At 39.2% G+C, this 56,539-nt stretch overlaps 6 protein-coding genes and 1 pseudogene across 7 annotated transcripts; all 7 read left to right on the forward strand.

The window, feature by feature from the left end:
* The first annotated feature begins 13,992 nt into the window (after window positions 1–13,992).
* On the forward strand, window positions 13,993–16,196 carry LOC148927346 (uncharacterized). Its single transcript, XM_089056562.1, has 4 exons — window positions 13,993–14,194; window positions 14,411–15,399; window positions 15,481–15,670; window positions 15,763–16,196. The coding sequence occupies exons 1-4, from the start codon at window positions 13,993–13,995 to the stop codon at window positions 16,194–16,196; spliced, it is 1,815 nt and encodes a 604-aa protein (XP_088912688.1).
* Window positions 16,197–17,486: 1,290 nt separating this feature from the next.
* LOC148927347 (uncharacterized) lies at window positions 17,487–18,637 on the forward strand (annotated as a pseudogene).
* A 4,596-nt stretch (window positions 18,638–23,233) lies between these two features.
* Window positions 23,234–28,597, forward strand: LOC125192071 (protein STICHEL-like). The gene is made up of 6 exons (XM_048089525.2): window positions 23,234–25,607; window positions 25,833–26,052; window positions 26,416–26,952; window positions 27,195–27,714; window positions 28,215–28,296; window positions 28,391–28,597. Exons 1-6 carry the CDS (start codon window positions 23,559–23,561, stop codon window positions 28,460–28,462), a joined length of 3,480 nt encoding a protein of 1,159 aa, XP_047945482.2. The 5' UTR covers window positions 23,234–23,558; the 3' UTR covers window positions 28,463–28,597.
* Window positions 28,598–30,363: 1,766 nt separating this feature from the next.
* On the forward strand, window positions 30,364–35,321 carry LOC125191900 (protein STICHEL-like). Of its 2 annotated transcripts, XM_048089325.2 has the most exons (7): window positions 30,364–32,638; window positions 32,889–33,108; window positions 33,562–33,828; window positions 33,946–34,107; window positions 34,186–34,672; window positions 34,750–34,831; window positions 35,089–35,321. In XM_048089325.2, exons 1-7 carry the CDS (start codon window positions 30,530–30,532, stop codon window positions 35,182–35,184), a joined length of 3,423 nt encoding a protein of 1,140 aa, XP_047945282.2. In that variant the 5' UTR covers window positions 30,364–30,529; the 3' UTR covers window positions 35,185–35,321. The 2 variants fall into 2 exon arrangements, with proteins under 2 accessions (XP_047945282.2, XP_047945281.2); XM_048089324.2 differs by having other exon boundaries at window positions 30,365–32,638; window positions 33,562–34,107.
* Window positions 35,322–39,075: 3,754 nt separating this feature from the next.
* LOC125192804 (2-C-methyl-D-erythritol 4-phosphate cytidylyltransferase, chloroplastic) lies at window positions 39,076–43,382 on the forward strand. Its single transcript, XM_048090464.2, has 11 exons — window positions 39,076–39,391; window positions 39,494–39,574; window positions 39,995–40,050; window positions 40,229–40,308; window positions 40,473–40,555; window positions 41,322–41,399; window positions 42,157–42,225; window positions 42,445–42,513; window positions 42,616–42,662; window positions 42,932–43,022; window positions 43,112–43,382. Exons 1-11 carry the CDS (start codon window positions 39,185–39,187, stop codon window positions 43,166–43,168), a joined length of 918 nt encoding a protein of 305 aa, XP_047946421.2. The 5' UTR covers window positions 39,076–39,184; the 3' UTR covers window positions 43,169–43,382.
* A 2,109-nt stretch (window positions 43,383–45,491) lies between these two features.
* Window positions 45,492–53,726, forward strand: MMT (methionine S-methyltransferase). Its single transcript, XM_048094536.2, has 12 exons — window positions 45,492–45,796; window positions 46,697–46,890; window positions 47,037–47,243; window positions 47,409–47,504; window positions 48,182–48,370; window positions 48,442–48,630; window positions 48,731–48,967; window positions 50,501–50,638; window positions 51,120–51,440; window positions 51,563–51,742; window positions 52,169–53,122; window positions 53,245–53,726. Exons 1-12 carry the CDS (start codon window positions 45,580–45,582, stop codon window positions 53,539–53,541), a joined length of 3,219 nt encoding a protein of 1,072 aa, XP_047950493.2. The 5' UTR covers window positions 45,492–45,579; the 3' UTR covers window positions 53,542–53,726.
* An 895-nt stretch (window positions 53,727–54,621) lies between these two features.
* LOC125196566 (18.1 kDa class I heat shock protein-like) lies at window positions 54,622–55,386 on the forward strand. Its single transcript, XM_048095129.2, has one exon. It carries the CDS (start codon window positions 54,673–54,675, stop codon window positions 55,240–55,242), a length of 570 nt encoding a protein of 189 aa, XP_047951086.1. The 5' UTR covers window positions 54,622–54,672; the 3' UTR covers window positions 55,243–55,386.
* Window positions 55,387–56,539: the final 1,153 nt, after the last annotated feature.

Here is a 56,539-nt window from a genome sequence, read left to right on the forward strand (position 1 = left end):
GATCCAAGCGTCCGACACGGACTCCAAACAGAAGAAATTCTCCATCACGTCAGATTTACAAATTTAAGCTCCGAACACTCAATCAACCACAGATCTGTCACCCAATTCCACATCAAACACCTCAATAACGAAATAAGCAGAGATCGACATAGCAATTTAAGAACTACGCTAACAGTAGAGAGATCTAAGCAAAAGTAACTTGAAATTAAACAGCTAAACTCAGATCCATGAGCGATAAGCAGTTAAACATCATCAACATCAAAGTCGACTCCCAAAAGTGAAGTTCGACGGGTGAAACTAGCAAAAACAGCTGAAATTAAAACAATTGTATCTTCGCCCTCACTGGGACGGTGTTACCAAACTCGAGATCTTAAGAAAGTACCCCCCCTATCACGATTATCCCCCGAATGTTTCCCAAGTGTGTGTGTAAATGTATGAGCTAAGAAGAGTGAAAACTCTCCCATTACGCTGCATGCTCCTCTCTATTTATAGGCACTTTAGTGGGTCCAGCGAGGTATTGATAATGACTTTGTTGCCCTCAGCTGTAGACTCCCCCGTCACGCTAATTTTCCTTGTAAATCCTGCTCATTTCGTCCTTTTCTCTCGCTAGACCATCTCCTTCATTACTTCCTTGATCTAGCGATTTTCTTCACACACCTGGCTTAGGAAACGTGTTAGACCCAGCAATTTATAACATTTTTTTGCACATTACCGATGCATGAAATTAGCCTTATCAAACTGCTCACACTTAAACCATACTTGTCCTCAAGTATAAAGACAAGAAAAGAAAAAGAATAAGGCAAATTTCAAGCGAGGTTATCTCTTGACCGACTCCTAAACCTAGACTCAAGAAAAACTAAGAAATATAAGAAAATCACACAAACACGCAAAACACATATATACATGAGCTAGTTTCAATTTTAGGCATCTGTCCCCACAAGATTAAGGTCATTCCAATAGTTTGCACTCCTCCAAATAGGCCTTTTCCCTTCCTTTACCTAGCCAATCTGTCAGTTTGTCAAGATAGCTCTCTACTTACCCAATTGTTAGGTTCACTCGATCACTCATTCCTCACCAGGGATGTTAGGATCGATTCTCTCTTAAGTTAATGCTACACCACTGAAGCGTTGGGTTATGAGAGTTTTCTCCTTTCTGGGTCAGGCTATCATTATTCCTGTTTTAGACCATTCCCCCCTCTGGACTTCGTCCAGCTTATTCCTCCTCTCTTTTTTTTTTCTTCTCTCTTCCCCTTTTTTTTTTTTTTTTTTTTCAACATCTGGACTTTGTCCAGCTTATTCCTCCATTTTTTCCTCTGGACTTCGTCCAGCTTATACCTTCATAACCCAATTCCCTTTTTTTTTTTTCTCTTTCTCCTTCATAGCTCTTCTTCCCTAAGCATTCAGTAGTGGCCCTTAAACATTTGTTAGCTCAAAGGTATCTGAGGTTTATAACTCACTATATAATAGGGCTTCACAACTAAGTAAGTAGAGGCATTCTCCGTCATTCTTGCTTCATTCAAATTAACTAGGCTCATTTAAGAAAAAAGCTTCTAAGTTGAAATGCCTCCTATCTTCAATTACTTTCACTAAGGGAATCATGCCGTATTAAATCCACTGGCTCATGTGACAAAACTTAAAACTAAAAAACTCTTAACATGTAATACGGGTAATGCATTGACTCCTCTCCCCCTCCCACTTCACTCAAGCTTGTCCCTAAGTCATCGTCGTGAAGGGGGGAACAGAGAGATCAATGCAAAACTAAAATCATAAAACTGCTCACACTTAGACAAAGCAATGGGCTAAGTGGGAGAAAGACACAGAAAAACATAGAAAAACAAATAAAACAACAGAAAACACGAACTTCTCACACTTAGACCACGCAGTGGGCTAAGTGGGAGAAGATATAGCAAATGTTAAACACATAAATAACAGGTAGACAATAAAAAAAACGAAAAGAACGAAAAATAAAAGTTACTTGGTCAAGAGATGTTTAATCATTTCTGGGGCTGGCTCCCTCGGGAGCCAGACTGGGGTGGGACTCCGGGGCGGGTTACTTTCACCTTCTTCCTAGCTGGCTGCTCCAGCTCTTCTTCCTTCTGCTCTGGGATTTCCGGTACTGACTTTCTCACGATCAATTTTGATTTTGGTGGGGCTGGAATTTGCACGGGAATGGTCGGGGAGATCATCTGAAGCGACTGCTGTGGTCGCTTGACGGAGGGACTGCTATGGGTGGGCTGCCTGACTTCACTGCTGGACCCAGGAGTTGTCCTCAACTGGGTCAAGGGGAGCGTCTGCTGCATCCACTTCAACATTTTCATTGAAAGCTCCACCGCTTCCGTCATCCTATCATTCTGTTTGGCACATTTCACTGCCAAATCAGCAATATTTCCCCTCAGGGTCTGCACTGCCTCCCGATTCCCCATCAATTCGTTCCTTATCCCACCGAGTTCCTTCATCATATCCTTCCGCATTATCTGCATCTCCTTTTTCATGTCCTGGACTTCCTTCCGCAGCTCCTCGATCTCTTCACTTGGTATGGCCTCTTCTGCTTCCTCCGGCTCCGCCTTCACCTTGTCTCCTAAAGAATAGAAGAGAGTTTTGGTGCCTTGAGTCTGCAGCAACCCCTTGTTGAAGAAATAATCAACACTGAACACCTCTGGGGGGTCGCACATGACTACAAGTGGAGCAGCCTTGGCAATTCTCATTTCTATATTCCTCTGGAGGTAAGCGCCGATGAGGTGGCAGGTGTACATATGACGTCCTAGGTTGCTCGTCATCTGGTGGCACGCCTGCGCCATCCAATATCCGAGGTGCACCTTAACACCCTCTGCCATGCACCAAGTGAAGTAGAGATCGGTAGTAGTGAGGGCTGAATTCGCACTGCCCATCAAATTGTAACTGATAAATGTTTGAGCAAAACGGAGGATCCGATCTTCGATGTGGGAGGCCTTGGAGTAGCTGGATTTGAACGCCCCTGATTTAGAGTGCGTGACCAGTTCCCATGCTGTCTGGACTTTGAACCCAGGTGTGTTCTTTGGCATCCCCACCATCCTGTCGTTCCAAGCCCCCTCTTCATCTTCTTCCTTAGTGAACAACCCCATCCGTAGGGACCACTCCCTAATGCTCAACTCGTGTTCCTGATTGAAGAGTCTGAATGTGATGGAATCCGCGTCCAGGTCTGAGGTATTCTTCAAACGAAAAGTGGAGAAAATCTCCCTTGCCAGATCCACTGGTACTCTCTCTTGGCTGTGCTGCAACAGCCATTTTTCCTGCGCTGCATCGTTCCTTGTACACCGCGATTCTTTTCTGGTCGTCAAACTGTCTCATTTCCTCCAGCAAGCTCTTGGTCAGCCAAATCACGGGGCGTCCGGGAATTGGCTCTTCCTCAACCTCCTCAGAGTTATAGCTTGGCTCAGGGATGGGCTCCTCGTGCTCGTCGACAAGGGTTTCCTCGGTCTCAGGGGAAAGGGGTTCCTCGACCTCCTGGACGGAGGGAGCTTTCCTTGACCGGGTAGATGCAGTCGCCGGCGCCTTTCCTTTTCTTGCTCTCTCCTTGGCCAAGCGCGCCTTTGTCTCTGTCGCTTCAGGTATGAAGTCATCAACTTCGTCAAGGAGGCTTCTCCTGGTGCGCCTCCTTTCGGCCCTTTCATCAATCTTGGGCTCACTTGTTTCCTGGTCATCAACCAGGTCCACGATCAATTTCAGCCCTTCCTCGGGCTCCGGTACCTCCGTCGAATGTAGATCCAACTCCGCCAACAGCTTTTCTGGGGTTTCCCCCTCTCCAATCAACATTGGGGTTGCCCCCTCGATATAGATGGGGTTCTCCCCCCTGACATCTCCTGGAATAGGGGTTTCCCCCTCAGCGATTCTCTCCAAAGTAGGGGTTTCCCCCTCAGTAGTTGTTTCAAACATAGGGGTCTCCCCCTCAGCAGCCTTCTCAAACACAGGGGTCTCCCCCTCAGCAATATCAACAGAAACCGGGGTTTCCCCTTCACGAACTTCAAACACAATAGGGGCTTCCCCCTCATATATTTCAACAGCAATAGGGGTTTCCCCCTCATACATTTCCCCACCCTCAAGATTAGGGTTCTCCGGTACCTTACCTTCTGTCTCCTTCAAGGTCTCGTCATGCGTCTGTTCACCGTCCTCCGATTGCCTGTGTAAAGCCTCCTCTTTCTCCGCTACTTGCAAAACGGCCTTTGCATGCGGCGGTTCCGCGACTTGCGATCTTGTTTCAGAGAGACTTGCCGGTGTCGCGGCCGAATCCGCCGGAATTGGCAGTGACGGTACAGTCGGCGCAGACGACATCAGACTGGCAGCGAATAGGGCGTACACCTCCTTCGCTTTCTCTATGCTTCCCACCTTCTGTGTCAATTCGGCCAACAAAGTGGGGTCATACTCAGTTCCCTTGGTAGAATCCATCGGTTTAGATCTGAAAAAGAAAACGAAAAGAACTGGGCGATTTTGTTGTTAGGGTTTCGTCCGTCTTTTAGAGAGAGAAGTGAATGAAGAGAGAAGGAAGAGCAATCTCAATTTTTTTGTCTAATGAGGAATGATGGAGAGAGAAGGACGACGGTTGCCTTTTCTGGTGAAAAGATGGTGCGGTTGCAGGCGTGATGTAAGCAACCGTACATCTCCCATAATTATCGGCCAGAATTTGAAATTCAAAATATCCTTTCCCTCCTTGACTCCTTCCTTCAGGGTCTCTCCTGGCGAATCCCCTCGACCATGCCCTACAAAATAAAATTTGAAGATTCCAGACCCCTGGGTCTAGATTAGGACATACAATACGAGTTCCCCTAGGAGTCTGGTGCTTCGAAATTATATACACATAAATACACATTTTTTTTCATTTTGTTTGTTTTTTTTTTTCTAGAGAATGATTAAACTATTTACATGTTGTATTTCCGAGATTCCCTGGGTCAGTTGTGAATTTCCAAAATTATCAACTTACCCCTTGACCCAGGAATTCATCGGAAATTACCCTTGTCCTTTTAGGCAATAATAGGGAGTGTGTGTAGTGGAATCTCGTCCACAACACACAACTCGGAATTATCCCTATAGACTTTCACTCTATGACCGTTTACAAGGAAAGGAACAGAGTTTGGAGCACTTCCCTGGATCTCTACTGCTCCATTTGCTCAGATGCCAACGATGGTGTATGGGCCAATCCATTTAGACTTCAGTTTCCCTGGCATGAGCTTAAGCCGAGACTGAAAAAGGAGCACTTTCTGTCCCACATGAAGTTCCTTGACCCGAAGGTTTTTATCGTGCCATAACTTCGTTCTTTCTTTGTACCACATGGCAGATTCAAACGACTCCAGCCGAAGTTCCTCCAACTCTTGCAATTGCAACTTCCTCTCTTCTTCGCATGCTATCGGCTTTATGTTCATTTCCTTCACTGCCCAGTACGCCTTGTGTTCAATTCCTACAGGCAAGTGACACATCTTACCAAACACAAGTCTGTAGGGTGACATTCCAATAGGTGTTTTAAAAGCAGTTCTGTAGGCCCACAATGCGTCCCCGAGTCTTTTGCTCCAGTCTTTCCTTGACGGATTAACTGTTTTCTCCAATATCGCCTTGATCTCGCGATTAGAAATCTCTGCCTGGCCATTAGACTGAGGATGGTAAGGAGTTGACACTCGATGGTGTACATCATATTTCTTCATCAAAGCCTCGATGGTGCGATTACAGAAATGTGTTCCTTGGTCTGAGATGGTGGCTCTAGGAACTCCGTATCTGTTGAAAATGTTATCCTTGAGAAATTTCGCCACCTCCTTTGATTCGCAAGTTGTGGTGGCCTTGGCTTCTATCCACTTAGATACATAATCCACTGCAACCAATATGTAGGTATTCCCACATGATGACGGAAACGGTCCCATAAAGTCCATTCCCCATACATCAAAAATTTCGCACACGATCACTGGGATCAGAGGCATCTCATCTCTCCTTGAAATTCCCCCTGTCTGTTGGCATCTCTCACAACACTGGCAGAATTCGAAAGCATCCTTATTCAATGTTGGCCAATAAAATCCGCTGTCTAGAACCTTCCTCGCTGTTTTCCTTGGCCCAAAGTGGCCTCCACATGCTAACGCGTGGCAATGATTTAATACATCCCTTTGTTCCCATTCGGGAATGCAGCGCCTAATCACTTGATCTGAGCACATTTTCCACAGGTAAGGATCATCCCAAAAATAAAATTTGGATTCGCTTCTAATCTTCATCCTCTGGGCCCGGGAAACTTCTTCTGAAACCGGCATCTCTCCTGTGACCAAGTAATTGGCTAGATCAGCAAACCATGGTTCTGCATTCAGCGTGCGCTTCCCTTTATCTGATTCCCCTAGACCAGTCAGAGCCAAAACTGCTTCCCAGTCAGGTGGTCTAGGAAATTTCTCCAAAAGGTACAAATGTTCCTCGGGAAAGGCATCGAGTATAGCCTCTTCTGTTTCTCCTTGGAAGATTCTGCTCAAATGATCTGCTACCCTATTCTCCGTTCCTCTTTTATCTCGTACTTCCCAATCGAATTCTTGTAGAAGTAACACCCAACGGATTAACCTTGGCTTCGACTCCTTCTTAGCCAGTAAGTATTTTATTGCTGCGTGATCCGTGAAGACTATAACCCTTGATCCAAGAAGGTAGGGTCGGAATTTTTCAAAGGCATACACGATGGCTAACATTTCCTTCTCCGTGGTGTCATAATTCTTCTGAGCTTGATTTAGTGTTTTGGAAGCATAGAAGATCACATAGCTTTTTCCATCAATTTTTTGTCCTAAGACAGCTCCCACAGCGAAATCGCTCGCATCACACATTATCTCGAAAGGATGGTTCCAGTCTGGTGCCCTGATTATTGGTGCTGATACTAACCTGTCCTTAAGCAGCTGGAATGCCCTCTCACATCCTTCGTCAAAGACGAATTCAACATCATTTTGTAACAACCGAGTGAGTGGTTGCGCGATTTTTGCAAAATCCCTTATGAACCTCCTATAGAACCCTGCATGGCCTAGGAAACCTCTCACCTCTTTTTGATTCGTAGGGTATGGTAATTTTGATATCACATCCACCTTCTCCTTGTCTACCTGGATACCCCTCTCAGAAACCACGTGACCTAGGACAATGTCTTCAGTCACCATGAAGTGGCACTTCTCGAAGTTCTAGGTAGTCTTTTTGAGTTCAAATTATAACACTCTTTCATCGAATCTTCGTAATCTTGATTATCATAAATACCAAAAGGAAGATGATGCATGGCAGCAAATTTAGCCATAACGTCAGTAGTATGCTTATGATCATATCTTAAAAGAGCGGAGGACGGCGTACCTGTTTGAGACGAACCGGAGGCGGAGCCATGGCACTCGCACTTTGGAAGTTGAATTGGGTTTGGCTAGCGGTATGCCCATATAGTTCGGGATGAATCGTCTGCATGTGACGAATGAGAGAGCCATATCCCCCGGACTTCTTGAATTCGTATTTTTTGGTGCAGTAGTTACAATATGCCATAAAAAATATCGGCACGTCATTAGCGGAAGAAACTATTGGGACCTTTTTGAAATGTTTCACAAATATATCAGATTTATATTTAGATTTTTCTCCGCGACCGTCTTGTGAAGGGGGGGGGGGGGATTTCCTCATTTTCGTGGTCACCGTCACTGTCCTCATTATCATCGTTCAGATTAACATTAACGTCATCAATATCGTAATCATCGACCGAGATGTAATTATCATCATCGGATTCGGCGCCAACCGCGCCATGACCACCCAATTGGGCTAGTGCAATGGCTGCAGCTGCACGACGATCTTCTTCCATCTACAAATAGTAGTATATGTACGAATTAGAATTTAGAAGATGAACATAGAAAAATCATGAACTTAAACTTATTAAGTTATGTATAAAAAAAATAATATGCAAAATATTTTATAACTTACTTGTAAGCGAACAGCCTCAGCATGAGTAGGTCGTCATGATTTTTTCAGACGGGTAGATTGATCTTCGGCAATTCCTTTGCCCCGTTTATCACGGTCACCACCAAGACATATTTTTTTTATAGTAATGTAGTTTAACAAGTTGTAACTAATATAAAGTGCAAATTATGAAAATTGATGAACAACTTAGGTAAACAAGTAGAGAGCAAATTGAGAGAATGAGGTAGAGAATAGAGAATTAGAGATTGAGAGAGAAATCCTTGTTAACACAAGAATGGGGTGAGTAGAGGTGATGAAGAAGGCGGTATTTATAGATAAAAATGGGGGGAAAATCTGATATTAAAAAAAAAAAAAAATTAAATTCAAATTTGAAAACGGTCGAAAACCGCCGGTTTTCTGACCGAACCGCTGGTTTGTGTCAGAAAACCGGCGGTTCCGACACCTTTTCAGACCCTACGCTGCAACCCTATACCTTACGCCTGAACCCTAGCCCAGAACCGTCGGGAACCGGCAGTTTTGTGTCAGAAACTTTCGGTTTTCTGACACAAACCGCCGGTTTTCCGACATAAACCAGCGGTTAACCGACCTTTTTCAGACCTACGCCTGCAACCTACGAACCTACCGGCCAACGGCTACATATTTCCGGTTAACCGGTTAACCTGTGGTTCCGAACCGGCGGTTAACCGTCGGTTCCGGTTGCATATTTTGTGAACCGTAACCGAACCGTAAAAACTGTGTAACCGGATTTCGAACCGGAACCGTCGTCCGGTTCCGGTTCCAGTTCCGAACCGCCGATTGGAAACCGGCGGTTAACCGGCGGTCCGGTTTGGTTTGGCCACCTCTAGTTGTGGGATAGTTTGTTGACTGGCGCGTGGGTATTTGGAAGAGATAAAATGCGTATCATGATCTATGGTAGAGAGAGTATTGTAAAAATACAATAAAAAGATTTATAATTCCACTCCCACCGCCATGTAATTAATCGCTCACATATCGCCCATATAATGACGCTCAGGCGATCAAATCTCATCACATAAGATTATAAAATTAAAAAAATGTACTATATACTAACATATGTAAAATAATTATAAATATAAAATTAAACAAGTTTAAAACTAAACCAACATGAAAAATATTACACGACACATAAGTACTTTCTTTATATTTTTTGCATTCTTCTTATATTCACAACTTCTTTCTTCTATTGCATTATTGAATTTCTCAAAAAAAATTAAATATTGAATTTCTCAAAAAAAATTAAATATTTTTCAATATTTGTTATATACAACAAAGAAAATATCATCCTTAACAACATACACGCTTGAATACTAAAATATTATCAAGTTCAAATAGATATAAAATATTTAATATACAACTAAAAAATATTAGGAGGAAAATAATATTGCAATAAAAAGATAAATGATAAACTACAAAATAAATTTAAAAAACACACATACAAATCTATACAATATATAAAAGGGGAGTTTTGGGAGGTTTTGAATAATATTTTATGCTGAGGAATGTAAATGTAATTAATATAAAATTTAGAAATTAATTCTAATACATAATCCTAATATACAGGTTTTCTACGTTGCTTCTTATTAGTGGAGATTAGTTTCTCATGTTTCATATATGCGTGAGTGAGTGGGAGGTTAGCAAGGATAATTTGATTCGTTCTCCCTCTTGTAGATTTTGTTGTGGAGAAAACCTACCAGCAAATCAATCGTACACACACACATTAAATAAAACATTGAAAAAATTCAACCAAATTAGGGCTTGAAGGTGCCGAAATCAGTAGGAACCTTGGCAGTGGATCCGTGTAGTTTGCGGCCGCGGAGAATCTTCACGATGCGGCCAACCTCCCATTTGTAAGCACTCTTCCAACATATCAAGGCGTGTCAACTTGATTTTATTGTTCTAATGTTAAGTTTTATTAACACTAGTATCACGCATGTGCTATACACAGATTAATATATTTTTAATATATTAATTTTCAATTTTTAATTAATCAAATAAAATTAGAATCAATATTAGCAATGAACAATATGAGTAACAATTTTAGTTATATGAGAATAAAAACTCTATACAAATCAATGATAAGGCTCGTTTCATGCATTGGTTTTGGGTTAAAATTATATGCTTTTGGGGGAGATAATGCACAAATTTTGAGCTTAAGTGTGCAGAAATCTGTTGGATCCGGGAGTTTGTGTAAATTGACATGGCAGATGCAAAATAGCTGATTTTGAAGTAAAATACCAGAAGTCGTCGCTCGGACCTAGGAGAATCAGGAAGTTGACGACAGGAGTAGAAATGGAGCAAAAGCGCAGAAAAAGTCATCTACCTGGTCAAGGAGACAGAATGGCAGAATGGAGCTGAAGCGCAGAAAAAGTCATCTACCTGGTCAAGGAGACATAATGGCATAATGGAGGTGAAGCGCAGAAAAAGTCATCTACCTGGTCAAGGAGACAGAATGGCGTGCTGACATGAAGATCCTCAATTATTGCAAGGGTAAAATGGTCAAATACCGACAAGAAGTTGCCTTAGGGTTGAAGTTAAAGCCACTCTATAAATAGAAGCTTTCCACAATGAAGAGGTAGCGCTTAACGCTATCGTAGTTTAGGTAGGAAGCTCTCATAAGCGCTTAACGCCACCGCTCTCTTAGTTTAGTTAGATAGTTTGTTGCTTTCTTAGCTTAGTTCAATGGTTTCATCGGAGGAATTGACGACTTCACCGTTGGATCTCGACTCATTTCCAGTTTTATGTAGCTTTGGTGTTTATTTTCATGTTGATGATGTTTTTACTTATGTTTCTTGGATGCTTTTCGCAATTGGTAGCTTAGATGTTTAGATCCATGTTGTTTACATGATTTCCAGTAGTTTAGAGGTTGAGATTTAGTTGTTCACGTGCTCGATTTCTGAGATCCGATAGTTTAGGTGATGCATGCAAGGTAATCTGTGTTCATTTCGTTTTCTGTTTGACCCAGTAGCGTAGATCTGATAGTTCTAGCTTGAATTTCGTTTTTACGTCTCGTTTTGAAGCATGCTCTGTTTTATTTCGCCAATGGTGTTGAAGCTCTGTTCTATGCTCTGTTTTTACTTGGTTATTTGGAGAAGATGAAGTAGGAGTTAGTTAGAGAATCAGATCTGCTTTTTGCTTTTGCTTTTTGGTTTTCCAGCTTTTCTGTCAGCCCAACTAGTTTGAGAAAAATGGTCCCCACTTTACTTTTACACTTTGTCTGCCTATTTTAGGAAAGCCTTTAGCTTGGTTAGTAAGTTTCAATTGTTTTCTTTAGTTGCTTTCATGATTTATTAAAATGAAGAAAAATATTTTCGTGTTTTATTTTCCTTCCGTACTTCTCCCGTCTCCTAGGTCAAGTAAATAGAGTCCAGTTTAATTCCGCCAGGTCAAGTAGATTAGAGTTTTAACCCACTCAATGAATGCGTGGCAGCAGCCGACCCCTTTTCCGCTTGTGTCATAGAAACGATCTCGAGTAGAACCATGGTCCCTGTGGTTCGACCCCGCTCTTGCCGCTTATACTTAGTATATTTGTTGCATTAGTGGGAAAATTATAAATCTTGTTGAAAGGAGGGACACGTGCACACGACACACGTGCAAAAACCCGACCCTTCAATCAATATTAAAGAATAATAAATTTGAAACAAATCACAAAATATAATGTTTATAAACATTAAATCATGGAGCAGGAGGATAAAAATCTATCATTATAAACTAAAACCTTCAATTCTTCACAATTTGTCACTCTTCAACAGAACTCATCGGTAAAATAACACGTTTGTCATCTTTAAAGCCGTCCACCTCACCTAAAACTACAATAAAACAGGAACAAAATCAATTTGTAATGCACAAAATCAATAATCAATACGTATTAAAACCATTACCCGTATAGCAAAGCATAAGATGAAACCCATGAAAGTACAGAATCGAACAATTCACACCACATGCATTCGATGAAGGACAAAAATATTGTTTTGCAAGTTCCTCTTTCAATCACATAATTAGATCACATGACGATACAATTAGGCTTACGATTAAGCTCTTCCTGAAGCTCTCAGCTCCGATGATCAGCCTTGCTCAGGCGCTCTCTCAGCTCTCGTGCAACTCATGTTCCGCCTTCGCCTGAGATTTCATGAGTTCTTTATTGCAAAAAAGAAAAAGAACTATTATAGCTAAAAAGGAAGAAATTGAGACAAAATTAACAAAAAATAAAATAAATTAACATTAAGAAAAATAATGATCCTCAAAATAGGATTTAAAAGTGACAATTTCATTTCACCGTCATCTCAAAAACACATACACATCCTCAAATATTTTTTCTTGTTGGAGAAAAATCCAATATATTAACAGGAGAAGCTAATGAAGCAGTGAATAGGAAAATAGCAAATGAGACATATTTATAGGAAAAAAATATAAAGAAAGTATTCATGTTGTGTAATAAATGACGTAAGTTTTTGTGTAATATTGTCATGATTATTGTTAGGTTATTTCTAATTGACCATAACCGCCGAATATTTTTATAAATTCCAAGGAAGATGAAGGAAATTGTCTAACTGTTGTTGCATTCTTCGAGAAATAAATTCCCATCACCATAAACGTCCAAATATATAGGATTATGATGGTAATCAATCAACCAATTAACAAAATTTTTGTTTATTGCATTTACATTCTTTGCACAAAATAGTTATTCAAAATTTCCTAAAACTCATATTTTGTATAGTTATAAATAGATTAATACAACTACTCTAATAAATTATAGAGTGAACTACATCAAAAGTCTCTGTCGTTTCCGGTTGTGACACTGCAGGTCCTTCAGAGAAAAAAAAAATCTTTACATATATCTAACCTTAGGACCCGTTCACTTAAATAGATTTCATTTCGCATGAAATATATCTTGAGCAGTTTTGAAGTGTGTATGGCCCACCAACACTGAAATGAAACGGGTGTTCACTGAGCCTGTTTGGCAAAAGCAATTAGGGCTCCTGTGTGAATCAAATGACAATCAACCCCTCAAATATTTTCCTTAATTCCAATTGCTACCCTCCTATTTCTACTTGGGAATGTCAACGAAAATTAGCGTGGTTGTTATCGGCTTGAGAATTTCAGAGATGGAATTCATTTTGCTGAATAAATTCAGATCAGTGAAGTCGGAATTAGAGAAAGAAGAAGAGCCCATTTGACAATTTTGTTGAATTCTCTCCGAATCTTCGATTTCTTCAAGGAAATGAGCTAGAAGCGAGACTCTTGTCCCCAATTCCGTGCATACGGACGACGTCGCAGATGAGGCGGAGAAGACCGGAGTCATAACTTTGTTGGCCATTTCAGCGGAAGCGCGGTTTCTGTTTGGCATTTTCACAAACGGATTGTCGACATCGTGGTATGGCGAAATAGAGATTGCCGCAATGCCGTGGCCGAACGGAGGTGGGCGCAGATCCTTCAACCAAAACAGGGTTCCCGTGCGTAGAGTGAAACAAATTGAAACCAATTTGGGGAGGTTTCGTTTTATTTTCAGGGGTAAAGAGGTCATTTTGTGTACCATTAAGCCATAACTTGCTCCCTCAAATTTGTATACCACGAATTTGTGTAGAATTAAATCTGGCCAAAAATGCGCCAAATAGTGCGGGCCTACCATTTAGCTCGGGCTTTCAAGAATTATATCACATAAACTGAACACATGAAAATGATCAGTTTTACACCCATAACTGTCCATATCATGTAAACTGAACGGGTCCTTAAAATTAATCACGAATCTTGTTTTTTGTGACTAAAAGACCCTTCGGCCCTTAAAGGGCATTTTGGACAGAGCATGAACATAATGTCTGAGAATTTGCAGTGACGGCCTACTGCATGCTGACATTGGTCACTGTTGACCTGATGCTATTTGACATGTAGCAGCGGCGGTTCATATTTCTCCCCTCTCTCTCTACTTCCTCTCTCTCTGTCTATATCTCAAATATATAGATAATGTATGTGTTTATGTGTTAAATACTCAATTCAAAATTTTCACACCGTCACTTTTCCCTCACCCGCCTAAACCTCTGCAAACCCTCTTCTCTTTGCATGAATGGCGCCAAAGCGGAAGTGCACTGGTACCTCCGGCGTCGGCGAGTCATCTTCGCGGAAGTCATCTCGTCGTAAAAAAGAACCCAAGCCACCGCCACCGCCCCCGCCACCAAGACATGGACCTGAGATCATAGATGTGGATAAAAAAACATGGGATATCCGAGATCCTGCGCTGGATTTTTTCCTCCGGAAAGAGGAATATAGTATGTTCTGTTTTTAATTTCAATCGTATATATGCTGACTTTTGTTGTGTGATTTAGGGCTCCAAATTTGAATTTTTTGTGAATTTGTTTTGGTTATTTTGGTTTTATTGTTGTTTTGCTTGTTTTGCTTTGATTTTTTGTTTCTGTTTGAGCGATAATTTTGGGAATTAAGGGTTTTAATTTTCTGATTTCATTGGTCTTTTTGTGCATTGACAGAGGAACATCCAGGATGGTTTTCCATTGCTTTCCATCATGGTGGTTCTTTCTTCTTTACCAAGGAGGAAAAAAAGTATGTTGGGGGGTATTTGACCTTCTTCGACTTCTGTACCATAGAACAATTCGACCTCGTAGACCTCTCGAGCATGATCTTAAAGTTGAAGTATGATATGAAGATGATATGTGAGTTCTATTACAGGGATCCAAAGTACAGTGCTGACTGCAAAGGGGTTTTAATAGGCGGTCCTTTGATGCCCATTATTGAGGAGCCACATCTAAAGGATTTCCTCAAAGTGGCGTCTACTTCGACAAAGCTAGTTCACATGTATGTTGTCGAGCTAACCAGAGCGGCGGCCTTACTGAAAAAAATGAAAGATGAAGCTGAGGAGCTTCTTAGATTCAGAGCGTCCAAAACCCCACGAGTCATCATTGAAGAAATTGAAGAAAGCGAACCGATTGTGCCAAAGCGTCAACCGAGAAGGAAGAAGAGGCAGGAGGATCATGTGCAAGGGGACCAGAGTAAGCCTTTGATGATTGGCTGGTATGATAGGGATATTGAGTTTGAGGAATATCTTACTAAAAGTTTTGAAGATAAGCGTGCTCAGTGGAAGATGGAGGATGAGATAGCTTGTCAAAATTTGGAGAAAGCATTTGAAGAGGTGGCAGCTGAACAACAAATATCCCCTGAAGCTGTAGCATCTGATATTGAAGCTATGCTAGTTAGGGAAGCAGCAGTACCGTCGGATGGAACACCAGTTGAAGCAGTAGCATATGAGGAAGAAATTAGGCCGGAAGAAGTTAGTGAGGCAACATTATTTGAACCAGCATCTGAACTAGAACTTGGAGATGTGGTACCAGATGCTCTTAATGTTATGCCGGAACCAGAACTTGGAGATGTGGTACCAGAAGCTGTGGCAGAATCAATAACAGGAGTTGGAGGAGATGTTGGAGATGTTGGAGGAGGAGATTTCTATGCACACGTACAAGAGGTAATGAGTTGTGATTTTTATAATTGACTTAGTACTCTGTTTGTGATTTTGATTTCGTGTACATTTGTGTATATGAATTAGGATGCACCTACACCGTCATGTGTTGAACATTCTACACCGATTGGTCCAAGTGTCGTAGTTGACGAGCATCCTACTGAATTTGAAGCTGTAGTGGATCAACCTGATGCGGACAGGGCCGGAGCATTTGTCCATGTAGAAGATGTATACCAACCCGTCATGGATGGTGGTGTGAAGTGTGAACCACAGTCAGGCATTAGGGTTGACAATGAATTCTTTCCGATTGTTGAGGACATTACTGATGAAATGCTCATGTTCGAGGTTAACCCACATGTGCAAGGATAGCCCCAACTGAAGCTGCGAGAGAAACAGTTGATGAAGCTCCCCAGCAGTTTTTCCAAGATGATTTATACCGTCATGCTTTCGAGTATGCTCCGGATGGATGTCATCTTCATAATGAGGGATATACGACTGAAGATGAAGACGATGAGGGTGGCCATTTTATATCGTTGGCTAATATGTGTCGAGATGAACAATTGTTCACCTCATTCTATGAGTCATTATGTCAGCCACAACAGCCGGTACATCAGCATGAGGGTGACGAGCCGGAGACCAGACGACAAGTTCCTCCAGAACAGAATGATGAAGTCAGTGGAGGCAGTGAAGGGTCAGGGTCCAACAAACAGCGAAATTTCTCAGCTGTTGTGGATAAAATAACTTGTCTTCCGAACCAAACCCACTGTGTGAGCAAGAAACCGTGGATGAGCTTCAAGATCTAAAAGATCTAGAGGATTTGGAGGGGTTGAGGAGGCGGGTGTAAAGTACACACCTTTCAAGCTGACGAAGGAGCTTCCAGTGTGGAAGCTTGGTGATCTTTTTAAGGATCGAGATTTCTTCTACGAGGTCATGCGGCAGTACGCGATTATGATGAGACGACCAGTGCATGTGAGACAAAATGATGGAAAGAGACTTCGTGTCATCTGTAGAGGAAAGTCCTGTGAGTGGTATGTGTATGCAAGAAAAATCGAAACCCACAACAACAGTATACGTGGTTGTGAATATGCAACGGGATCATGCTCACACGTGCTTGCAAGTGTTGGAACAAAGATGGCTCACGGCGAAGTGGCTGGCTGATCGTTACTTAGAGAAAATCAAAGCCAATCCTCACATTCCATTGTCTGCAATACGCCAGTATGTGGATGAGGAGTTCGGCCTTATAGTTGGTAGGATGAAGGCATATCGGGCAAGAGACACCGCATTATAAGGCATTTTTGGGAAGGCGGGACTCCAATACCGGAAGTTGTTCTACTACAAATCCGAGTTGGAGCAGACACACCCTGATTCAAGTGTGCACCTACACTATGAGAATTTCAGGGATCCTGACACTGTAGGCCCCAGATTCCTTAGGTTTTATTGTTGCTTGAGTCCTTTGAAAAAGGGTTGGATGCGTTTTGCCGCCCAATTATCTTCCTAGATGCTTGCTTTTTGCGAGGTATGTATAGGGGCCAACTGATGACGGCTATTGGAATTGATCCCAACAACGGTTGGTGGCCTATTGCGTGGGCGGTGACTGAGGCAGAGAGCTACGCTCAGTGGAAATGGTTTCTCTCCTACCTAGCTGAGGACCTATAATTGCATGAAAATGCCCCTAGATACGTCTTCATGTCTGACCAGCAAAAGGTATGTGCTATGTGCTTTCATTATAACGTTTATAGTTCAAATGTGATTTTTTATTTACTTATACTTTGTATGTGATTTAACTCATACATGAATACTTTGTATGTGATTTTTGGATGTAGTATGTATGTATGTACATTAACACTTCGATTGTGATCATAAAATGTAGAGTTTTTTTACATATGTGTTGTTGTTAACTTAGTGTTGTCTTGTTTGTGTTCCATTTGTAAGGCCTCGCAAAAGCCATTCTTCAGGAGTTCCCACAGAGCGAGCATTGGTTTTGTGTTCAACACATATACATCAACTTCAAGAAGCGATTCATTGGGGAAAATTTTAAAGAGATGTTGTGGGAGCTTGCGTCCAGTACAACCAACGAGCAATATGAAGACCGGATGGATGAGTTGCGGAGTACATATCCCCAAGCACATGAATACCTACTCCATGTTGCCCCGAAAGAAAAATGGGTGAAGGCATATTTCTCCACGCATGTCTGCTGTGATATTATCCTCAACAACATATGTGAGACATTCAATTCAAAAATAGCAATTGCTCGAGAGTTGGCAATTATCACCATGTTGGAGGAGATTCGGACCAGTTAGATGGAGAGGATTCAAATTAGAGGTCAGTGAGTCAAGACCTATGATCACCCTTTGCCGCCCGTTATAAAAGAGATCGTGGATAAGTTCTACACGAGGGCTTCTTCTTGGAGATCAACATGGAACGGAGAGGATTTGTACCAAGTGTCAGGACCGTTTGGCCAGTATGTAGTCAACATGCGTGAATTTACATGCTCACGCAGGTTATGGCAGCTGAATGGTATCCCCTGCACTCATGCAATTGCAATAATCAACAAGAATGGACAGGATGTATCAGACTACGTCTCCCGTGATTATTTAAGGTCCACAATGTCGATGCTGTAAGAGAATGTCCTCTACCCAATCAGTGGGATGGATAATTGGCCGAAGACTTCTGCTGTTGGATTCGAATTGACGCCTCCAAGGCGAAGCGACAACGTGGACGGCCGAAGAAACTCAGGCGCGGGGAGCCCCAAGTTCGACATCACGAGAATGGAGCAGAGTCACTAAGGCGAACCTATATACTGAGATGTCGTCGGTGCGGAACAGAGGGTCATAACAGGAGAACTTGCACCAATGATCCCCGAGTAGATGCTCGTACTGAAGTTCGTCATAGTTCGTCACAGGCCACTGACCCATCTACATCGAGTACCCATAATAGGGCAGAGTCTTCAAACTCTCGTCAAAATCAAGAGGTAGTATTCACAACGAATATATGAAATCCGCACCAGTTGGGCGTCTATTATATATGCCACAGAACACTCCAGCTCCAGCACCATGACGGCCTCGCACACGACAGAATGCAGCAGAGGTAGAATTTACTTTCCATCAATATATTTCATATCTAAACCACTGGGCGTCAATTCCTCACGCTTTGTTGTTTGTTGTAGACAATTCTGACGAGGCCTACCTCAAGTCGGACTACGGCTAATCCGCAGCGCTGTGGCCGTCGCAAGGATCAAGATTAAGAAGATTGGATGATGTGAAATCTAAACAATGTTGTGGTTTTTTGGCATGGGGCTTGAAGCCTTTATTTTGATATTTTGGCTCAAACAATGTTTATTTTGGTATTTTGGCATGACTACACTATTATGTCTAACAGAAGTAACAATATTTTGATGGTTTTTGACGTAACAATATTTTGATGGTTTTTGATGCGATGTTGAATGTTTGTTGTTTGGCGTATGATGGTTTCATAATCCAACCTTTTCATTTATTAAGTGACTCATGGATACAAATCACGAGAATCTACTAATCTGTGTATCTGCTTATGGTGTTTGTTAAACAGTCTTGGTATTTGGTTCGTAATTATCTAAAAATGTGAGGTACTTAATTCGTTATTTTATTTCAGGTTTAAGAATCTTAACACCTTTTAGTACTTCATTCGTGATTTTATTAGGTACTTCATTCGTGTTTGTATAAAAGATGTGGTATTTCATTGGTGATTTTATTCAAGGTGTGTGTGGTATTTCATCAGTGATTTTGCATTGTTACTCAACAAAACAAAACGATCCCAACACATCTCAACAAACAAAACGATCCAATTTTACATTACATAAAGAACTACATAAAGAGAATAATTACAACACATAACAACAATATAACAATCTTCAAATTTCGGGACACTTTGGTTGCTTTATCAATTTGTAACTTAAGCCTTACGCATTCCTCAGATTTCAAGCTCAATTTTAACTTCACCTCTTCAAACTCATCAGTTTTCAAACGCAATTTTTCTTCAAGAACACCCTCCATAATTTTGTTGCATCGGAGTTGTTCTTCAAAGTTATCGCGTTCGAGCTTGATTTTTTGAAAGTAAGTGTCTTGACTTGGGGAAAGACCCACATCAACCCAGCGAAAGAATCTGCAATCATCTTCCTGCATAATTCATACAAAAATCAATGGAATGTCGTCTATATAAAGGGACATTTTCTTTGCGATTGTGCCATGCCATACCATACCTTGCATATTGGACAACGATAGTAACGCCGACCAGGATTCGCAGTAGTCCTAGATATCACTAGCTCGGCCTCAAGATCATGGTTGCAGTTCACGCTCTCTGGACAAGGCCAATTCCAATTAAAGCTTGACCCGTATGATTGAGAACTAGAAGAAGACATTACTTGAACAAGCACCTGAAAATTGAGATGCAACTTATTAAAAAGTTAGACGCATAAACCCTAAATTTTATACAACCCAAATCTGCCCAAATTCAGCTGCAACTGCAAAATCCACACAAATTTACATTCAAAATCAACCCAAATTCAGCTGCAAAATCCAAATTCAGATGCAAAATGACCCTAATTTGAGCTGCAAAATCCACTCAAATTCAGATGCAAAATCGTCCCAAATTCACCTTACCGGTCGGAGAGCGGACAGAGTGCAAGTTACCCAAATCGCTATGTCAAACTTAGCTATAGGATCACTGAATGCGTAAACGAAAGAAAATGAAAGGAAGGTTAATGGGGGTGTTGAATTGAAGTGGGAGAAGAAGATAAATGAAGATAAATGAATTCATTCAGCAAAATGAATTCCATCTCTGAAATTCTCAAGCCGATAACAACCACGCTAATTTTCGTTGACATTCCCAAGTAGAAATAGGAGGATAGCAATTGGAATTAAGGAAAATATTTGAGGGGTTGATTGTCATTTGATTCACACAGGAGCCCTAAATGCTTTTGCCAAACAGGCTCAGTGAACACCCGTTTCATTTCAGTGTTGGTGGGCCATACACACTTCAAAACTGCTCAAGATATATTTCATGCGAAATGAAATCTATTTAAGTGAACGGGTCCTAAGGTTAGATATATGTAAAGATTTTTTTTTTCTCTGAAGGACCTGCAGTGTCACAACCGGAAACGACAGAGACTTTTGATGTAGTTCACTATTTATAAATATAAGTGTGGTCAAGTGATATGTGACTCGTTCATCCTTAACCAAATGGTTAAGGTCCCAGCCTTTGGCTATTGCCTACAAGTCATTGCGGTGAATAATAATCATTGGACGGCCTTGGTAACTATAAAAAAAAAAAGATAAACTAGAAATATATTAGTTTGAACATCGTTTAAGTTCTTATTTATTTTAAAGTAGGAAAGATGATAAAGAAGGAAAGAGAAAATGTTGTTGGATATTTAAAAGTGAAAGAGATGAATAAAATAAAAAGAAAATGAAATAGTGTATTTTAATTAATTCCTAAACAAGAGAGGGGACACACTAAAAAGGGATTTGGTATCCGTTGGTATATTGGAGAAACTATGATAGTTGCAACATTACCTCGGTCTGACTCCCGAAGTATTTACATTACCTCGTTTTTTAGATAGAAAAGATAGACTAAATTGTGAACTTTCTACGAAACGGGTCTTGTGTCTGTCAAGAAAATATATCTATAACCAAACAAAGTGAAAATACTCACTTAACATGTATCACCAAACCCGTGGCAGATCCAAGATTTTTTATTTGGAATATGAAAAATAGTTATAGAAGTTTAAAAATCCAAACAATTCTTTTTGTTCTCTTAAGTACAAATGTTTTATATAAATAAAAATTACTCCCTCCGTCCCACATTTATAGTCACATTTAGTTAAGGCACGAGTTTTAAGGAATTGGTGGAGTGTGTAATTAGTGAAGTGAGATGGTGGAGTGTGTAATAAATGAAGTGAGATGGAAGAGTGAGATGGTGGCCATGTTTTAAAAACCGGACCGGACCGGTCGGTTCGACCGGTCCAACCGCGAACCGGCAGGCAATCCGGTCCGGTTAAGCCATAAAAACCATCACCAAGTTCACCCGCTGTGAACCAGTGAAACCGGTCGGACCAATAACCGGAAACCGGTTTTTTCAATTTCAAAATATCTTTTCAAAATTTGTTCTTGTAGAGACTTGAACTCATAACCTCTCCTCCAAATATCAGCACCTCCTCCACTCCACCACAAGGCCTTGATGGAATATAATGAACATTGATTATATACATACATTAAATTTTATACACCCAATTACCCGTACTAATAAAATAATTCATCTTAATTATATATTCTATAAATAATTTGTAATTATAGTATATATTAAATTATAATTATTATATCTTAACTTCTAATCATACTTACTAATAACTAAATTTTATCGTTACTTATCAAGTTACCATTCATATTTTTTTACATATTACTTATTAGTTATAGTTCACTATTTATTAAATATTATTTTTTAGTATATTTTATTTAAACTACATAATATTCTTTTTAAATAATTTTATAATATTACTTCATCACATACACATTTTTGAAATAACATGAACTTTATCTACTTTTATACATATAATATATATTTTCATCTACACTAATTAATAATTTATGTATTTAATTATATTTACTAATAAAAAATTATTCAATTTTAATATTTCAATACTATTTTTTTATTTATATTATATCTATAACTAATTATTTATATTGTTTAATTTTTTTTACATGTTATGAATTATATTTTATTATTTATTATATTTTGTGCATTATATATTTAATTTAATATATTTATAATAGTATAACGGTTCGACCAGTAGTTAAGCCGGTCGGACCGGTTAAACCATGAACCAGTAGCTTCGCCGGTTCACCGGCTGGTCCGATTTTTAAAACATTGGATGGTGGAGTGTGTAATAAATGAAGTGAGATGAAGGAGTGTGTAATAAATATGGGACGGACTTTTATGGCAAAATATGACTATAAAACTGGGACGGAGGGAGTATATAGTTTGGAAATAAATTTTTTTGACATAATATATTTGAGTAAATTTTTTATTATTTTTTAATAGATTAATAATTTCTAGAACTGAACCTTGTGGATATGAATAATTTAAGCAAAATGTCAATGTTTTAAAAAATTATAGATATTTGGTTAGTTGCAAATGTTTTATATACATGTGCACATAATTGCTGCAAAAAAGATAAAATAGGTTTAAAGTAAATTTTTTGATTATTTGAGAATTTGATCAAGAAGTATATAAATTTATTTTTCAATTGTTTTAACATATAAAAAAGATAATACATCTATTCTTTCAATTGTTTGAATAAAAGTAAAAAAAAAAAGTAAATTCATTATTTTAATTAAAAAGATAGAGAAAGAAGTAAAAGCCTATAAAACTTTTAATTCTCTAAATAAAATAAAACATGAAATAAGTAACAAATTGTATTAAGAAATCAAAAAATAATTAAAATAAGTAATATACTACTGATATACGTAGAACTTATATACTCCACTTGTTCTAAGGTGGATATGACACTGCACCAAATAGTCGTAAGATTATAACCAAAACTAATTAACCTGAAAAAAGACATGATATTATCTTGAATAGAATATAGTCAAGACATGTGGATATCACAAACAAAACGTTATGAAATTAATACATTCAAAGTATGATACAATAATGGTCCTTTTCATGTTTTGAAATATTTGATCACCTTCTATATCAACGGCAACATTCGTGATTCATCTAATACTAATCGAATTACATTTTCATGATTCATGTAATATTAATCGAATTACATTTATTAGTCTCCATATTACACACTCACAAATCCTCACATTAAAAATATCAGACAGAATCATTGACTCGTTTGGAAATATTGTTTGGAGCCTCTATGGCGGGCCCTTCAATGGAGGGAAGAAGAAGCTCTTTACCATTTCAATTCTTTCATTCCATTTCAACCAACACTACACAAATACAACTTCTTGGCCATTAAAACCCGGCAAATTGTTCTCTCTTCAGCACTATTCATTTTATACTTTCCCTAAACCTTATTGATTTCAAATCTGCCGATTTGCAGTTGAATGAAAACGTGTGAATGAGGTTTGTGAGTGCTCTTGTTTCTTTGATTTTTTGAATTAGTCCGGCGGAGGAGAGGTGGGATGATGCAATTTGAAGGCGGCGGGGCGGCGGCGGCGGGTAACAACCTGCATTGGAAGAAAGAGCTGACGCAAATCCGCAAGGCTGCGAGGGTGCTCAGGGATCCTGGAACCTCCTCGTCGTGGAGGCCATCGCCGTCGCCGCCGCCTGATTCTGCAAGATCTCTCACCAAGAATAGCCGCGTTGAAGGTAATGCCTTTGAGCTCAATTTTAATGTGGGGACTAATAATAGCTCTAATAGTGAGAGGAAAAAGGGGAGAGTGTATTTGCATAATTGGAAGAGTCAGAAATCTGAGAGTGAAAGGAGTAGACAGATTAATGATGATGGTGGTGGTGGTGGTGGTGATGTGGAGGGATCTTCCTCTACTCAAGGGGAGAGCTTTGAAGTTGATAGCTTGAATACTGTGAGGAATGATGCCAAGAGTGATGGTCATCAGACTGATAGGTTTACTGCAGCGTTGTTTAAATGTATGGACTCGAGCTATACGCCGTGTATTAGGCGCAGGAGGAAGAAGAAATCAGCGAGGAGTGGTTATTCTAGTCCTGGTTCAAGGCAGAAATTGCAGATGAAGATGTTGCTAAGTCGATACGTGAAAAATGCAATTGATGATTCGCCAAGTGTTGGTTCGGGGAGGGAAGATTTTATGAGTTTGATTGGTCAGTCAGATGAAAATGGGGGTTATTGCAATTCGGAGGATCTAGGGAGAGATTCTGCAGTGTCACAATTGCTTGCTAGGTTCAAGAATAACAAGGGTTGGTCTTGTCCTCCTGTGAAGATGATGAGGAGTCACAGGAAGGAGGATGATTCTGTTCCATATAGCACGCGGGCGTTGTTGGCACGCCGTTATAATAGATATGCAATCAGGAATCCTAGTACAGTTGACTCTTGGGTTGGAATGACCGGTTCATTTGATGATGGTGATGATGAGGTGGATGATCAGCGAGGATGTGGGATTCCTTGTTATTGGTCTAGGAGGTCAACACCTCGATCTAGAAACGGAAGTTCCTGCTCTCCATCTCTTTCTGACGTTCTGAGAAGAAAAGGAAGCAGCTTGCTTTGTAGAAGCCAGACCATGTCTCAGCAAAGACATCAAGGAATAGCTTTGCGTTCCAACAAGAGGAAGCTCAACTCTAAGATAGCAGCTCCTCTTCTTGACAGCGGTGCTGATGGATCATCTTTGAGAACCATGGAAAGTGATGATGAACTCACAGCAAAACTCGCAGAACTTGATATGGAGGGCATGAGCCGGCTGGCTGGAAGGAGGTGGCGATCTTCAAGTTGTAGAAGTCTGGAAGGGCTAGAGTTTGTAGCTCGAGAAAGTTTTTCTGACAATATCAAAAGCCTGAGCCACAAATACAGGCCGATGTGTTTTGAGGATTTAATTGGACAGAATATGGTTGTTCAATCTCTTGCGAGGGCAGTTTCAAGGGGAAGGATCACCCCGAGTTATCTATTTCAAGGCCCTCGCGGAGTTGGAAAGAAATCAATGGCTCGGATTTTTGCTGCTGCTTTGAATTGCCTTGCCACCGATGACAGTAGGCCATGTGGTGCCTGCATGGAATGTGCCGACTTCTTAACTGGCAAGACCAGATTTATTGAAGAAGTTGATTGCTCCAATAACAAGGGAGTTGACGGACTGAAAGATGTCTTAAGAAACATATCAGTGGTTCATCCTTCAGGACTTCCACATTGCAGGGTTATTGTCATGGATCAGTGTCATTTACTGCCCTCGAAAGCATGGCTTTCATTTCTTCGGGTTCTTGAAAAAACATTACCTTTTACAGTTTTCATACTCATAACAACTGATGTTGACAATGTGCCACGAGCTATATTGACCCAGTGTCAGAAGCATATTTTCAACAAAATTGGCAATGGCGATATTGTTACTCGACTAAGGAAGATCTCTGTTGAAGAAAATTTAGATGTTGAACCAAATGCGTTAGAGCTGATTGCTTCGAGTGCAGATGGTTCACTACATGATGCTGAAATCATGCTGGACCAGTTGAGTTTGTTTGGGAAACAAATCACCAAGTCATTGGTGAATGAGCTGGTGAGTTTGAGCCAACCTTTTTCCAAGTCTTTAACTAAATCTATGTTGACTGATCTTCTTAGTTTTTCCATTATATGATTTGCATCCATATGAAGAAGTATGTTACATTTTTTTTTTCGTGTTAATTTTCAGTTAATGCATTAGTTTTTGGCCAATGCGTTTAATAGAAAAGTAGAGTTGTATAATCTATCAAATAATGCCAAGTTGTGTGCGACGTTTCTACAGATGGGGGTTGTCTCCGAGGACAAACTACTGGAGCTTTTGGAATTAGCCATGTCATCAAATGCTACCGAAACTGTAAGAAGATCCAGAGAAGTGATGGATTCAGGTGTCGACCCACTAGTTCTAATCTCACAGTTGGTTACTCTTATTGTGGATATTATTGCTGGAACTCACCTGAGTGTTGATGCAAATCACAATGATTCAATCTTCGGTTGGAAAACTTGTAAGTCCATCTGCTGCTCGAGTGAAACTCTCTTCTAATGTGTATGTTGCTCTCTTTTTGCTTTCATCTTGCTATTAGTTTGGCTTCTTCTTGTGCCAAATGAGCTTGCAAATAGCTACAAATAATCTGAATTTTGGTGTTATGATTTTCGCTATTGAGATCTACTACTTTCTAAGGTCTTCAAGTTTACTGATGGATATTTAGTTATATCATCTGTACATGGGTTGAATCAACACAACAATATCGTTTAGAAGCTTTTCGTCCCCTAAAATTTTAACGCACAGTATATTTATCCAGTACTGGTATTTTTATATGTGCTGATACACTCATAGCGTTTTCAACTATTAATGTATTTATTTCCAGTGACAGAGAGAGAGTTACACAGATTGAAGCATGCATTAACATTACTATCTGAGGCAGAAAAGCATCTGAGGGTCTCGAGTGAACGATCAACCTGGTTCACAGCAACTCTATTACAATTAGGTTCTATGCCCTCTCCTAGTCGAACTCATTCCACAAGTAGTCGAGGGCAGGTCTCCAAGGCAACTGAGGAGGAGCACGCAAGTATACCTGGAGAATCGACTGCCTCCAGGCACAACTCTGACAAACAATTTGCACCCGAAAAGTCAACTTCTCCCACATCCTGTATGTTTTCTGATCAATGCAATTCTGCGAGCAATGTCAGACCAACTCCAAATACCAACCAAAGTCAATTTAACGACTGTATAAGTTTGACTGTCTCACACGCTGACAGTACAAACAAGAGAACCACATTGAGGTGCGTGAATTCAGAGATGTTGGTTAGTATTTGGCTTCTGTGTATCGAGAAATGTCATTCTGAGACACTGAGGCTACTGCTACATTCTTATGGGAAGCTTGTTTCAATATCAGAAATGAAAGGTAAACTCCCTCTCTGAAGATGGACACATTCGAAACTGTTTTCCTGCTTTTCCCCTTTCTCTACTCCGTTGCCCTATAGACTAACTTTTGAAATTTGCTTCACTTTTATGTGTCACTTACACTTTTATATTTTGTTATGCTATAGATTTCTAGATATGGTCGAGCAACGAAACTTTTCATCACAAATATCATAACGTCGTGGTTTTTGGGTACCTTTCTAATGAGTTTTGAACTTTATACAGGTGGTTTTATTGCTCACATTGCATTTGAGGATAGTGATATCAAAACCAGAGCACAAGGCTTTCTTAGCAGCATCACTAACTCATTTGAAGCTGTTTTGCGACGCAATGTGGAAGTTAAATTAAGTCTACAAGAGGATTCTTTGGATCATAAGCTGATGAACGAGATTCCAATAAACCAGGAAAACAAATCAACATGCTCAAATGTTAGCACAAGTATGGAAGATAGCAAGTCAGATATTCCTGTGCAGAAAACTGAATCCATCATCCTCGAGCAAATATCGAAAAATGCCTCGTTGCAGGCATCGGACAAAGGAACACCTCAATCAGTGAGAAATTTGAGACCTGAAAGGAATCAAGTTCTACCACAAGATGAGTTGAATCATGAAATGGAAAAACTAAATATGAACGACGAAGTGGCACCTCAGAAAGATCAGGTTGTTCAGAACGCTGATCACTGTCCAATCTCCCCGAGCTTGCTTCATAATACCACATTTGGCAACAGTTTCCGCAATGATAACAAGTAAGATGATGCTATAACCTTGGATTTCTTACACATGTTTTTAATTATCTCAATGTTGAATGCATTGTAGCTAAATGCTCTCACTCTTTTTCTGAAAGATTCTCAAATTCTGAAAAGTCACATCCAGTTGTTTAGCCTGCTATGTTTTTCTACATACACAAGAAATCACTATGATATCGAATCAAAGTGACCACGGTGGAGTATGGAGCAATATAGATGATAACATTGATAATACTAGAAAGAGATCTGTATTTACTAATGTTAGTTTTAGTTAGCAGCAGCGAACTTCAATTTCGGTCTAGATACATAATTCATTAAATGAAAAACAGAAAATGCAGTAGAAATTAAGTTCACTGAACAGCAACCATGGACTAGACTAGAAGGCAGAATAAATCAGATTGACTTGCGAAAACTGTTATATATATACGGAATATAAAGTCGAAAGAGCTAGAGAAGAGTTGTTCTTGTCCTATCATATGTGCTGATATTTCCTTGTACAGAGGATACGAATCTGGATCAGGAGGCGGAGGTTGCAGTGCGATGCTCTGTTGGAATAACCGGACACCTCAAGCAAGGGGAAAGGTATGCCATTTCATGAATCAATTTTAATAGATGGGAAACAACAGTTGCAAGATGCACTCGGTTAAGACTCTTTATCCATACTTTCTTTCTCCAGGCTAAGAAAGACGCATCTAGACATGCGGCTAAAAAAGGGCGATTTTCTTTATTCGGAGAGTGTGGGAAATGAAGAAACAGACAACAGAGACAGTAGATATAACTTCAGGCAATCCTGTGTTTCACATCAGTTATTTTATTTGTATTTATAGGCTTATGTGATCCTAGCCTTGTATGTTTCTCGAAAAAACATGTGTTTCCCGGCCCATCAGCGTGTTTTTTTTTTGTTTTACGGTACAAAAAATTTATATCCAAGTGAAACGTATTAAACTTATAAATCTCATATAGTAGGTAATTATGTAAAATCATTTGTAATGTGCAACATGCTCTTAGGAACAATTGTATTCACCTATAAATACAGGCATGTACAAATCATTTTTCATGTATATAAGATAAACATAAAGCTAGTAGCATATAATTACAAAAGGCTTAACAACAAGATTGCAAAAAATTATTTTAGATTAGGCTACCCATCTATTGTCTTTGGATGGGAGGTTTGTTTGTGAGTGATAGTCGTTTCCTTGATTTGGATTGTATATCCTCAACTTTATATTCAATTTATTTTTTAGTTATGAAATTCATTTACCAATAAATATACTCCCTCATGTTCACATATTAATGAAACGAAAACTCAAGGCCATTTTTAGTTCTAAACAAGTGATTGTTTTATTATTTTAGTTCAAAATATGTTTGATAGTTTCTGGTCTTCGACATTAAGAACTGGTCCATTTTGAAAAAAAAATGATAAAACCATTACATTTAATTTTAAACGATTAACACAATTAATTAATTAAATTATTTATCAACATTAGAATTTTTTTTAAAATGGTATTTGGCATTATAATTTTGTTTTCATTTCATTTCTTAAATTAGTTTTTATGAAATAAACAAAATTAATTTTAAATTATAGTATTATGTGGAGTATTATAATTATGAATGTTTAAAATGAATAGAATGAATTGAGGGAAAATATCAGTATGCATCAAATCTTTATCCTCACAGTAGCTCACAATTTCGATGGACCCGACATCGACTGAGAGTTTCCAACAATCCACAGCAGATGGCCAACCTCAACTGGAAAAATCATACTCCTATATACTTAAAAAATTTGAATACCTAAAATCTAAATAGAATAGCCAATAATTTGACATGAAAATCCTATTTGGAAATTATGATGTTGAGTATCAGTTTACCAAAAATCATACTAGCTGACCATCAAAATTTAACAAATTTGTCAATTTTGCTACTATATTGGAAAACTAAAAGTCAAAACATACTGTTTTACACCAAAATATGATCTGAGTATTGTTTGTTTGTACTCCATGTATCTCAATTATCTTCTTAATTACCATCAACATTCACTCCCTAAATTTTATTTTATGCACTAAATCCTTGTAGACTCCAAATATTTAGATACGAAGAAAATAAAAATATGTTTGGAACATTTTTTGAAATTCCCTAGTCTAGATATATTAAGTTGTCAATATGAGTAATTGTGCCCAACAAATTATTTTTGACATGCATAACCATATATAGTATGATTATGTTTTGACAACTGGTATGTCTACACTAGTTTCCATATCAACAAAATTACATTTGTCAAAAATTTATTAGTTGGAAACCAACTCATATTACCAACTTGGTATATCAAGCCTATAGATTTTTTTCAAAATTGAGAATGAAAGATTTTAAAAGGGGTTGTGTTTGGATGATTGGATTCTTAGACATTTAATTCCATTATACAAAACGAATAATATAATTAAAATAATAAGGGGAATAATATTGAACTGATTTAGGGAGATGTGATTATGTGAATGCCCTAATATGGGAATAAAAATAAAAATAATGAATGAATAGATTTTGCATGGTCGGGGAAAGAAACAAACAAGCCCTAAAGTCAAAAACGGAAATTCCTTGCAACGTAATATTGCGAGGGAGGGAAAAAGGAGTGATTCCATTTCAATTATTTGCTGTGCTGCGCCTTAAACCATGGAAATAATTGAGCAGTAATTATTGCCTTGAAATCCATTATTTATGTTAGGTTGGGCAGAAGTGGCCATTAAAGAAAGGCTATTAAGATCCACAGATCTGTCTTCCTAAACAAAATGCTTGCAATGAATTAATTACATCGTGTATATGTATGCAATGCTCCTCTTTCCCATTTCCTGATTCACTGCAGCGGAGCGGAGCTATGTTGTCAGTTGACGCCGGCGGGAGTGGGATTGATCACCGCCCCAGCAACCTGCATTTGAAGAAGGAGCTCACCCAAATCAGGAAGGCCGCCAGAGTGCTCAGGGACCCCGGAACCTCCTCATCTTGGCGCTCTCCGCCTCTTGGCTCTGCAAGATCTCTTCACTACAAGAGCAATGGTAATGCTGTTGCTTCTCCCTCTCAACACATTTTGCACCCTCCTTCGCTTGCAGGGAGTGGGAATAGTAATAATGCTGGTGGTAGGAAAGGGAAAGGGGATAGGGGGAGGGTTTATTTGTGTAACTGGAGGAATCAGAAGCCTGAGAGTGAGAAGAGTAGGCGGAATGGTGAAGATGAGGGGTCCTCGTCTAGTTTGAATGGTGGTGGGAATGATTCGAAGAGTGAGGGTTATTTGAGTGATAGGTATGGTTCATCGGTGTCTAAGTGTAGGCGTACTGTTAAGAAGAAGTCGAAGAGGGGTAATTGTTCTAGTGGTGGTTCTAGGCATCAGAAGGAGAAGTTGCAGATGAGGATGATTTTGAGTAGGTATGCTAAGAATGTTGCTGACTGTTCGCCTAGTGTGGGATTGAGGAGGGATGATTTGGCTAAATTGGGGGATCAGTCTGATGATAATGGGGATTATTGCAATTCTGAGGATTTAGGGAGGGATTCTGCGATATCGCCTTTGCTTGCTAGGCTTAAGAAGAAAGGTTGGTCTCGTTCACCGACAAAGTTGTTGAGGAGTCATAGGAAGGAGGATGATTCCGTTTCGTATAGCACACAAGCATTGTCGACAAGCTCTTATAATAGGTATGCTGTTAGGAACCCAAGTACTGTCGAGTCTTGGGATGCCACCACCGGGTCATTGAATGGTGCTGATGATGATGGAGATGATCAGTTGGATTTGCCTGGACGTCAGGGTTGTGGAATTCCTTGTTACTGGTCTAGAAGGTCGACACCAAAGTCTAGATATGGGGGGAGTTCTTGTTCTCCGTCTCTTTCTGATGCTCTAAGAAGGAAAGGAAGCAGCTTGTTTTGTGGAAGTCAGACCACGTCCCATGGAAGACATCATCGTTTGCCTTTGGCTTCCAACAAGAGGAGACTCAGCTCCATGACAGCAGGTCAAAGCCTCATTCCTCTTATTGGAAATAGTGCTGATGGAAGATTATCCATGAGAAGTGGGAACAGTGACGATGAGCTCTCAACAAATTTCACAGAGCTTGATATGGAGGCCTTGAGCCGGTTGGATGGTAGGAGGTGGTCTTCAAGTTGTAGAAGTCAGGAAGGCCTTGAGGTAGTAGCTCTGAACGAGGAAGCACGTGAAGAAGGTTCTCCAGAGAATATCCGAAGCCTGAGCCACAAATATAGGCCAATGTTTTTTGACGAATTAATTGGCCAAAAAATAGTTGTTCAATCTCTTACGAGTGCGGTTTCAAGAAGGCGGATTGCTCCAGTTTATCTATTTCAAGGTGCTCGTGGCATTGGTAAAACTTCCGCGGCTAGAATCTTTGCTGCTGCTTTGAATTGCATTGCCACTGAAGGGAGTAAACCCTGTGGGATCTGCCGGGAATGTACTGATTTCATGTCTGGAAAGAGCAGGTGTCTTGAAGAAGTTAATGGCTCCAATAAGAAGGGAATCGACCAAATGAAAAATCTGTTAAGAAACATATCAGTGGTCCATCCCTCGGCACTTCCACATTACAAGATTTTTGTCATTGACCAGTGTCATTTACTGCCCTCAAGAACATGGCTGGCATTTCTTCGACTCCTTGAAAAACCATTGCCGCGTATTGTTTTTGTACTCATTACAACTGATGTTGACAATGTACCACGCACCATATTGACTCGTTGCCAGAAGCACGTTTTCAACAAAATTAGCAATGGCGATATTGTTACTCGCCTAAAGAAGCTTGCAACTGATGAGAACTTAGATGTTGATCCAAATGCGTTAGAGTTGATTGCCTCAAATGCAGATGGTTCACCACGAGATGCAGAAACCATGCTGGACCAGTTGAGTTTGTTTGGGAAACGAATCACTAAGTCCCTGGTGAATGAGCTTGTAAGTTAAATCTTTATTGTCCTGCCTTGTGATGATTCTGCATAATCTTCTTTCTTTCCGACTTGCATTCAATGAAGAACTATTTTTGGTATTTTCTTGCCCATTTTAGTCAAGAAAAAAGATCTTGCTCTTAAATAAGAGTTTTCATGGTTCTGATTACTAAAAAAGTGAATGTCGATATCTATAGATTAATTCGTCTCCATGTCTTCTAACGAAGAATTTTCATATGATGCTTATGCTTCTTATGCAGATGGGGGTTGTCTCGGAGGATAAATTACTTGACCTTCTGGAGCTAGCAATGTCATCAAATGCTACAGAGACAGTTAGAAGAGCGAGGGAATTAATGGATTCGGGTGTTGATCCATTAGTACTAATCTCTCAGTTGGTGACACTTATTGTGGATATTATTGCTGGGACTTATTCAAATGCTGATGCAAAGGACAACTATCTGTTCTTTGGTGGGAGAAATTGTAAGTTATTTTACTTTTACTATGTTTAGCATGCCTTTAACATCAACTTCAATTTTCATGTTCTAGGTTAATATAATGGAAAAGTTGATAACTGCATAAGATTTCAAATTACTGTCTTTCCCTATTCTGGAAGAAGATACTATAATAAAAGAATCATTATTAATACCTATAAATATGTAAGCTGGACATTTTGAACTTATAGCATCCTCAGTTCATCAAGTTTTTTTTGGGGTTTATTTTCTCATATATGTAATTTTTTTGTGTTGATTACCACATTCAAGTTATTATGTATGAAGAATTTGAAAAACAGTAATAAAAGAGGAAACAAAGCAGTGAAGGTTGTGGGGGTGGGGTTGATGGAGAATTCAATGATGATATTTGTTGCTTCAAATGCTTATTTATCCATTGCTGTTATCTCATAATTTCTGAAACCATTGATGGTTGAATTTTCAGTGACTGAAAGAGAATCGGACAGACTTAAGCACGCATTAACGCTACTGTCTGAGGCGGAAAAGCATCTCAGAGTTTCAACGGAACGATCAACCTGGTTCACAGCAACCCTATTACAATTAGGTTCTATGTCTTCTCCAGATCGAACTCAGTCCACCAGTAGTCGACGACAGAGTTCAAAGGCAACTGACGAGGAGCACGTAAGTATGGTTAGAGAATCTACAGCCCCCAAGCAGAACTCAGATGCACAATTTGCACCTCAAAAGTCAGGTTCGCCCTCACCCTTTATGGTTGCTGCTCACTGCAATTCAACGAGCAACGAAAAACCAGTCAGACAAATTGCCAAACCCAATCAAAGCCAATTCAGTGATAGCGGAAATCTGACAGGCTCAAATGGTGATTTCGCAACTGGTCAAACGACAATGACATGCATGGATTCGAGGATGTTGAATAATATCTGGATCCAGTGCATTGAGAAGTGCCATTCTAAGACACTGAGGCAACTACTTCATGCTCATGGAAAGCTTGTTTGTTTGTCTGAAACGAAAGGTAAATCGCGTGATCATTTCAAGTGCATGCTTAAGAGCTTTCGTTGTTGCAAAACTCGTAACAGACTTGTTCATGCAGGTGGTTTGATTGCCGACATTGCGTTTGAGGATGGTAACACCAAGAGCCGAGCACTAGGTTTTCTCAGCAGCATCACTAATGTATTTGAATTCGTTTTACGAAGCAACGTGGAGGTTAGGGTAAGTCTGCTGCACGACTGGAGAGTCAGAACCTCCTCTGCAGATGTTAGTACATCGGAAGATGGCAAATCAGATCTCCCCTTGCGGAGAATCGAATCCATTATCCACGAGCAAAGGCTGGAAACCGCGTGGATGCATGCAATGGAGAAAGGAGCCACTGCATCATGGAAGCCAGAAAGGAATCAAGTCCTGCCTCAGGATGGCATAGATCATCCACACGTATTGAATTCGAAAGTGCAGCAATGGGAAGATGAGTTGCATCATGAGATTAAAGTACTCAAAATCAATGATCAGACAGGTAACAAGATCGGCCATCACCCCATATCTCCGAGCTTGCTGCATAACGCCACCACCTTCCCGGATAACATGTAAGTCTCTCTAAACATTTTTCAGAATCTATGGATGCTTAGTCATGTGTAACAATGGTGTCATCATTCTTCTGCAGGGGATATGAATCTAGCAGTGGCGCAGGCGGTTGCAGCGCCTTCTTATGTTGGAATAACCGCAGACCTCAAGGAAGAAGAAAGGTAGGCTGTGTTATGTTTTGAGTCAAGTCACATTTTATGATATTTGCAAATTAGTACCCGATAAATCGATTTTTGTTCCTAACCCGACTTTTAATAAAAGCCTGGTGGCTCCTGTATAACACGTTCGACTGTCAACACGATTATCTAGAATTAGAAATGGGAATAATTTGTCGTGGTACTAATATGTCGATATCGAAAGTGTGACCCGACCGGGTATATTCGCGAACCATGTTGGTGAACTTGTGTTCCTTGTGCAGGGTGTACAAGTACAACCCAAAGGTGGAAGAAGATTCTCTTTAATTGGAGAGTGTGCTAAATTGAGGAGATCAGAAAACAAGAGATTGAGCATATGATCACCTAATCCATTCCCTTTGATTTTGTATTTATAGGTGATTTTCAAATATCATTCATACCATGTAAAGTTACACCTTGTGTCTCATCATTTACTTAATTCTACCAATACTAATAAAATTTATAGACCTTTTGTTGTGCTATGAAACTAGATTGACCATATTTGTATTGCGCAAATTAGTATTTGTCGTTCCAAGACACGTTGAGGATGAGCGATGAACCGGCAACATGAAAGAAGTGTCTACGCGGATTAGGTTATTTGTAATTTTTATTTAATTATTTTGATTATGTTCTTTTTAGGAATTTCATTATGTAATTTTAGGATTTTATTTTTGTTATATTTACTTTTAATTGTGCAATTTAAAGACTTCAATTATTTATTTTTCAAATATTTAATTATCTATTTTATTTTTGAGAATATCTAATTTTAATAAATTTCAAATGAAAAAATAAGTGACCAAATTGCGTGAACTGTTAAGGTCTGATCCAGTGGAATGTACTTTTTTATTTTGGGACGATTTTAGCAAAACATTTTTTGTAATATTGTGACATTAAAAGACTAAAATTATTTAACAATAATTATAACTAAAAATGATCATGAATTAAGTCTTCCCCCCTTGATACATGAACAACCTTGGCTAATTCAATCTTAGACAATTAATCCCTCAATCCGCGAATAGGAGTCCCGTTTTTCCATTTCAGGTCATCCGCGAATAAGAGTCTCAGTTCACCATAAATAGTACTAGGATTCTACCTTTCACTAACTCATTCTACTCACTATTCATTTAAAACTAATACATATATAAGTGAGACCCCTATTGCGTTAATTTTTTTTCACTCACTTTTCTTACACTTAACACTCACTGCCACCCATAAATGGAGCTCCTAATGGCAGACAGAGGGAGTAGTTAATTAGTACATCACATGAGCAACCTAGCTCTTATTAGAGCAACCACTACAGGGGCGGCGCGCCGGCCGCCCCGGAGACGGCTTAGCCGCGGCGATGTATAGGGGGGAAGGCGTCCGCCCCGCGGGCGGACGAAACTCTTGGGGCGGAAGGGGCATCGCCGGCTTTGCGGCGAGGACGGGCCGCATGAGAGAGAATCGCGGCGGCCGCCGCGCCTATCTATTGCGCGGCAGCACCGCCGCGGCGGTCACCGGATTTATTTTATTTTATTTTATTTTTTTTTAAATTCGAATTTTAATTCATTTTTTTGGCTTATTTAAATACCCCACCAATTTATTTTCCACTCCACACCCATTTTCACTCCAACCCCAATTTCACAACCCTAGCTTTTACCAAATGCACGGGAGAGACGAAGATTCACCCGGCACGGAAGAATCGGGATACGGATACTATCCTTCTTCGCAGCCATCTCAGCTGTGGGGATCGAGTCCCACCTCCCGGGGATCGAGTCCCAGTCCCCCTCCAATACAGTCGTGGTCACCGACATCCCCGCCGTGGCAACAAAGCCAATATCGGGGTCAATCTTCTCATCAGAGGAATTTGGGTCGTTAGGCATTTGGAGATTATCGACCCACTATGGACTCGCCCAACCATCCGCGGCCGGATACCCATTCTCACTCTTTCCAGCGCACCCAGACTCCGTTGTCTGATTTTGATAGGTTCACACTGGAGCAGATGATGGGGCTGATGAGTCCGGGCCTACCGGAGACCCCGCCGACGAGATCTTCCGGCGACGGCGGTGGTGGGAGAGGCGGCGGCGACAGCAGTGGTGGGAGGGGCGGCAACGGTGGTGGTGGGAGGGGCGGCGGCAACGGCGGTGGGGGGAGAGGCGGCGGCGACGGCGACGGGGATGGCAGCGGCAGCGGCGGTAGCGAGTCGGCGGTAACAAGTCGGGGTGGGCACTACACCAAAGACGAGTCGATTGCTATGGCGAGGGCATGGGATGCCGTCACATCAGACCCCTGTGTTGGCACCGATCAGACCGAGATGGGCTTTTGGAAGCGCGTCTTGTTGACCTACAATGAGTTCAAGCCGAGAGGCGCCAAACCGCGTGACGCGGAACAGCTCCGGAAAAAGTTTGGGAGGATTCTGAGAACCACCAAGAAGTTCGCGGGCATCTACGGCAACAACCTTCTCAACGCTGAGAGTGGCCGCAACGAAGCCGACGTGAAGGCTCTGTCTGTGTCCCAATACAACGCGCTATATAAGCCTAGGTTCAACCACTGGGAGGAGTTTCTCGTTCTCGAGAACTGCCCGAAATTTAAGGCCATTTGTGCAGAGGAGACTGGGGGTCACGCGGCGAAGCGCAATAGACGCAACAGAGCCGGGAACTACAGCAGCAGCAGCGGCGGACAATCAATCGACCGCCCAAGCGGAGGAGCCCTCTGATACACACACCAGGCGCTCACGCCCTCTGGGGCAGAAGGCCAGTATCCGCAGCGCCCGAATGTCTGCAGGTTCCCGCTACTCGGCGGCCGCGTCTGGATCGCGAGGCGCGCAGGCGCCTTCTGGAGCTCAGTCCGTGGACCATGGGGACCATGTGGTCTTGAACAGGAACCTGAATGTGCAGTTGATGAAACAACTGCAAGATAACTGCCGTTTCTACGAGTCGGCCATCGACCCGATCACCAAGGCGATATACTATGAGCTGATGTGTAGGATCAGAGAGGATCTGGGGCTGACTGGTCCAGGGGCGGCGCCGGGGGCGGCGTGGGCAGGGGCGGCGGCGCCGGGGGGAGTGGGCGACGAAGATGAGGCAGAGGATTCCGACTCCGCCACCGAGTAGATGGTGGCGGTGTTTTTATTTGTTTTTGTATGTTTTTTTTTTAAATGTTCGTTGTGTAATTTTCCGGTATCCATGAATACAACGAATATTTGGTCTCATCGAACTTTTTAATTTTATTATTATCTCGTTCTCTAATTATTTATAGTCCGATAATTTTAATTGTAATTGAATTAAAATATACAACAAATAAAATAAAGTGAAATTTGTCCACCAAAAAGTGTCCACTATTGTTGCAGACACTTTTTTTTGTGGCTATGGACAAATAAAATGGGGCTATGGACAAAAAAAAAAGTTGTCCACCAAAAAGCATCCACCTATAGTGGATGCTCTTATAACATTGTGCTATTATATGGAGTAAAAATTTTGATACTCAGTATTTTAAATAAGGGCAAATTGCTTGTAAAGTCATGAACTTTCAACATAGTTTGATTTTTCCCGTGAACTTTAAATGTTGCATGAAAAGTCATGAACTTTACCAAACTGTGTAAATTTCCCATCCAACCCGACTTGATAGATTTCCGACACAATTACTTATCCTACGTGGCGCGTTGAAGGCGTGACTTGATAAAACTCAACTAATTCTGATTATTTCTCTTATATTTTTGCAATCTCTGACCCTGGATTATCACAGGCATACAAGTAGAACAAATGAAAACATACAAATCGAATTCCACAAATCGAATTTAGCATAAAAGTAACATTAATTCCACAATTCAAATTAAACCATAAATTTGTCATTTGCCAAGTCATGCTTCCGACGCGTCACGTAGGATAAGTTTGTATCGGAAATCTACCGGGTCGGGTTAAATGGGAAATTAACACAGTTTGATAAAGTTCATAACTTTTCATGCAACATTTAAAGTTTATGGAAAAAACCAAACTATATTGAAAATTCATGACTTTATAGGCAATTTACCCTTTAAATAACTATAACCACAAAAAATTATTATTAGCTAGAGACTAAAAACTTATAATTAATTCTCTCTTTCCTATCATGAAAACAAATTCATATTATAAGAATCTTTATTATAAAATGGTTCCAACACATGCTGATATTGCATTTGAATTGTGAGTATCGTGTATTCATTGTTGTGTGCGTTTCGGCGGCTATTAAATTAAAACAAATACAATAGTTTCAACTTCTTAAAATTTCAACTTTGTTCGATTGAATAAGAATTGGTGTGTGTGAAACTTCATTATTTCATTCTTCTCTTCTTTCAGTCAAGAAGAGATTTTCTGAACAAGAAAGATGTCGTCAACACTTCAATTTGGAAGCATCCCATCCTTTACAATGTCTCTCACTGCTTCCCCTTCTTCTATCCCGCTTAGTTCCGGTGCAACTTTGGTTTTCGCCTCTAAATTCCGCCCCTCATTTGCTTTGACCTCCGATTATGATAGCAGAGACGTCGGGTCCTTGAAGAGCCCTAAATTCTCCACAATCAGTTGCTCTGCGGGGGTAAGTGTGGCTCCGATTAGTTGATGAGTTTCTACTTCCGTTCTCGTTCCGAAATTTGACATTTGTGTGGTTTTTTTTTTTGTGTTGATTATTGAATGGCAGGGCTTAGATACAGATGTAGTGGTCAAAGAGAAAAGTGTCTCTGTTGTTCTGCTTGCAGGAGGAAAGGGCAAAAGAATGGGTGTGAGTCATCATTCATTTTCTCTGATGGTTTCGGTTTGAATAACTGTAATTTTGTGGTGTGTTTTGAATGTCAAAATTGGAACTTGTGATGCATTCATCCACGGGACATTGTGATATCGACTATTGAGTGCTAAGTGCTATGTGACATTGTCAATTGATCATGTTTTAATGACTGGTAATTTAGCTTTTTTGCTGATTGGTATGATTTGTGAAACTATGGGTTCATACAGTACAAAAGTCATCATGGATTCAGTTCTTGGTTTTGGTTTTTTATTTGAATGATATTTGTTGGACATTGAAATATTGAATATGTCTCCATCTTTTCTTCTTTTTGCTCTTTTTGTTCGTTGCACCTTCTTATCTTCTTCTAAGGGCTATTCATCACATGGTTGATTGTAGTCTGTGTTATTTGATTCATAGGCAAGCATGCCTAAGCAGTATCTTCCACTTCTTGGCCAACCGATAGCTTTATACAGGTGAGTGCAAGAACTGAATAACTTTCTTGTAAAATGCTTTTGGTTATGCCAAATGATGTGTAATCATGAGATATTACCTTAACAGTAAATTCATTTGTCAATAAATAAGAAAGAATGACTTTCTCCACTTCTGTAACCTCTTGTTTGTTACTGAACTACACTATTATGTATCTTGCAGTTTCTACACTTTCTCAAGGATGCCTGAGGTGAAGGAAATTGTTGTTGTATGCGATCCTTCGTATCGAGACATTTTTGAAGGTCTGTATATGTTGTCTACGTAGTACCTAAAACAATTTTTTAATTCAAGAAATACTCAAATAATGAAAATGCTTCCTGTATATGTGGTATGCACTGAAAATGGCTTAGTTGGTACCTCTTCTGTAAGAAAATCAAAGACTCAATACCTGCTTCTGTGGTGTTAGATGCCAGAGACGATATTCACATTGACTTGAAATTTGCGTTGCCTGGGAAAGAGAGGCAAGATTCTGTATACAGTGGATTAGAGGTAATGTACTCATCAGTTGTTTGAATCTATTTAACTTGACTGTATGGAAACTTGTCCTTTGTGTACATTTTCCCCTTTTCACATGAGTTGTCACAAGATGAAAGCCTTATCGATGAAGTTACCATATTATCGGTGGCCGTATTACTTTTTATTTGAAGTTCCCAAGTGGCCTACAACTGCTCATTGATTTATATGACTAGAATCTTCCTCATGTTCCTTAAGTTAAGGGTAGCTAAGTATGTTATCTTAGGGGGACACTTTCCAGAATGGCTATTCTGGATAAAAACTTACTATTAATTTTAGGGTTCAAGGGTTAATTGTGATTTAGGGCCTGAATTTGTTTAGGGTTTCTGAAATAGAAGGAGGATTTGTTTTAGGTGAAGACAAGAACAACGCCGATTCTGTTTGAGGTAGAACATGAACTTCTACCTCATTTTACGAGTGAGCCTGACAGCCTGTGCAGATTTCCGGCACTGGAAATTTTAATGAGAAAAATAATCACATTCACTAAGTTAAGGATGTCTAAAAATAATCTGAAGTTGAGGTTATAAATAAGATAGTGCGAAAGTGTAAACCACAATCACTTTCAGGATCAGCAGCACTGGAATTTTCTCATATGTTGAATTAGTCCCTGATCTGCAATGTCTGCACTAAACTCTCCAATTAGTCTTAGCACACATAGAAATTATACCTAATCTAATGATAATTATTTGGAACAGAGTCATATATTTTAAAAGTCTATTAAAAAATGAGGACTTTGTTTCAGGCAATTGATGTAAATTCTGAGCTAGTCTGCATACATGATTCTGCAAGACCTCTCGTGGAAACTCCAGATGTCGCAAAGGTATGCGTTAACTTCTCCATTTGTCCGTGTTATTCATCTTCATCTCTTAAACAAGAAGATGTGCAAAATCCTATTTACATATCCAATTATCATTAGGTTTTCTACATTGTGTGTGCTGTCTAATGTGATAAAGAAGCCAGTTTAAAGCAAAGAATTTCAGATTTGTATCATCCATACATGTTTGAGATTGGTGTATGCTGCCGTCAACAACACTATTACTTGCATATGGGATGCCTACTAATCCATATCCTAGTTGAAGAGATTTACAAGGAATCATGGGAACATAATATTCTTTGGCTTTATATGTTTAAAGATCAACGAGAAAGACAGATATTAACTAAGAAATTCTTAAAAGTGTACAAAAAAGTAAGAAACTTGTATCTGAGTTTAGAAGTTTGTATCCTGTTTGCAATTGTACCATTGGGACCTCAATCGTGAAACACGAGCTATTTTCTTATTCAAAGTTAATTTACTTCCTTTCCGAATTATGTCTCTAAATCATTGGTTATACATTGCATACTATAGCTACGTATGTGCAGGTTAAATATACTTCCATTTTTTTTGTTAGTTGATGGCTTGATGCATCTAACAATAGACTTAGTTTCTGTCTTGGTGCTTGATTATTAAATCCTGATAATCTAATCAAGATTTTACATGGTTACCTTTTTCTAAGTTTGTTTAGATGATGCATAATGCCAAATAATGTTAGGGCTTGGAGTTACAAGTACAATGATCATAATTATGTATTCATTACCAGGTTCTGAAGGATGGCAAGCGAATTGGGGCAGCTGTGCTAGGTGTTCCTGCTAAGGCTACAATCAAGGAGGTGGGCACTTACATTCTGTCCCCTGAAACCTATGCGTAGACAAAATAAAACCCTTCAAGTAATTAGGAGTAGTTGTTAAGATTCGAGGACGTGGGTTGATGAAAAAAAGTTATAACAACCTGTGCAAGTGAAATGACAGATTTCCATTTCAAGTAATTCGTGTTGCTTCACATTCTGAAGAAAAATACTACTATGTATACTCTTGTTTTACTGATTCAGGCTAATGCCGAGTCTTTTGTGGTTAAAACACTGGACCGGAAGACCCTCTGGGAAATGCAAACCCCACAGGTTCGTAGCTGTGCATCAAAACTTCATTTGGGCATGTGCACGACATGGATTTTCTGACTAGTCAAGAAGTCTGTATGTACGACTGATCAACTATGTGTGCAGGTTATCAAGCCGGACTTGCTTAGGAAGGGTTTCGAGCTTGTAAATAGGTGACTCTTTATCCTCGCTAAAGTAATCTTCTATATTTCTATTTGATATACCCTACTTTGTATAGCAACTTCAATCAATAAATAGTAGTGAGGCAACAATCACACCAGATAAAATTATGAAATCTGTTGTCATCGTTAAGACCTTGTTCTAATGTCTCAGCTCTATACGGCTCAGAAGATATATATGTGTGGCAACATTTGTGTGTGTGTGTGTGCGTGTGGATAAAAACACATTTCATAGTTTTCTTGGTCTCCTGTGATTTCTGCAGAGAAGGACTTGAAGTTACCGATGACGTCTCTATAGTGGAGCACCTCAAACATCCAGTGTACATTACTGAAGGATCTTACACCAACATCAAGGTAACTGCAATATCTCTGGAACAATGACCTCAACACGTAGACCATAAGCACCGAGAAGAAAAACTAATATGAATGACATTGAAATGCAGGTTACGACCCCAGACGATTTATTGCTTGCTGAGAGAATATTGAACCCTGAAGATTAAGATTCTTACGATGGTTCCTTACTTCTTTGGAAGTTAAACGATTTTTTGCTACGTCCATGGACATTGGGACTTCCGAATTTTCATTTAAATCTGTTTCAGTGGTGAAGTACGAGTGTACACAATCGTACCCCCAAAATAAAGCATAATAATATGATGAGATTTTTTTGTGGTAGAACACTTTCCCTTAATGTTAACTTAGGTTCGATTTTTTAAATTTTCTCTTTTAAAATATCTGCAACTTTGCTCAAATAAATCTAAAGATAATTCTCGAGTAAAGATAACACATCATGTAACTATTTATGGTACCTAAAACTTTAAATTCTGGATACGCCATTGTTTATTAGCAAAAGGTACCATCTTGTTTTATTGACATACTATGGTCCCAATTTTGGAATAATAACAAAATGCATATTTAGGGATTGAAGCAAATATAACAATACAAGTTGATGCAAAAATGTTCCTGTAACTTTCTAGGAGACATTATAAATTATAAAAAAGAAGGCTGTGATGATTGTGAACATTTGCAATTAAGGCGTGCACATTCTCTTTAATTTTTTTTATGAGCTAAAATGCATCACACCACTCCTTTAATGGTGGCCTGGAAATGCTTTTCCTATATTAGTTGGAAGCAAATTATTAAAAGCTTCTTAACCACGAATTATTAAATTCATGAATAATTGGTGATACTTTTGTCATATGTATATTCATGTTAGTTTAAGATAATGTATCGCCAACGAATGAATGGTTACTAAATATTACTCCCTTGATTCACAGATAGTAGTTTATAACAAATATTCTCTCAACAATCAGGGAATGTACAACTTTCCCTATTTGAACACATATCCCATCATAAAACCACTGAATATTCAGTCTTTTTCAAGGTTATTTCATCAATTTACACACATAACGATATTAAATTTAAAAGTATATTATCATGTATAGGACCACTAGCTATGGAATTATTTAATGTCCCATAAGTCCATACGAAGATAAGACTACGTAGTGATTTATTCGAGATCCATTTCATTGACTTGACTCGATTGTCCAAGTGGGAATGCAAATCATTTAAGTAGGCCATGGCAATATTGCCATAAATCATAATGCGTGAATTTTATAATATAATTTTGTAATTTTAACACAATATTGCAATATGTTGTAACAATGTCCACATTGTTTGATGTTTTATGTACTTAGCATATTAAGCTTTTTTACCCATATACCAAGTGCAATAGTAACTAAATTAAAAAAAAAATCAAGGTTGTGCTATCGAATTTTGCCGGCATGCGTGGTACTCATTGAAACTCCCTTTTAGTGATGCCATCATGTGACGCCTAAATAATAAGAATACTACTAGTATCGAATTACAAAACAAATAATTTGTTTGCATTGCTCCATTTTAGGTAAATAAAAGATTTAAAGTCTCATTTACATTTTTTTTATTTTTTATAAATTTATATCATACTCTACAAAATCATTACACACATATACTCCGTATAATATAAGATCAAACAATTTTGTAAAATTTACCCTGAATCAAAATGGATATTTGAATAAGGACGGATGGAGTAAAAAGTCAGCACATTAGAGCACACATTGGTTTTCTCATCTTTTTGTTTTTTATTTTATTTATGGTTATCCAAACAGAGATGTATTGAATCATTATTTAGATAAACCAATTATAATATTTAGTAATTAAAGATCTGTTTATTTTGTGATTAAAAATTAATTAAAACTTGTTTATTAATTTAGATAAATTAGTTTTGTTGAAGCTAAATAATAGTAGTACAAAAGTTTAGATGTATAAATTTTATTTTATGTATACATAAAAATAATTAGTGAGACTTTAGAGAGTGGAAGGCATATTTAAATCGAAGCAGTAGTACTATTTAAAAGTGATATAGGTTCCCCGTCCCACGACAAGAGTCATATTTTGCAATTTCGGTCCGTCCCGTAATAAGAGTCATATTTCATTTATACCATAATAGACTCCACGTTCCACCAACTTATTTCACTTATATTTTATTATAAAACTAATATATATAAGTGAAATCTATGTTCTATTAACTTATTCAACCCATTTTCCTTTACAGTTTTTAAAACTCGTGTCATAACCAAATAGGTCTCCAGTTGCGGGATGAAGGGAGTAGGATTTACCATTTGGAATTTGGATGGATCTTAATTTAATTTTATTATAAATAATTTTCTTTTTTATGAAAAATGGAATCTTTTCAATGACCACCAGTGATTCAGTGACCAATCAAGTTTGACATATTTGTATACGACAGTGATACATATACAAACGTGTATATATATCTCACTTCTCACACACACAGAGAAACATCGCAAAATAGAGCTCCATCTCCTTCTCTTCGAGTCTGTGAGGGCGAGAACACGCAATTACTGCGGTGATCATGGAAGATTTTCTGAAACAATGCAAACAGTCCGGTGATGCAGCCTACAGTGCGCTGCGATCACTCCTGGAGCGGCTCGAGAATCCGACTACCCGAACCGACGCTCGGATCTTCCTCTCGGAACTCCAGAAACGGTTCACCTCAAAGGAAGACAACGACCGCTGCCTCCAGACTTACCATTTCCAAATTCAGGACATCTACGTCGAGCAATACGAAGGTATACGATCTATTATACGTATAGATGTACGTGTGTGTATACTATCCGCTGCGAATTTTAGTGAGATTTTGTGCGGGCAAAGTTTAATGTGGGGTAGAATTTGAGATATGTTTTCAGGAAAAGAGTTAATTGTCAACTTCGACGACTGTCAATTCACGCTTTCGTTTTTGGAGTTTACAAAACGGATGGGCCAATTTTAATCGAAAATTGAGATCCAATAATTGTTAGGCTGACGAAACTAGCATAATGATACTTCCTGTTCCTGAAAAGTGAAAATCTGCTGTTTGACTAAATGAGTGTAGAGTTATGTTTTTTTTTTTGCTGTTGTTGAGAATGATCTGGCGGTCAATCTTCTAGGTTTTTGAATGTTGTTTCGGTTTATCTTATGCTCTGCGCGAAACAACCTTTGCACAGATTATAGCCATTCATATCATGCAAGGATTAATGAGCTACAGTTTGTGACATATCTCATAGCAAAAGAACGTTAAAATGTGATTCAGGAATCTGGTTTGTAAATGTAGCTGGAAACAAACTTGAGATTCATTGTAGATCCTTGAATGTGCTGTTGGAGACAGGCAGACAGCCCCTTTGTAGTTGTGGAGTTCTTTTGCTTGGGGGAGGGCCAGTATTGCACAGTAACCACTTTAATATGAAAACAGAATGTGCTTATTTTTATCACAAAGTAAAGCAGAATGCTATTCAATTGGATCTGATAGTGGAGAAATTATGGTGTTCTCAAAACATTGTATCTCTATTAATTTTCGTATTTCCCTTATTTAGTTCTTGTTGTTTCTATTTTCTCTTTCATTACCATTGAATTTGGAGTAGATGAAGGTCACTGACCTGGAGGAGTTTAGAGTCTCAATGTGGGACTTGAACTCATCATATCTTCATGTGCAGGTGTCCAGAAGAGGAAGAAACTTACAATGATGGTGATACCCAGCATCTTTGTACCCGAGGATTGGTCCTTCACTTTCTATGAGGGGCTCAATAGGCACCCGGATGCCATTTTTAAGGACAGGACACTAGCTGAACTTGGCTGTGGAAATGGATGGATATCTATTGCAATTGCGCAGAAGTGGTTACCATCAAAGGTTCACGATCCCTTTATCTTACATACTAACTGTTTTATCTTGACGTTTAATGGAGTCTATCTTGTTATGCATGTATTCTTATATTTGATTGGGACTTGGAAATCAGGGCAATGAGGAATCTTAATGTGTTTCAATACTATTTTCAGGTGTATGGGCTTGATATCAATCCAAGAGCGGTGAAGATATCATGGATAAACCTCTACTTGAATGCTCTGGATGGCAGTGGCCAGCCAATTTATGATGCGGAGAATAAAACTTTACTCGATAGGGTTGAGTTTTATGAATCTGATTTGCTATCTTACTGCAGAAATAATAACATAGAACTTGAGAGAATTGTTGGATGCATACCACAGGTATCATGATTAATTGTAAAATACTGTGTAAATTGTTTGCATGATCATGCTTTTCTTGTTCATAAAATACAACACAGTTATTTCCACATAATGGGATTATTTTCAAGTGATATGGAGACTCTTTCAAATGTTCTTATCTTCCTTTTTGTGCTTTTGTCATTTCAGATTCTGAACCCTAATCCAGATGCAATGTCCAAAATGATTACGGAGAATGCTAGTGAAGAATTCTTACATTCTTTAAGCAACTACTGCGCTCTTCAGGTCACTTGTTATATCATCTGTCTATTCTGAAGTCTAATAGATGGGTTCTAATGTTTCAAGCCAAAGTAAATATTGTAAACTCACACTTCCAGTTTGAGTCATGGTACACATGAAAATGATTTTGTAAGAAACCATAGATTTTTATTTCCTAAGACTTAGACCTGATCTGTTATCACTCACCAATCTGCTGTCAAGTTTTTATTTATCCTCTTTATTCTTCGTCGATTACTCTTCATGCCTGTTACCTTTATAATTTAAATAGACTATTAGTTGCAGGTCCTGTACTGATTGCTGATGGTATGGAGTGAATTAACTGATGCGTGAAAATTTATGTCTTCATTTCGTTTAGCGCATGAAGTTCCATCTCTGTGCAGACTATAGTTTTTCTAGTTTGCTTCTGCAACATTTGTATTAACACACCCTTCAATGTACTATAACAGAGTTAGAGTTTTATTAGGTCTTTGTTCAACTAGAGTGTTCCATGGCAAAGCTTATTCCACTAATAATCTGCTACAAGGTCATGCCTTCTGGTTCTTTGCAGATTACGTTGGCTCATTGTGTCTGTGATGTTTGTGTTTTTTCTATCAGAGAGAGTTTTCTACTGTGCTCTTTGTCTGTTTAAAACGTAGAAAGAGATGTCTTCACTTGTTTCTTGAGCTAGTATATGTTCTTTTCAGGGCTTTGTGGAGGACCAATTTGGTTTAGGTCTCATTGCGAGGGCCGTCGAGGAAGGGATATCTGTAATAAAACCTCTGGGTATTATGATCTTTAATATGGGAGGTCGCCCTGGCCAAGCTGTGTGCAAACGTTTGTTCGAACGCCGTGGTCTTCAAGTTGACAAGATTTGGCAGACTAAAGTTCTTCAGGTTCTACCCCAACTTTCCAACTATTTTAAATCCATGCAGGAACAGAAGTTTTAGAAATCTTTCTATTGCAGGCTGCTGATACAGATATTTCTGCACTAGTTGAAATTGAAAAGAATAGTCCTCACCGTTTTGAGTTCTTTATGGGACTTTCTGGAGATCAACCAATTTGTGCACGAACAGCATGGGCATATGCAAAAGCTGGTGGTCGTATTTCTCATGCTTTGTCAGTATATAGTTGTCAACTCCGACAACCTAACCAGGTTTCATATCTTCTTCATGATTAAGAGTTATTATTAAAAAAACAAAAATGGATGTGTTCCTGCTAGATAGTGAGCCTTAAGCTGATTTGCTGCTTGACAGGTAAAAAGGATATTTGAATTTCTCACGAACGGACTGGATGATATCAGGAGCTCCTTAGACTTGTCTTTTGAAGAAGATTCTGTTGCAGATGAGAAGATTCCATTCCTTGCTCATCTTGCTAATGTTCTCAAACAGCTCTCATTTTTTCCTTATGAACCACCAGCAGGAAGTAGGCGTTTCCGGGGGCTTATTGCCAACTTTATGAATACATACCATCACATCCCACTTACTGCAGATGTAAGGAACATTGCTACTCTCAACTTACTAACTGTACAACAATATTATTGTCAGCTGTGATTTGAGTTACCTAAAATTCATTGGAGGTTCTTTAATTCTTGATTTGATTAAAGCCTTGTCAGGTTCTTTAATATAACTTCTTCTTGTGCAAATACCAGCTAATTTTGAAAAGTTGGAACTTGAAACTCAATATTAAAACCTTAACACGAATACTCATTCTCAAAGTCACAATTCCTTGTGAATGATTGATTGATAGTGTACATGTTGAACTGAATACTAGTGAACTTCTCAAATTATAGTAACCAATCTTCTTAATAGTGTTTCTCGCCAAAGGTGGAAAAGTGTTTCATGGAAAATGAGGAAAAACAGTAGCTCTTAATGCAATAACCTAGTCTAGTCCTTTACATACTCTTCCTTCTCTCAATCTCAATTTTGTTGAGTGGTCAGGTCAGCAGAGGGAGTCAATAATGCATAGTGGAGTTCTTGTTGTTATTGAGTGTTCGTTAAAAAAAACTCAACACATGCGATATGTAGAAAGCTATTACTAGGAACCACCTCCACAAAATTAGTGCTTCATTTTTAGGTTTTGCTTGGACTTTGATCTCAATCACATCATGATACAGTAGGCAACTGTGCCCTGTGAAGCTGAATAAGCACATATATCTTAGTACTCCAAGAGTTGAAATAATTAGTAGAGAAAATATAAACTATATTAAACCTCAAAGAATCTTGCTTCACTTGTGATTCTTGCCTATATAACTAAGTCATTAAGCAAGGTAGGAAAGAGAACTTTGCATTAGGTCTTAGTGAAATTTTTAGTTTTTGGACTTCTGAGTGTCAAAAGTATATATATGTTTGTCATGATTTTACTTTGATGGACGGACTTAGGTCACTTATCTCGTATATATGGCTCTTTTTACAAGTCCTTTTGTGGTTTGGTATATGACTTGGTCTTTCCAAGAAAGGAAAGAATATCTTTGAAAAAAGCCAAATTTGGTTATATTTCAACTTTATTAAATTTGTATCTTGGTTTCACTCAAGTGTGTTCAACACTGGATTGGAATTCTTGAACACAATTTATTAGAAATGGGCCACTCACCAGCCGATGTGGGACAAGATATTAGAATTTTAACACGCCCCCTCACATGTGGGCCGGAATGACACATCGGACTTCCATCACGTGGGTAGGCAAGAGAAGAGATAAAGAGAATAAATCCATCATCGGCTTGGGCCCGCTCTGATACCATATTAGAAATGGGCCACTCACCCCTTAAAAGGCCTCATAAGGGGGAGGGTTATCCACACTTATATAGAGAAGCTAGGATCATCACCAAGCCGATGTGGGACAAGATATTAGAATTTTAACACAATTGTTAGCCCATGTATATTTTTCTCACTCAAGAATTGTGTTAATCGCCAGTTTTGCACTTTCATATCAATGTTAAACAATATTTCTTCAATACACAAGTAAATTCTGAAACTTCCCTATCATCTAATTTGTTTCTCTTTTCTTTTTCTTACTTTGTGGGCCAGAATATTGTTGTGTTTCCGTCAAGGAATGTGGCAATTGAAAGTGCTCTACATTTGTTGTCTCCACACCTGGCTATTGTTGATGAACAATTGTCGCGATATTTACCGAAGAAATGGCTGACAAGCTTAAAAAATGTTGAGGTATTTTGATGCTAATTTCTATTTTAATTCTCTCTCATTTATCATCATGACTTTTTGCCTTCTCTTCTTAGGTTTTGAGATTCTATTGTTAGGGCTAGATATTTAATTGGTACACTTGGCTTATGTACTATAACAAGGATAAACAAAAACTAATCCTTTTAATGTAAGCGAATGCATTGTCCTCTAGCCTGACATTTTTCCTAGAGGATAGTTAAAGGTGGTGTGTTGCACTGGTATTCGCCTTCATAGTGACTAAACCTTCTTTCTCACTACATTACTTATGTGTAACATACATATATGTACCTGATAACTAGAAAGAAATCTTGACAGTGATGGTTTCATGTTTGTACTATTAGTATGAGTTTTCTTATTTCAAATTCTGATGTGCGAAGAGGCTTTCCAGAAGTTCTTTTCATTGTCACTAAATCTGATAGTTGCAGCAAGCCCCTCTTTGTTCACAAGTTCCTTTTTTGTTTTGCAGAAGAGAGAAACTGGTGAAAACTCAGAGGTAGTTATCACAGTCATTGAAGCACCACGCCAGTCAGACTTGATGGTAGACCTAATAAAGAAGCTAAGGCCAGAAGTGGTAGTGACTGGAATGGGCCAATTTGAGTCCGTTACTAGTTCAGCTTTTGAGCATCTACTAGATACGACAAGAGAAATTGGGTGTCGATTGTTTGTGGATATCTCTGACCACTTTGTACTATCCAGTCTTCCAAGTTCCAATGGAGTCCTCAAATATCTTGCAAGAAGTCCTCTGCCTCCACATGCGACAGTCGTTTGTGGCTTACTGAAGAATCAGGTGATTTATTTGATGCTTGATGAATCATCTTAAAAGTTTATGCTTGTTGTATGTGATTAATCCTCTGTAGTGATTAATCTTCTGGTAATATATCATCCAACTGTTTTTTCTCTGCAATCCAGGTTTATAAGGATTTGGAAGTGGCCTTTGTGATATCCGAGGACAAGGAAATGTTCAAAGCTCTGTGCAGGACAGTTGAACTTCTACAGGGAAGTACTGCAATAATTAGTCAGTATTACTATGGCTGTCTTTTCCATGAGCTTCTGGCTTTTCAGCTTGCTGATCGACACCCACGTGTACAGGTCAGTATGTTCGTGAACTCTCTCGTTAAGTTGTTCATAGATTTGTATTTCATTGGTTTATGTAATTGAGAGGTATGCTCGTGCTTAAGGATCTTCACCATCATATATTTAATTTTATTCTTTGTGAAAGATAACAGTGAAAAGAAAACTGACTATATGCATTATCTATGTATAACCACCAACTTACTGCTTGAAAAGCTGCAGTATAAATTCATGATAGACACAGATATAAGAAAATTTCTTGTTATCTACTTGACGGCTTGACCCTAGGATTTTCAGAGAATCACAGCAGTTATAGCCCTTAAACCCGGGTTCTGTATAATATATCCAATCAAGTAAAATTTGGTGATAGCACATGCCGCTTCCTTTACTTGAGCTAATAAAAAGAAATTGCAATTAATATCTTATACATTCGATTATCTTTAGAGAAATGCTGAGGAGACAGGTGCTACCAAGGTTAACGGAGTTTGCAGTTTGACTAACCCAGTTCTTGATCATGCTGAGCTATCAATAAATGAATCTGATGAGTCTTCTCTGGTTCACATGGATGTCGACCAAAGCTTTCTGCCAATAACCACACCAGTTAAGGCTGCAATCTTCGAGAGTTTTGCCCGGCAGAACATAACAGAATCTGAGACTGATGTTACGGACGGCATTAAGCGTCTGGTTAGCAGCAGTTACGGCTTTTCTTCTGACCGCAACACGGAGTTCATATATGCTGGGTCCCCTGCAGAACTTTTCACTAATTTGGTAATCTGCTGCGCTCAAGAGGGTGGGACTCTATGCTTCCCCACTGGTTCAAATGGAAATTATGTATCTGCTGCAAGATTTTTGAAAGCTAACATCGTAACAATCCCAACAAATCCGGAAGCTGGGTACAAACTAACTGAGGAAAGGCTCACTCGCACCTTGGAGACAGTTAAAAAACCATGGATCTATATATCTGGTCCAACTATCAATCCAACTGGCTTGGTTTACAGTAACGAAGAGATAAATAAATTATTGTCTGTGTGCGCAAAGTTCGGAGCGAGGATAATACTGGATACCTCATTCTCAGGGGTGCAGTATAATTCCAAGGGATTTGATGGCTGGAACTTGGGAGCTACACTACAGAAACTTTCATCTGCTAATCCAGCCACTTCTGTATGTCTACTTGGGGGATTATTTTTCAAGATGCTTTCTAGTGGGCTTAAATTTGGATTTCTGCTCATGAATCAGCCTTCTCTGGTGGATGCTTTTCATAACAGTGGTGGAGTAAGCAAACCCCACAGCACTATCAAGTACACAGTGAAGAAATTGCTGGACTCCGGGGAGGATCTGTTGAACGGCATAGCAGACCAGATGGAAAATCTGAGAAGTAGATTTAAAACCTTGAAGCAGGTAAATCATTCAAATGTTTACTCATTCACAGAGCATCGTAAGCTATTTCGCCAATTTGTGTCATGCAAATCATGGCTAAATATGCTGTATGTGTATATCTTAAACTAATTTTGCTGTGACAGACACTTGAAAATAGCGGTTGGGAGGTGCTCAACGCTGAAGCAGGTGTTTCCATTGTAGCAAAGCCATCTGCCTACTTTGGCAAGACCATCAAGCTGAATGATGGCTCAGGGAGCCGCGAAATCAAGATTGACGACACAAACATCCGAGAGTCGATGCTCACTAGCACCGGTTTGTGCATCAATAGTGCGTCGTGGACTGGAATTCCCGGTTACTGCCGCTTCACCATTGCCCTGGAAGACAAAGATTTCAAGCGGGCACTGGATTGCATTACTCAGTTCAAAAGGTTGGTTTCTTGAGTTGAGTATTATGTTCATTTATTTTGTAACGCAAGTTGCACACTTTGTTATTTTGCAACTATTTTGTCGTGAAATGAATTGATTCATCTTCCAAATTGATGTTACCAGCCAAAATGTATGAACTTGAAGCTATATGTTTCAGAGCATGCGTGTTGAGTTCAATATAATAAAACTAGTCACTGGAATGCCATGTGAATGAATTATTCCCATTATAAAACAATTGGCTCAAAGAAATGGGTGTAAATTGTATGGGTTTTGATTATACATGAGGTTTTCAAAACTTGAATGTTCCGAATAGAAGCTGATACTCAACTCTACCAAGTGAATTAAACACATGAACATTTTTCTTGTCTGTCTGTACCATAAAATATAAACATTTATTTGTCCTTTCTCAAACAATATTCAGCTCCTGTCACAATTTATTTATAATCATTTTACATAATTACGTTTTAAGTGATAATCGACTCACAATCACAATACAAACAATAGAAACACCTTTATCAACTCACGACTACAAATCACCATGCAAACAATACTAAAATGACCATTTATCCACTCACGGCTGAAATGACATTAGATTTTTTTAACTCAGTGTGCGACATATATTCATATTTTTATGGGACAGATAAAATATTTTACAAAATTCTCAATACGGAGGAAATGAGGAGTTATCAAGGTTAGGTATCAAAATTTAGGTACAAAATCAAAATAAATCAAAATTTAATGCTGTGTCATCTCATCAGTACTCATCATAAATATATAATATATAAAGAGAAGATAATATACAAAAAAATTATCGAACTCAATTTTTTTTTGTAGTACTTGACAATTGGAAACTAGTAATACTATCTATGACCATTAAATAATGTTGATATGTCCGAAACTATAACATATCCATAAAAATGTATCATAACCATTAAATACTTTTGAAATGATATGAATTTATGATCACTTCTTCAAGACAAAAGAAAAAAAAATGTTTTAAGAGTATAAAGTTTCATTTCTCAGAGGTTCCAGAAGCCCCTAGCTTGTCTCCGTGGCTCTAGAACCATGTACACATCACCTATAAATTCATCCCCAAACTTCCATATTTCACAAACTAAATTGTAACACCAAACAAGCATCACACACATGGACGGAACGAAGCTTACAATGGTGGCGATGGCCTTGTTTGCCGCGGCAGCATTTCTCCTGCCGCAGGAAACCACCGCGCTCGTGCCCTACATGAGCCCCCGGTCGATATGGGAGCTCATGCTGCCCCCGGCCGACGACCCCTTCCAGATCCTGGAGCAGTCGCCGCTGGCCGCAGCCAGAGCTGCCGTGGACGAGACCGCGGTGGCTCTGGCGCGGGCGGACTGGCGGGAGACGGCGGGCGAGCACCAGATCTCCCTGGACGTCCCCGGCATGAGGAGGGAGGACATCAAGATCGAGGTGGAGGAGAACCGCGTGCTCCTAATCAGCGGCGAGCGGCGCACGGAGGAGGAGGAGGTCAAGGACGAGCGCTGGCACAGGGTGGAGCGCACCGCCGGCAAGTTCTGGCGGCGGTTTAGGATGCCGGCGAATGCTGACATGGAGAAGGTGAGCGCACGGTTGGAGGACGGGGTGCTGAGGATAACGGTGCCAAAGGTGAAGGAAGAGGAGATGAAGAGGGAGCCTAAGATCATCACCATAGCCACCTCTGACGCCAAAGAGCTCCGTTAATTTTACTATTGTTTTGTATTTGGGTTACATGTCAAATAATGTCTGTATTTTCGTTTCTTTCATTTTCTCAAATAATTGCATATGTAGGGTTGCGCTCGTGAAATGTATCAATAATAATTTGTGAGTTAGCTCGTTGGATCTAAACGAATATGATCAATTAGCAGTGAAGCTTTGGTATAAGATTGGTGGCATTACATATTTGATGAGAGTAAATTATAAACATAACAATGTAGCATTGTAATTTTTGAAACACACATACTCCATTAATAAGAATCATGAAATACATGGATTTGCCCGCAGGGGCAGTGCAGCTTGCAACGGAGGGGTAGATCATGCTACAATGAACCTAGGTTCGAATCCTGCTACTGCCGTGTAGTTAGAGATGCCTAAGGTTTTCTGTAACGACCCGCCCTTCTAGGGTATAATAAATACGACGATAGCTACCTAGGCGGACTTAAATGCAACAAGATCATAGGCTAGGGTTTCATTTAAAGGGATTTGACCGAAGTAATTAATGAACTATTTAAGCAATAAGACGACGGCTTAAGCAAGAAAATCAATCATGGATAAATATCATAAATTATGCTTAAAAGACAAGGGTTTAATATAATCCAAAAACGCATTATGTCTCAATATTCTAAATCAAAAGGAATAAGTTCAAACTCAAACAAACGATGATAAGTTTCATATTTCAGCAGAAGCATTCAAGAGGGAAGGTGAAGCTATGTATGAAGACACAACTACACTCGGAATTTCATATGATCATGTTATTCAATTAACTTGCTCAACACCGCCAACCGCTCGTCGCCGCTCAACCTGCACATAGGGAAAACACATGCAGGGCAACTGCATACTCAGTGAACTCATGCCAAAACATTTTTAATAAATATGCCACCCTTACCTTAGTGAATTCGAGTTTTCATTTATAAAAGAATATCATCGAGTATCACAAAATAATTTCATAGACTGGCCAGTCAAACAATTCATCCCTCAACAATCAACAATTCCATAGTGCGACGAAAGTGTGGCCACACTATTCGCCCACGAGACCGGCCGACTAGCAAGGACGGCTCCCGATCCCAACTGTGTACACTAGCCTGATAGCGTTTGCGGCCCTACTAAGACCCGAATTCGTTTATGTAGCCCTATAGCCTAATGGAGCGGACTCACAAACTAGACATCAGACACACAACATAACCAAAACAATCACAAGCATGACATAACATTTTAATCCACCCTTATAACACCATAATCAATATTTTGGTAATAAAAGAGTTTAGTAAATAAAGCCCACCTC

This window comes from Salvia hispanica, chromosome 4 (assembly GCF_029641045.1).
Source record: "Salvia hispanica isolate PSC_SH4W2 chromosome 4, Shi_PSC_v1, whole genome shotgun sequence".
Classification (NCBI taxonomy): Eukaryota; Viridiplantae; Streptophyta; class Magnoliopsida; order Lamiales; family Lamiaceae; genus Salvia; species Salvia hispanica.

Excerpts from the sequence above, each read along its gene's own strand:
- LOC125191900 (XM_048089324.2), top strand. The coding sequence starts at position 30,530 with ATGCAATGCTCCTCTTTCCCATTTCCTGATTCACTGCAGCGGAGCGGA. Across the intron at positions 34,108-34,185 it reads TTGTTTGTCTGAAACGAAAG|GTGGTTTGATTGCCGACATT; the intron begins GTAAATCGCGTG and ends TTGTTCATGCAG. Across the intron at positions 34,673-34,749 it reads ACCACCTTCCCGGATAACAT|GGGATATGAATCTAGCAGTG; the intron begins GTAAGTCTCTCT and ends ATTCTTCTGCAG.
- LOC148927346 (XM_089056562.1), top strand. The coding sequence starts at position 13,993 with ATGGCGCCAAAGCGGAAGTGCACTGGTACCTCCGGCGTCGGCGAGTCA. Across the intron at positions 15,400-15,480 it reads TCTATGCACACGTACAAGAG|GATGCACCTACACCGTCATG; the intron begins GTAATGAGTTGT and ends TATATGAATTAG. Across the intron at positions 15,671-15,762 it reads GAAGTGTGAACCACAGTCAG|CCCCAACTGAAGCTGCGAGA; the intron begins GCATTAGGGTTG and ends GTGCAAGGATAG.
- LOC125196566 (XM_048095129.2), top strand. The coding sequence starts at position 54,673 with ATGGACGGAACGAAGCTTACAATGGTGGCGATGGCCTTGTTTGCCGCG.
- LOC125192071 (XM_048089525.2), top strand. The coding sequence starts at position 23,559 with ATGATGCAATTTGAAGGCGGCGGGGCGGCGGCGGCGGGTAACAACCTG. Across the intron at positions 26,053-26,415 it reads AATCTTCGGTTGGAAAACTT|TGACAGAGAGAGAGTTACAC; the intron begins GTAAGTCCATCT and ends ATTTATTTCCAG. Across the intron at positions 28,297-28,390 it reads CACCTCAAGCAAGGGGAAAG|GCTAAGAAAGACGCATCTAG; the intron begins GTATGCCATTTC and ends TTCTTTCTCCAG.
- LOC125192804 (XM_048090464.2), top strand. The coding sequence starts at position 39,185 with ATGTCGTCAACACTTCAATTTGGAAGCATCCCATCCTTTACAATGTCT. Across the intron at positions 40,309-40,472 it reads GTATCGAGACATTTTTGAAG|ATGCCAGAGACGATATTCAC; the intron begins GTCTGTATATGT and ends CTGTGGTGTTAG. Across the intron at positions 42,514-42,615 it reads GGGAAATGCAAACCCCACAG|GTTATCAAGCCGGACTTGCT; the intron begins GTTCGTAGCTGT and ends CTATGTGTGCAG.
- MMT (XM_048094536.2), top strand. The coding sequence starts at position 45,580 with ATGGAAGATTTTCTGAAACAATGCAAACAGTCCGGTGATGCAGCCTAC. Across the intron at positions 46,891-47,036 it reads AGAAGTGGTTACCATCAAAG|GTGTATGGGCTTGATATCAA; the intron begins GTTCACGATCCC and ends TACTATTTTCAG. Across the intron at positions 51,743-52,168 it reads ATCGACACCCACGTGTACAG|AGAAATGCTGAGGAGACAGG; the intron begins GTCAGTATGTTC and ends GATTATCTTTAG.